This window comes from Humulus lupulus, chromosome 7 (assembly GCF_963169125.1).
Source record: "Humulus lupulus chromosome 7, drHumLupu1.1, whole genome shotgun sequence".
Taxonomy (NCBI): domain Eukaryota; kingdom Viridiplantae; phylum Streptophyta; class Magnoliopsida; order Rosales; family Cannabaceae; genus Humulus; species Humulus lupulus.
The window spans coordinates 198,633,816-198,705,904 of record NC_084799.1 but is presented as its reverse complement, the minus strand read 5'-3'; the positions used below and the strand labels follow the sequence as shown (position 1 = coordinate 198,705,904).

General features: G+C 36.3%; 3 protein-coding genes and 1 long non-coding RNA gene across 10 annotated transcripts; all 4 read left to right on the top strand.

Annotated features, from left to right (window-relative positions):
- The first annotated feature begins 18,082 nt into the window (after positions 1-18,082).
- Positions 18,083-27,685, top strand: LOC133789103 (uncharacterized). Of its 7 annotated transcripts, XR_009873480.1 has the most exons (6): positions 18,083-18,332; positions 18,408-18,521; positions 20,629-20,729; positions 21,670-21,826; positions 22,298-22,349; positions 24,927-27,685. It is a non-coding gene; the product is annotated as an uncharacterized LOC133789103 (long non-coding RNA). The 7 variants fall into 7 exon arrangements; XR_009873475.1 differs by having other exon boundaries at positions 20,629-21,826; XR_009873479.1 differs by lacking the exons at positions 18,083-18,332; positions 18,408-18,521 and having other exon boundaries at positions 18,529-21,826; positions 24,927-25,023; positions 27,337-27,685.
- A 20,665-nt stretch (positions 27,686-48,350) lies between these two features.
- Positions 48,351-50,743, top strand: LOC133792560 (uncharacterized). Its single transcript, XM_062230468.1, has 8 exons — positions 48,351-48,544; positions 48,949-49,009; positions 49,276-49,304; positions 49,589-49,637; positions 49,847-49,903; positions 50,150-50,226; positions 50,492-50,565; positions 50,703-50,743. Exons 1-8 carry the CDS (start codon positions 48,351-48,353, stop codon positions 50,741-50,743), a joined length of 582 nt encoding a protein of 193 aa, XP_062086452.1.
- A 1,062-nt stretch (positions 50,744-51,805) lies between these two features.
- Positions 51,806-54,259, top strand: LOC133792559 (uncharacterized). Its single transcript, XM_062230467.1, has 3 exons — positions 51,806-53,159; positions 53,316-53,380; positions 53,465-54,259. Exons 1-3 carry the CDS (start codon positions 51,806-51,808, stop codon positions 54,257-54,259), a joined length of 2,214 nt encoding a protein of 737 aa, XP_062086451.1.
- Positions 54,260-55,258: 999 nt separating this feature from the next.
- Positions 55,259-56,831, top strand: LOC133790109 (uncharacterized). The gene is made up of 3 exons (XM_062227667.1): positions 55,259-55,505; positions 56,074-56,268; positions 56,332-56,831. Exons 1-3 carry the CDS (start codon positions 55,335-55,337, stop codon positions 56,701-56,703), a joined length of 738 nt encoding a protein of 245 aa, XP_062083651.1. The 5' UTR covers positions 55,259-55,334; the 3' UTR covers positions 56,704-56,831.
- Positions 56,832-72,089: the final 15,258 nt, after the last annotated feature.

The window sequence follows — 72,089 nt, the reverse complement described above, 5'->3', positions numbered from 1 at the left end:
ATATTCAGTACATTAGTCTAGTGATTATATATTAAAGCTTTTCACAGTCACTTCGAAATGATATTTTTAAGAAGTTGAGACATGGTATTAATTGGAATTCGTTATTTACAAAATCTACGAGGAATAACTAATAAATTCATTATGAAGGAGAGTTTATTCAACATTCACTACAAAAAAATCTGGGCTAACCGGCCATGCCTATCTCAACTCTTTTTTCCCATGCTGTGGTTTATGTAGAGCCATTAGGATTTCTTTGTAACGTTTTTAACGAGACAGTATTAGTTACAAAATATTTATTTACCAAGAGTATGCTAAGGAGGAGTGTTGTGAAATAGTATACTATAAATATCACTGTGTTGATGAAAGTCAAAACTGGCATAAGGTTATATAGTAAGGGTTGGTGAAATAGTGAGATATATTTCACTATAAATATGTGATATATCTTATGCATTTCCTTATATAGAATACACAAGAAATCTCTGTTTTTCTCTAAACTTTTGCTCTAATATTTGTTTAGATTTATAACATTTTAGTTATTATAGTGGGTGTTCATGTCAAGAAGAATATACTTGAAGTAAGATAATATTTTCTAATAATAGATAAGCATGAGTTCATCAAAGAATTTATGCAAAAAATATAAAATAGAATCTATATTTATTTTATATATACATGTTTTATCTTGTCTATTCAGGGAATACAACTTTACTCCCTATCCCTATGTTCTCGATAATCTTATATTTTTGTTGAGAGAAAAATTGGCATATTCCTTTTAAATTATTAAAAGAATTTATAATGATGTCATTTTTGTCCATCAATAAATTAATATTTCAAGTTCAACTATTTTCCTATAAATAGGTACAAAACTTATCACAGAGTGCATTCAGCAAACATATAAACTCGGAAAGAAAACAATCGAAATGGCTTCCATCTCGTGTACTCGTCGTCCTCGTCGCCAAGTCGTGGCCTTCAGGCGGAGCAGCGACAAGAAATATCTGAGCGCCACTTCGATTCGCGGCCTAACTTATCTGCAGTTCACAACCACTGAACTGAGCGACAAAACTATAGCACATGAGTTAGTCAGCGCTCGCGATGGTTTAGTCCGCATAAGATCCATGGCGAGCGCAGCCCCACATCCAACTGGATCTTTGCCTCCAACTGCAGCAGTCCATGCGACGATGATCCTAACAAGCTGTTCCTTCTGGTGAAACTCGACGAGAACGAAGTTGCTTACCGCAACCATGAAAACCAGATGTTCTGCAAGAGTCGTTCCCCGGACGGCAAGAGAGAGTGTCTCATTGCCTCTGCGCCGGACCTGTCTAATTGTGCGAAGCTTGAGCTGGTGGACATCCCAGGTTATTAAAAGTGCAAGTCTGAAACACACCAGATCATTTGTCGTATCCTTATTTTATGTTGGTCTGGTGTACATAGACATGCATAATATGGGGTCTGTTATACTGTCTTTATAAATAATGGGTCTGTTGTCTTTGTAATAAATAATTATGCTCAACATGAGACTACGAAGGTCTTAGTGCCTTTATTTACTTAGTTTCATGGTGATGCATTAGTATTAGTCTCCAACTTCTACTTGCTTTGTGTCCAACTCCTTGTTTAATACATAATAAGCTTTCTTTCGCAGCGCTTCTTGCATAACACTCATGAATATCCAAATATTAAAATATGCACAGTTAGTGGGAGGATGATTATACCTACTGCTCGGCAAATTTGGTGTATGTTGTAAAAATTAGGAAAAATTACAAAAAAATACATGTCATATATAATACAACCACTAACCCACAAAATCAATAAATTCTCAGACTCATTTTTTACTTCATATACGTTACTCGGTTTCTTTAAATTCTTAGACCCAATCTTTCTGCATTAATAATACTCGTGACAAATAAAAAACAATATAAATAAATGTATTTTTTTAAAAATAATATTTCTCATATACCGGTTTCTAATATAATACATTTTTAAACATTTCTCATATGTTTTTTAAGCATAGTTGTCATGAGTATTATGCATTAATAATACTCATGACAAATAAAAATAAATATAATTAAATGTACTTTTTTTCAAATAACATTTCTCATATACCGGTTTCTAATATAATACATTTTTAAGCATAATTGTTTTTTTGGTAGATACATATTCATTTGGTAACGTATGTTTTAACAACGTAAGGATTGTTTGAAATGTTGCTTTAGCTGAGATTTAAAGGAAGAAAAGTCGCATCATTGCTATTAGCACGTACAATGTCATAAACATAGATAAGTAAGGCAAGAAATACACATAGATAAGTAAAGATAAGTTTTCAGAGGCATCTATTGCTAGTAATAATTTTAATGTAGTAAATTTAGCTATTGGTGCAAAAGTTTGAGAATAATCTATACCTTCTTGTTGAGTGTATCCTTTGGTGAAAAGTCGAGTTTTATTGCAATCGATCTCTCCTTTGAATTTTTTTTTACTTTATACATCCATTTACAACCAATTGTGTGTTGGCCTTGTGGGAGGGAAACAATTTTCCAAGTGTTGTTGGCATCCAATGCATCAAGTTCTTGCTGCATAGCATGCTGCCATTCTAGTTTGATGGCAGCTATGGTGTAATTTTTAGGCTCCAAAGTGCAATTGGCAGCTAAAATAACATCCTTGAAAGAGGAAGAAAACTTGTCATAAGATAAGTAATTAGGTATAGGGTGAGAAGTAAAAGGTACCGTGGCTTAATATTGATTTCAGCATGTATATATACCCAAGTAAAGCGCGTAGCATCATCCACAATGGTAAGAAAATACTTGTATCCTTCAATTCTTAAGATGTGAAATATTCCCCATATGTCTAAATGTATAAAATCAAAAGGATTAGAGGCAAGATTATTGTGAGAAATAAAATGTAATCTCTTTTGGTTTGCATAATGACAAATGGAATAAAGAATGGAAGAAGCATTAGACTCAGAAAAAACTAACTCATTATTGATATTAGAATAGCCTACATAGAGAGATAGCCAAGGCATGTGTGCCATTGGTCCACATTATTACACCTATCACAAGAAACAAAATATGAATTAGGAGAACAATCTTTTGACAATATATAGAGATTGTGGAGCTTCTTCGCAATCCCAATCTATTTGTGCCGAATAGGATCCTATAGAGAGCAATCATTATAGTTAAAACAAGTATATTAGAAGTGTTGTTAAGTAATTAAGGCATTGAAAGAGATTAAATTTAAATTTTGGTACATAATGGACATTATATAGAGTTATTTAGTCATTGATGCTTACAATTCCAAATTTAGTTATAGATATTTGGTGACCATTAGGCGGATTTAAGTAAGTAACAAGAGGTCTTTGGTCAAAAGAGGCAAAGCTATTTATGTCAATACACACATGGTAAGTAGTACCACAATCAAATATCCAAAGTTTAGTGGGAGAGAAATTGCTATCACAAAAGTTTTTCAATGTGGAATTGTTTTCTGGTATAGTAGTCTCCGAATGCCTGAGTTGGAGTTGTTGGATGAGTATGGAGATGAGCTGTTGATAGTGTTGAGGAGTGAGTGTTAAGCTTGTGGAAGGACCCGAGACATGGAATGTCTTTGCGGAAGTCCCATTTAAGTATTCATTCTATTTCTTTTAATCATAGGCATTGTTTTGAGAACTTGTGTTGCTGCGAGTGCCATATCGGGGTGGGAAACCTTGTAAGAGTAACATTTCTCCTTCAAGTGCCCTGGTTTTTGGAAATGAGTACAGGTGAGTCGAAGCTTTTTGTTTCATGGTTAAGATGTGTGGTTCGGGTAGGTGTTTGTAATGTTGGTTGGTATAGGGTTTGGTTTAGGCATTTGGGTGGGATATGGGGTGTTAATGGCAGCAACAAGGGATGAGTGGAAGAGGCCTAATTTTCTTTGTCGCTCCTCATGGATGACCATTGAAAACACTTTAGCAAGTTTAGGGAACTAGTCAATCAGTAATATTTGGGATCGGATAGCATGGTAAGACTCATTTAATCCTGTCAAAACTTGAAGAACTTGATCTTGGTTGTGATGATCAAGATTGTTAGTAAAGGCAACACAAGTACATGGTGTAGGAGGCTTAAGTTCATGAATCTCATCCCACATAGATTTGAGTTTTATAAAATAGGTATTTACTAAATCATCACCTTGGTGCAAGCTGATGACGGTAGTATGAAGCTCAAAGATACGTGGTCCATTTCCTTGATCGAATGTGTTGTTCAATTCAGTCCACATAGCTGAAGCAGTCTCAAGGTACATTATACTGGTTTTTATTTTAGGAGAAATGAAATGAAGGATCTAGGACATTACCATTTGATTGCAACGATGCCAAGAATTGTGGTTTGGGTTTGTTGTAGCTGGAGCAGAGAGATCTCCAATAAGGAAAGAAGATTTATTCTTGGCTCCAATAGAAAGATGGAAATCGTACCTCTATGAAGGGAAGCTCTTCTTTGTCTAGAGTGGAGTGACAAAAACGATTCCAGGGTTGTCAACATTGCCCAGATAGTATGGACTTTGCTCATCATGGTGATGGAGTCGGGAGGGCTAGATGAGAGCAGAATACCTATTGGAAGTTGAAACATTGGGGTCTTCGGAAGAATCTGTGGGGTTTTGAGTCCTTGAATGTGGTTGTTGTGCGCTTGAGATAGGGTTTGTAGAGGATCCAGGTGTCGACACATGAAAAACAGTAGCTGGTGGCGCCTGAGGACCTTTAAGAATTGTGTTACGATTTCTTGTCCAAACAATCTTCAAGAAAGTTTCAAGAGAGTTTCAACAATTGTAGAAAGAAAGAAGGTGTTTAGGGTTTCAAGAATGGTATTTCTCTGATACCATATTAGAAAAGGAAATTTGTATTAGGTTTTATTGATATTGTGAAAAAATTTACTTCGGTAAAAAGGCTAAGTGATAGCTTTATAGCTGTCAAAAGTAACGTTACCGGTTTCAAATATAATACAGTTTTAAGTATAATTGTTTATTTTGGTAGGTACATATTCATTTGGTAACGTATGTTTTAACAACGTCAGGATTGTTCGAAATGTTGCTTTAGCAGAGATTTAAAGGAAGAAAAGTCGCCTCGTTGTTACTAGCAAGTAAAATGTCATAAACATAAATAAGTGAAATTACGTTTTTAGTAATTACCAAATTAATTAAACCATTTGAATTAATTAAAGTGCGGAATAGTAATTAACTATTTCCACAGATACTAGTTCTGTCGGGACAGAATCCGAACTTGTTACGACAGAAACTGAACACAATAAAAAGACAGTGCAAAACAATAAAGAACACAACAAATTTTTACAAGGTTCAGAAACCCTTTCGGATAACCTACTCATAAAGAATCACAAGTACAAAATATTGACTTAAACAAAGCAAGACTCCCTCTTGAGATTTGCCGCAACTTTGTTGTACTTCTCTTCACTAATCTGATCTTGATTGAAACGCTCAACCACTTGAACTCCCTTCAATGGCCAGCGAGTGCTTGCATCCTCCCGACGCAAGGCTTGTAAAAAATCTTCTCCCAAAGACTATAAACATTGTGTTCAAATTACGATGTGTATTAACTCATGAATGTGGTATAAACTCACCACTAAAAACTAAACACTCATATTTCTACAAGATCACATGAATATTTATGATCTTGAATACAAAGAGGAACTCTCACAAATATTATAATACACTCACAAATTACGCATCTCAGAGTTCCCCTTCTCACTGCCTTCATAGTCCTATTTATAGAGTCCTTTTTCGTACTCATAAAGGGTGAGAAAGAATCTCCTAATAAAGGCAAGAATAATTGAAAATATTCTTCATTGATGAAGAGTTGCCTTTTTTAGATGATGTTGATCAAACAGATACGATTTTGGTGGGGACACCTCAGACCTGTGTCGGATAAAAAACAAGCTAAAAAAGGAAACAACAATTAATGACTTTAAGGATTCAGTTTCCTATTTTTCAATTCTTGAGCTGCACGAAAATATATAAACAAATATTCCAAAAATGACTTTGGGTAAGTACTGAATATTTGCAAGATATAACTTCCCTTTATAAACAAATTGGGACAATATAAAGCTAAATAAGGAAGCTAAGATAATCCGAAATTCACAAAAAGGGAAAGTGAATTTCCGAAAATGACAATAAAGGGAAACAACCAATTTATCTTTTAAGAAAAAGATATTTCTATAAAATATGCCAATTATAGGATTTACAATCTCCCCCTTTGGCAATTTTTTAAACAAAGAATATCTATTTTTAAAAGATCCCTGCAAAATACAAGTGCTTAAAATCACAAGAGTCACAAAATGACTCCCACTTCGAAAGATAACCAAAGCACAAGATAAAACAGTTAACAAAAACCAATAAGAAACAGCAGGTCAATCAACAGAATCAAAGTACCAAAAATAGAGTTACTCTCTCTCCCCCTCATTGTATAAGAAAATGCCAAAGAACAAAGGAATTTAAACCAAAAGAAAGACATAGCTAGTGTTCTTTTACATTTATCAAAATCAAATAAAAATAGATCGAAAGGAACTGTAACCATCAAGGAGCAGGAGAGGTGGATGCCACTACAAGAAATCTGATCTTTACCTACCAATATTTTACCTACCAATATATATTGGTAGGGAAAGTAATGTTTTGCCTACCAATATTTATTGGTAGGTAATAATATTAATAGATAAATGCTAGTCCATTATATTATATTTCAGAACATAGCTTTACCTACCAATAATATCAGTAGGTAATGATCTTTACCTACGTATATTATGGAGTGAAATTTTTTAACCATATCCACTCAATTTTCCCCCCATTTTTTATTTTCATTATATTATTTTATTATTATAAATGCTTATTTGGAAGCTCATGTGGAGTAAATAATATGATGTGTACACATTGTATAACATGTGGCATGCCACGTGTGTACATAGTTGGAAAATATATAAATAAAATATATTTATAATAAATTTGTATTTAAAATTAAAATAAAAACTAAAAATTCTACCTACCCACGTTTTTTTCTTTTCCCCTAAACCCTATCTCTCTATCTTTCTCACTTCTTAGCCGCAACACTCACTCTCTCAACTCCCTCTCCCTCACGCTCGGCGAACAACACGAACGGCGCACATATCTTCATTCTTTAGCCCTAACCCTCTTGTCTTTTCTCTGCCATCCCTTCATCCCTTCATCCTCTACTCCTCACTCGGCTTAATCCCTTCATCCTCTACTACAATATCTCTGGATCATCTCTCTGTGGAATCGGGTTGGTGCTTTCTCTATTTGTGTTTCTTCAGTCTTCATTATGTGAAGCCCAGAAAAGTGGTTGCCGCCTCCCTCCAATGAGTACTCTTAGCTACTGCCACCGCTTCCAAATCTGAATATTTGCCTCCATTGTCAAGTTGTCTTAGCCCCTATTGACACCTCCATCTTTGAATCGCTGACTCCCTTCTCTGAATTTTTGAATCTCCAACTCAGCCCCTGAAACGACTTCCTGGTTTCGATTTTTTCTATGGGTATGGTTTTGCTTAAATTGTGTTTAATTAATGGTTGTTATCCTTTGTTTTGTTTTATCCTTGTTGTGATTGTTATTCGGTTTTGACAGGGGCACCATATATTGAGATTGTTGTTCGGTTTTGACAGGGGCGCCACATAGAGATTGTTATCGGTTTGCTTGCTTGGGTGGTATGAAATTTTTGATACACTTGGCTATGTCTTTGTGCGTTTCAGATTGTTGGCTCGGTGGTTTGGTGGCTTTGAGTTTCATATTGTCGGTTGGTTGCCTTTTAGGTATATTGTTATGATTCATTTTGATTAAATCCCCAATGTTCTGAAGGATTAATGATGGTGCATTGTTCTGAGGCCCTTTGATTGTTATTTTCAATGTGTATTAGTATATGGCTTAGATTTAATATGGTTTAGGTGTTTAGTATTTGCAATGTGCGTTTAGTCTTTAAGTGTGTTAAGAATTTTGTGTATTTTTCTCTGTTTGCTTGTATGGTCTAGTTTGGTTTACAACTTGCTTTTCAGCTTGCTATTTATTTGTATGGTTTGTTCTATGTGCATTCAAGCATGATCTGTTCATTCAGACTTTGCCTTTTACTCTAAATAAGAATTTAGTTTGGTTTTGATGTGAGTATAAGATATGAATAGATTAGTTTGATAAGTTTAATACATTGGTGAATATAGCTCTTTGTTCCTGTACTCAGATTTAGATGTTTGGCGGGTTGGCTACTTTGTTTCTGAAATTTGTTTTCATATTTGGATATTTGGTTTCTCAGGACTTTGTTTAAGATATTGATATATTTATGCATATTGAAGACACAATTTCTTTATTCATGTTTCAGATTTTATATTAATTTTAAGGTGTAGAAGTTTTGATTTCATATTATAGTTGAAGAAATTGACTAAGGATGATTATTTTTTTTAATAGTTAAGTACTGATTCTATTTATTTATTTGCTGCTATGTTTCCAAAGTTTTGCATTAATCTCAAGTGTTTTTCTAAAGCATAAATGAGATTTTCAATCTGTTTTTTAATCCAATTGGAGTGTGTTTTACAATTTATTTCATTGTTACTTGAATTTTTTTTTTTGCCTATGATGTTCAAGAATAAGTGTACTTATTGCCTATTAGTAGTTTTTCTGAGTTGGAAGTTAGTCACACTGAAACAGAAGCTTAAAGTTTATGCAAACAAACTAAGAATTGGTATTATGTTTCATATTGATATTAAGAAAAGGCTCGAATTTGGTTTAATTTTGTTGTAGTTATCTTAGATCGATCTCATATAGTTTCTTACTATTCTATGTTTATCTTCTTTGTTCCATTTAAAGTTTGTTAGTTGGAATTTTGAGTTTAATTATTGTGAGATTTATACTAGTTTGAATATGACTTGTCAATTTGTTTCAGTATTATTTATGATATATTTTGAAAAGCTTGTTATTATGTTGTTGTGAAATATCTTTGTTTGTATCTATTTGAAGAGTCTTTCTAATAATAAGCAATGTGTATATAAACATGTTTTGAATCTGATTTTTAGCTTGTTGGTTGGTGTTATGAGGATAAGTGTAAGATATTTGTGTGCCTGGTCTATTTTTTAATCGCTTTGGAGTATGGTTTATGATCTATTTTGAAGATTCATGTGTTTTTTTAGATATTTTGCCAATGATATTTGAATAATAAGTATGATTAGTTTATGTTGGCGATTATGAGACTTGGTGTGCTCGTGTGAATATATGTTGCTAACCAAGTGTTGTAAATGCCCATAAAAATTCATATTACTTTCTTTTTTCTGAAATCCTTATGATGATTAAATTTGAGGATGTTTTATTAATTAAATTTTGTAACACCCTTGGCCTCTAGCTCTCTCAATTTATTGAGCCAATATGCCTATTCAGCCATCGCCACTGCTCAATCCAAAGCTGCTTGTCATCTGTTTTGAGGCTTTGAGTTGTATTTTCCTATTTTGTTTTTGTCTAAGGTCATAGATTGGTTTTGTCTTACTTCATGATCTTGTTTGTGTTAGTATGTTTTTGATATGTTCTTTGATTTTATTGTGCGATTAAATTTACTTGTGGTGGCTTTAAGAGTTAATTTCAAATTTGTGGCTTTATGAGTTACGGATTGTTGGCTTGGTGGCTTTGATGTAACTTTTATGATTTATGTTTATTAAATCCCTAATAATTTGAAGGGTTTATGATGATTGATTGTTCTGAGGTAATTTTTTTTATGCTCTGTTTGAGGTAATTTTTTATAATATGTATTGATCCTTTTTTGTTGCTCTGGTTTGTTGTGTTTAGTTCTTTAGTGTTTCATATCACCATATTTTTGTATTCTGATTTATTTTTAGGCAATCTGTTGTGGTAGGTGTCATTGTTACTTTGAATTATTTTGGCCTATGATGTTCAAGAATAAATATACTTATTTTTTGTTGGTGATTATGACACTTGATGTGCTCATATTTTATTTTTATTTTTAATATATGTTGGTATCTCAAGTGTCGTAAATGCCCATAATAATAAGTCATATATTCTATGAAATCCTTATGATGATTAAATTGGGGATATTTATTTTGCTGAAATTAATTATAAAGTCCTTCTCACTGGCCCCAATTCGAACCCCACCTCCGGCCATTATCGGTGTCCACCTCCCAAAGTCATCATCAACATTCACAATAAGTTCAGTCAGAGAAAAGGAGGCTCTCATGCAATGATCCCAAAGTGAAGAATAGGAAGAATGTCAAGAAAAATGACATTATTGAGTTTTCAATGACCTAAAAATAATGTATAGATATTTTTTTTATGAAATGTGCTTCTTACTAAGCAATGAATATTGTATAATATATGTTTGCTTATGTTTTTTTATTAAAGTTAAATAATTTATTTGATTAATAATGTTAAATATTTTTCAAATTAATTACTTTCATTTATTATTTATATTAAATAAAATTTATATATATAATTAATATTACCTACATAGAAATATTATATTTACTCACAAATAAATAAGTGTAGGTAAAAATAAGTATACTACAACATGTCACGTGGACCAATCATTTAGTGCCACATAACCGATAAAAAGGGGATAAGTAACACAATCATTCGAATTTCTTGTAGTACGTGGACAAATTATTGTCTGACACGTGAAGCAACCACAAGATGCCAAGTGGCGGTTTTGATGTATGCCACGTAGGATGCCACGTCATCAGACACATAAACTATGGAAGCCATGTCAGCAGACATGTAGGATGCCACAACATCAAACACGTCATCTGCTGACTCATCAATTGATTTATAACTTAGTGGGGTCCACTGATTCTTTTACCTACCAGTATTAATAAGTGTAGGTAAAGACTCTTTCCCCACTAATCTTTACCTACCAATCTCTACCAATTAAATATTGGTAGGTAAACCATATTACCCACCATTAGACTAGTTTTACCTACACTTACAATTGGTAGGTAAAGACCCCATTTTCTTGTAGTGTGCACTGATAAGATCCAACGAAGCAAGAATTTGGCGCTGAGTATCCTCCATGAGAGTGAACCAGTCAGAAAGACTTGTAATTCCTGTCTAGACAGAAGCGAGATTAGTCGGGATAGCAGGAGTGTCAGTCACAACATTGCCAGAACCAGAACCAGCCAGATTAATACCTTTGACCTTTCGACTGTGGACAGAGCAAGGTCATCTTTGACAGTGTAGGTAGGACCAACCAAATGAGAAGTCAAGGTCTCATGGGACTTCTTCAAAGGACGCTGAGAGTCCAAAAGTTTGTAAATGATTTGTGGAAACATCAAGTGTTAACCCTTGCATTTGGCACCACTCAAGGACATGATTTGATCAAAAATAACAGCAGCAAGATCAATTGCGACTCCAGTCCCAATTTTGAACAATAGAAAAGCCATGTCTTGAGTGATGGTAGAGGAATGAGTGGTAGGCATCCAATAAAACATTGCGAATTTGAAAAGAGCACCATAATAATGAGTGAGATCCGTGACTCGTAGAGAGATGCTTGGTTCCCACACCACAGCTTGACCAACCAACTCAGACAATACTTGATCCTTAGCAAACTCAATAGAATCATCAATCTCAACAGGAATGAGATTTAGGGCTTTAGCAATTTCAGAACGACCAAACTTATACCAATGTCCCCTAACATACACCTCATAAAACATAAAAGAAGACTGGTCCAATAACTCATAATTCAAATTTGCATAAAATTCTCTAACAACCCGAGGCACAAACCCATCAAACCCAGACAAAGATGGCAACCAGCCCCTTTCCTCTAAAGTAAGTAAGACCCCAAAAACACGATGAGGAGCAAAAAGGAAATTTTGCTCACTAATAATGTGGCGATGCTCATAAAATTGCATGTTCTTCTCATTATCATTATAACTTAAGTAAGAGAATGGGCTTTGAAAGAACCTGAGGTACGGATAGGAGTACCTTTTGTTTAGGGAGTTTAGAAGACAATTCGGGAAATGCCAATGGTGTGGTGCCTTTTGGGTCAAATGCAACAGGAGAGGCTTCTGATGGGTCTTCTTCAGATTCAGTCTCCTTCGCCAAATCATCAAGAGGAACATTAGGATTTGGCTCGGTCAAGGAAGGGTCCAACTCAGGCTGAGAGTCTTCTATATCAGGAGAAACATCCTCCGATGAGGTGCAAGGAGGTGGGTTGATTTTGCCTTCAATTTAAATCGAGATAAAGGAGATGAATCAGAGATAGAACTGGTACCTTTTGTTGGAGCCACTTTGGCCTTCTTGGCTTTCTTTGTTCCAGTAGCTTTGGTCTTGCGTTTCCCTTTGCCTTGGGGGTCAACACATCAGGAGATAATGACGATTCAGAGTCATGATCAGAGGGATCAGACATAACATTAGTGGAGATTGATTGGGAATGACTTCTAGCCAAGGCCGGTTTGGCTTTGATTTGACCTTCGGAAGAGGCGAGTGGAACCGCCGAGGCTAGGATTGGCTCAGCATCCAAGTTGGGGAACGTAACTCCTTTACTTGAAGCTCCAAGAACAGTAGATCCTATAGGACCCGAAAGAGCAAGAACCTTCTTTCTTGCTATGGTTTTTGGTTGACGGCCTGTAGGAGGTGAGACAGCATGGATTGATGCTGGGACAGGAGGAGTGGCAGTGGGAACTGACTCAGGAACTGTCTCCTGCTGAGACTTCACAGATTTGGAAGATGAACCACGGCCTCGAGTCTTCATGGCTGGTAAGAATGAAACAAGTGAAACACACAAAGAAAAAAACCCTAAACACTTTGGTTATATGTGAGAGAAAAAAACAAGAAAACACTGAGTATGAAACAAACAAAGTGAATCCGAATATATAGAGTATTCGGTGCACAAATGAGGCAAGTTCAAAAATGGGTAACCGGATTTTATGTGATAAATGCCAAAATATCTCCATTTTAAAACAAATTCTTTCACACCTCTCAAAATTGGAAACTTTTTGAATATTTCAGAATATATTGAGATAAAACAAATAAATTGCATCAATTAATTTTTTAGACATTTTTTTTAATTTTTAAGTACACGGTTCAAAATAGATTTTATTTTACCAATTTTTATTAATTTTATTTTATTACAAAATTGTCGAAAATAGAGTGTAAATTGCCATACCATATGTGTCCATGTAAATGCAAAGTCCTGTTCAAAAGAAACAAGATAACCATATTTTTCACAAATTAGAGAAATAAGTTATAATTCAAATACTAAGTGACCATAATTCGAAAAATATATCAATCACAAATCATATTTGAATCAATTCATTATATGTATGAGTCTTACAACCATCTTACATAGTCTAGTCAACAGGCATGTGTGTGTGCATGTGAAATTAATTTGGCGTTTCTTTTTGGCCTTTTGAAGCTAGGGTCATTGCCCATGTTTGCCAATTTTAGCCTTTTTCAAATTGTAACCATAATGGAGGCTATAACTCTTATACTGATGGAAGCCCATTACATTGGTAGAGTATCCTCCAATATAATTGCTAATTACCTGGTACCAACTTACTCAGTGTCGGCTTTCACACATCAGTATAGGTAGCACTTTTCCAAAATGGAGCCTGAAAAAGAAACTAGATTAAGGAAAGCTCATACACACAATGATTTGATCAAATATAAATTGAATGGTCTATAATTTTTCAAATATGATTGTTTTTCCAAAAAAATTATAAGATTTATAACGATCATTTTCTAACCTACAAAAAATATGCCCATCAAATTTCTTCCAAATAGCACAAGAGATTTACACAACCACATATGCAAGGCAAGATAATCAATTTATTGGAAATTTCAAATAAAAAAAACCCCCAAGGATTTCCTGAGGGAATCGAATCTGACCGTGTCTAAAGCTTTAGTGAAAATATCTGCAATTTGTTTGTTAGTCACAACATATTCTAAAATCAATGTTTTGTTCTCAACAAGTTCCCTAATAAAATTATCATGAATGTCAATACGTTTGGTGCGACAGTGCTGAACAAGATTTTTGGAGATATTAATAGCACTTGTATTATCACAAAAAATAGTTAAAGTTTTAATATCAAACCCATAGTCTCTCAACATTTGTTTCATCCAAAAAAGTTGAGTACAACAGCTTCCAGCAGCAATGTACTCAGCTTCGGCTGTTGACAAGGAGATGGAGTTTTGTTTTTTACTATGCTAGGAGACCAAATTGTTTCCTAAGTAAAAACAACCACCACTTGTACTTTTGCGTTCATCAGTGTTTCCTGCCCAATCTGCATCACTATAAAACACAAGGTTAGAATTTGTTTCTTTGGAGTACCAAATGCCTAAATCAAGAGTATTATTGATGTAACAAATAATTTTTTTTACAGTAATCACATGAGACTCCATGGGGTTCCCTTGGAAATGAGCGCACACTCCAACACTGTAACTGATGTCAGGGCGACTTGCAGTTAAGTAAAGGAGACTCCCAATCATACTCTTGTAAAGAGTTGGATCAACTTTCTTCCCATTTTCATCTTTAGATAATTTGATCGTAGTACCCATTGGAGTTTTAGCAGGTTTAGATGCATCGAGTCCAAATCTTTTCACTAGACTTCTTGCATACTTGCTTTGTGAAATGAAAATTTCCTCATCTGACTGCTTCACTTGAAGTCCTAAGAAGAAATTGAGTTCTCCTACCATGCTCATCTCAAATTCTTCCTGCATTTGTTTCACAAATTCTTGCACTAGAGGATCATTAGTAAAACCAAACACTATATCATCAACATAGATTTGTGCTATCATACTATTTTCATCAACATTTTTGATAAAAAGTGTTTTGTCTACTCCCCCTCTCTTATACCCCTTTGAGACCAAAAAATGTGTTCACTACTACAAAAACACCTATTTAGGACACTCACATAAATGAGAGTCCTAAAAAGTCTCCTGGACCTTTTAGGACTCGCGTTGCGAGTCCTTAAAGAATTTGTTTTAGGACTCGCTCCGCGAGTCCTAAAAACTATGTGTGTCCTAAATATTTGAGATTTTTTTAAAAAAAAAAACACCTCCTAGACTTTTTAGGACTCGCAAGTTGAGTCCTAAAAGAATGTTTTTAGGACTCGCATTGCGAGTCCGAAAAACTTATGTTTATCCTAAAATTTTAAATTTAAAAAAAATTCAAATTCCCTCCAATTTTTCTTAAAAACTATTTTTAGGACTCACAATGAGTGTCCTAAAAACATATGTGGATCCTAAAAAACCTTAATAGAAAATTTAAGTGTAATATTAGTGGTGACTTTTAAGGACTCACTTTGGGTGTCCTAAAAAATTTTAGGTAAAAAATAATAAATTAATGAATAAATAAATGCTTTATTTTAATAACTAAATTAAAAAAAACAGATTTTTTTTTTATTTTTTAAAAGAAGAAAAGAAAATTGAATTTTATTTATTTGGGGTTATACCCAAATATTGTATTTAAAAAAAAATCTAACCTAATAAACTAAATCCTAACCTTAAAAGCTTCAGCCCCCTGCCGACCATCTCTTCTCCCCTGCCCTGCTGACCCTCTCTTCTCCCTCAGCCTTTCCATGTGTCTCCCTCAGTTTCAGACTCACACCTGGCCACACATGAACGCCGTCGACGAGATCCGTGGCTCGCTCAAGCAGATGCGGAGAGGCTTGCTGCAACGGTGGCTCACGGCTCACGATGATGCAGTGGCTCACAATGAGGCGGTGGCTCGCAGAGGGGCTCACTGCAATGGTGGCTCACAGAGGCAGTGGCTCGTGGAGGGGTTCGCTGCAATAGTGGCTCACAGAGGCGGTGGCTCGCTGCAATAGTGGCTCACAGAGGCGGTGGCTCGCTGCAACGCTGGCTCACAGAGGCGGTGGCTCGCAGGCGAGTCTTCATTTTCAGGTGGTGGCTCACAGGCAGGTCTTCATTTTCAAGTGGTGGCTCGCAGGCGGGTCTTCATTTTTAGGTGGTGGCTGGCAGGTTGTGTTTGGTTTGATTTTCAGGTGTTGTATTTGTTTGGATCTTCATGTCAATGGAAAATTTTTGTTTGGATCTGTATGTCAATGGAAAAGTTTGGGATATGTTATTGATGTTGATTGTATATAATCATATAATATTATTGGTGTAGATTAATGTCTGCTAGTTATCTCAAGAATGTTTGCTTTGATTTTGTTTTTGTGTATCTTTAATATATTCATTCAGCTAACCATAGTAAGGTTTCTAATATTTTCTACAATTTATTTATTTTAAATATATAAGTATATATTTATTATTCATTCAATAATAATGAGATCTAAAAAAAATTGGGCATTTTACCCAAATATTGATTTATAAAATAAAATTATAATTAATTAAAAGGTACTCAAAGAAATTTTTTAGGACACACATTGTGAGTCCTAAAAAGTTTTTTTTGTAGTAGTAGTGAAAACTTTTTAGGACTCGCAATGCGAGTCCTAAATACATTCTTTTAAATTGCAAAAAGCTTTGTATGGGCTAAAACAAGCCCCACAGGCTTGTTATGAGAGACTAACCACTACTACAAAAAATGATTTTTAGGACTTGCAATGTGAGTCCTAAAAAACCTTAGTTTTTAAGGCTCTCAAATAGAGGACTCGCAATGCAAGTCCTAAAAATCCTTTTTTGTAGTAGTGGTTAGTCTCTCAAACCAAGCCTGTGGGGCTTGTTTCAGCCCATACAAAGCTTTTTGCAATTTAAAAACATGATTAGGATTGTAAGGATCCTCAAACCCTTTGGGTTGTTCCACATAAACTTCTTCATTCCAAAATCCATTTAAAAGGCGGATTTTACATCCATTTGGAACAATTTAAAACCAAGAACACATGAAATAGCTAGTAATAATCTTATGGATTCAAGTCTTGCAACAGGGGAAAATGTCTCATCAAAATCAATTCCTTCAACTTGAGTGTACTCCTGTGCAAATAGTCTAGCTTTATTTCTTATTATGGTCCCAAATTCATCAGTTTTACTTTTAAATATCCACTTTGTACCAATAACATTAGTATGACTCGGTCTAGGGACAAGAATCCATACCTCATTCCTTGTGAATTGATCTAGCTCTTCTTTCATAGCATTGATCCATGATTCATCATTTAAGGCTTCCTTCACATTTTTTGTTTCCAAAGTAGAATTAAAACAAACAAATTGAACCAAATTTACATACCTCTTTCGAGTGACCATACTCTCTTCAAGATTTCCCAAAATAAGGTCAGAAGGGTGATTCTTTTTTACTCTAGATGATGGTTCTCTTTGAACAGAGTCAGAGGAAATAACTGGATTTTCTTTCTCTATTTGCCTAGTTGTTGTTTCGACAGAATTAGTGTTTGATACATCAGCAGTGGCTGTTGTCACCTCCGAAGGCTGAGTTGTCAGATCTGCCATTTCTTCATGATGTTGAACATCAATGAGCCTGTCAATTTCCTCCTGATGGGAGTACTCAGAAAAATCTTTTAAATCATCTACAACTTCATTAGTTGATTCCATAATAGTTTGTGTTCTCATGTTATAGACACGATAAGCCCTACTATTGGTGGAATAACCAAGAAAAACTCACATATCGCTTTTGGCATCAAATTTGCTCAGATTCTCACGATCTCTAAGAATATAACACAGACACCCAAATTCATGAAAATAATTGACATTGAGTTTTCTACCTTTCCAGATTTCATAAGGAGTTTTATTTGTGCCTAGACGCAGAAAAACATGATTAATTGTGTAACATGATGTATTAATTGCTTCAACCCACAATTTCTTTGTGAGTTTTTTGCTATTAAGCATAACTCTGGCCATTTCCTGCAAGGTACGATTTTTCTGTTCCACTACCCCATTTTGTTCAGGGGTTTTGGGAGCAGAAAATTCATGCAAAATTCCAAAAGATTTACAATATTCATTCTAAACAGAGTTTTCAAACTCCTTACCATGATCCCTTCGTATTCTTACAATCTTTCCAATGTTACAATTTTTTTCAACTCTAAGTCTTGTGCATAGTGTTTGAAAAGCTTCAAATCACTACAAGAAATACCCCATTCCACGACACTTGAATATAAGCTTTTTTACAAAGTGTTATAATAGCTAATATTAAAATGCGGGAGAGTGAAAATCTGAATCTATGATGAAATAACTACTTTCAAGTTTATCTTTTTGAACTGTTACCTTTCAAGCGGGAGAGTGAAAAAAAAAGGCGGTACCTTTTGAGGAAAGCCTGCTAAATACTAAAATATTAAAAAAAATAATTATCTTTTTGAAAAGTCTTAGACTCTCATTTAGTTTCCTTTGTAGCCTTCCATTCGGTCATCTGTCAAAGTTCCTCTCTCCTCCAATCGACCATCATTCTTTCTCTCTTGGTATCAATCTCTCTACTTGGGTAAGTAAGATCTCTCAATGTTTCATATTTGTGAAATGTAGGGGTTTATTTATTTTCCATAAATAAAATTTTCAGGAATATTCACTCTTTGTTTGGGCATTAAAGATCTACCCCTATATCCTTTCTCCTTAAGTGGTCTCGGCTATCTCTAGTTGTATCTATTACATAGCCAGCCACTCCATCATTGGCGTAAGTCTTTCTTGGTTCATGAAATTTCAAATTTTTTATTTATCTAATTTCTTTTACTAATTTGGGTGTTGTTTAGAGAATTTTGTTATTGAAAGTGAATATCATATATCTACATATATATATATATATATTATAAGTTAGGTTCAACGAAAGGTCGTCTGTACAATCTGTATATATGTATGTAGAAATCTGTCTGGGTTACCTTTGTTTTCCTTGCCCTTTTTTGGAGGTTAAGCATGTTGCTTTTCCCATGGTGTTTGCTCAATTAATGGTGCAGCAAACATAACAATGAACATACCTGATTACCGTAATGCTTAATAATGATTTCTTTATTATGGTTATCTATTATTTTCAATTCTTGTTCTCTCCTTACACGTGCACAGAGGTCATCTTTTCGTCTTGTAGTAGTAGTATATAAACATCTTATTATTTAATATTTTTTTAACTAAGAATGAATGTACATTTTTTTTAAAAGGAAAAGAATGAATGTACATAATTTTAAAGGAAAAGAATGAATATACATTTGAGTATCACATATATTAGTACTCTTAATTCTTTCATTTTTCTCATCTGACCTATTGAAGACCTATAAAAGTCTTCAATAATTCACTGCCTCATTCTCTCTTCCTCTGCCACTTCAATCTGTATGTTACTCTCCCTAACTTTCATTGATTATCACGACACCATTGTCTCACACATAGTTACTGCTTCCTTTTTTTAAAAATAAATACTATTGTTTATTTGATGTTCACACATATGACACTCCACATTGGTTTTTCTTTATTGGGTACAAAATGCATAGTCACACAAGTTATAGTATTTTATTTTAATTCTTTGAAAGAAAAAAAAAACAACTAGGCAAGGTCACTTTTGTATTTTAGTTTATGGAGAAATTGCCAAAATACATGAATAGATATACCATTACACACATAAATAATTACATGTAAGTATTCATATTGCATAATGCATACCCAATATGTTTGTTCCATGTTACTCCAAAAACAAATCAATTCCGTGAATTTCAAAGAAGTGGTAGGGATAGCTTGATTGGGACTTGTTTAACGTTATTAGTTTCACACTCATTTGGGGTACCTTGTTATCCTCTTAGATATTATTATTATTACTTTTTTAGATAAAGACATTATTATTACTTCAAAATTGGTGTATTATGGGTATGGTACAATCTGAACTATGAATTAGTGCTTCTCATTGGGACATGTACAATACTTTTTATAAATATTATTGAATTATACAACATATAGGTGGTGGTAGTTAGGTAATAACACCAAATGTGACATATGGCTGATATTTTTCTCTATTTAGAAGAAGCACTTTTAAAATTTATTTAATATTGAATTGAGTAATATACTATGTGGTGATATACACAAATATTTTCTCTAGTACAAGTTCCATGCTTCTATCCAAGTTATTGAACATAGATTTAATAAGTTTGCTAGCTATTGATGAAAAAAGTATTAAAATTTAATGATAGTGCTTAGTGCATGGAACCTCATGCCAATAATCATATTTTATTACATATATATTATATCTTTTCAAGCTCATATCTCAGATTGAGTTTGTTTATTATTGTGTTTAGATACTTAGGAGTTGTGGGGCTAGTCTATTTATTATATATATATAAAAGACCGTGCTATTATTTTGATCATTTCTCCAAGTTTCATTGTAATTTCTTTAGTTCAGTTTGATTTTTTTTTTTTTTGTGCATATCCAAAATGAATTGCATATTTCATAGGCCTCCTGGAGTAATATACCCTTCAATGGTGGCATTGGAGGTAGTGATTGGAAGCTTGGTCGAATTTGGTTTTGAGGATATGTAAACATAATTTTTTTATTAGAGTTTAAATTGCAATTTATTAATTTGTTAGTTATGCTTAATTTTTGGTCCTGTAGTGTTGGTTGATAATTTTACATATTAGATTTCTTTTACTCTTACATTTGATACTTAAATGGTTGAAACCAAACTGGAGTATTGTAAATAAGGTTAATCATATTACCACTATCAAATACACTTAATTAAATAGATAATAATGTTCCTCTCTAATTTTCTGTGACATTATTGCATAGATTGCTGATATTTGATTTATAGGGAATGCCTCAATTTAAGACCCAACTAAATGGAACTAAATAATGGAGCAATATATAGTAGGCATAATTCAACATGTTCTTTTGGACTCTTCAAGGTTCTTGGTAAGACATCTTAGTTGCCTATTATGTTAGAGTGTGTTTACTCTTCTTAGTGGCTCTTTAGTTTTCTGTTATGGTTGTTATAAGTAGTTAAACTACTTTCTCAATTGATCTCTTGTATAAATACTCTCTTGTACAAATTACTTGGTCAACAATAATACTTCTTCTTTCCATAAAGATTTTACTCTGTTTCGTTAGAATTAATAGTTCTAACATTTTTTTTTGGATTATAATCGTTCAAATTTTAGTAAATTTTGAATATTAAAATATGTTGTCATTTCACATGTCATTAATGTGTTGTAACTTCTAGATGAGAATTACATATATATGTTGCAATATAGATTTGATGTATGAGTTATTTTAAGTGGAACTTGATAAATCTCTAATTTTTTTTCAATTTTCAGCTTGTCGGGTGAAATAATTAATCTAACATGAGGAAAATCAATATAAGCTTATATAATGGCTTGTATTGAGGTGAAAAGAGAAATATATTTATATTGTGGCTGTCATTTGTGTTTGAAAGAAATGAAAAAAAATCAAGAGTATTTTCTAATGACAAATATTATTAGAGAGTGTATACATATATGGTTTGTTAATCTATACATTTATGTTTATAGAAATTTATTTTGATTAGCTCTGTGTATTCCCCTGTGTTTCTTTTTAGTGAAGAATGTATTGCTTTTCCTTTTGTTTCATCCTTTTGGCCGTCTTTGCCTAAGTTTGACTTGTATTTTTTTAACTTTGTTTGCTTTTTTGCTGGTATTTAATTATATGATATTGTACTGGATGAATGAGATGCTACCTCTAGGTTTTTGCTTCTCTACTTTTGAAAGTCATCGGGCAAATTTTGCTTTGTGACAACTATTATTTTTTATTGTGATTTCTTTACCCCCTTATTGCAATCTTTACTTATTACTTTATTTTTTGTGTTGCATGAAATGAGAATGCAAGGATGCATGCAATATTGATTCCACATAGTTGGGGAGAATCCTTTTCTTGTTGTTTTAAGCTCACTTCAAGTCTTCTACATCCATCGGCTTTTAAGCAAGCTAATCGCCTACAATCTAGTTCAAGAACTGCATCACAATATCATTATGTCAGTATGTGCCAATTTTGTAATACCACAATAGGCTTGTAGATATTTTTTTGGACAATTATTTGCATCATTTGCATACAATTACCAAAGACAATGTAGTACTTGTAAGCTTATATTAGGCTAAATATTGTAATTTTTTTAAAGTGATTACTTGAGACCAAAGAATGCTCCTCCTTCCTAATAGATTCAAGATGGCAATGTATATTTGCTTCAATTCAATGTCTTATGTGTTAGTGCAATAAAGGTTAGTTCTTGATGAAATTGAATTTTGATGGTCATTATAGTTGCTTTATTGCAACGCCCATGGGAGATAATGGTGATATATTAGGAGTTAACTGATTTTTTATTTGAAAATAATAAATTGGAAATATTATTATAAGATTATATGATTTAAAAATGAAGATTGCAAACTAATATTGTTTTTGGGTTTAGATTTCTGGTTGTCTTCTTAATGTTTTAATATATTGTTTGTTAGGTTTTAAAGGAGCTTTGAGATTGTGGAGTTAGACTTCGATACAGATCCTAAGGTAACTTGCTTTGTCTTTCTTTTTAGTTTCAATATTGTTAAAATTAAAAGAAATATGTTGACACAAAAAGATGCAATGTGTATATATTCAGTCTCCTTTTGAGCCAAACTTCTCTTAGCACTCATAGCTTGCAAATTACTTATCTTTTTTGGTATTTTGCTTAAACACAGTCTTAGCTATATTGTATGCACGCTAGAGACAGTGGTATGCTCGCTGAGATGGTTAGAGACAGTGGTTGTCACCAGCTTAGAAAGTTTACATTAGTATATAGAAGAGATAAGAAGATACATTCTTGTTAGTATAAGGTTATCAAAGTTTACCAGCTTAAAAGAAAGTGGTTGTCAAATATGATATGTCATATATTGAATTGAGGCAAAAATGAGCATAGACTTGTTAGTATAAGGTTATCAATATTGAGTGTTGTTTTGGTTTGGTCATATAGTATCTAATTCTAGTAGAGGAACTTGAAAAAGAGATAGTTTTGAACAATTTGTTTGTAGCAATATTCAACTAGGATTGGGATGAAAATCAGTTTATGTTTTGTTGTTGAGTTGTGTATTTTGTTTGAGTGATCTTGAGAACTTAGAGAGAATGAGATTATTAATTAGTATTTGTATCTTAGATTATAGTTTCCTCCTCTTTCTCTTAGATGATCATTGCTCTGACTTTCTCATCCAAATTTTCAACTTCTAGAACTACATGGATTCATCATGGTAAAATTCTGGTTTTGGTTGTGTTCTTGTTTTTTCATCATGGTAAAATTCTGGTTTTGGTTGTGTTCAACTTCTAGAACTACATGGAATGGAAGTCTTGTTTTTTCTTTTCTTTCTAAAATGGGAATTCTCTTTTTGGACTATTTATGATGCTGTGTTCTTTTCTTTCTAAACTGGAAGTCTTCTTTTTTATGGACTGTTTATGATGCTCTGTCAAGTACACCCCAGAATCCCTTTTTCCTTTTCGAACTGCTGTAGGCCATGATGATGAACATTTAAGTTCTCAGGTGCATAGGCATTTGACAAAGTAGCAACATCACCAACATTGTGTGTTTAAGTGCAACTGTTTAATGTAAAAAGCATGAAAATGATTATTATGAAAATCATGACCAGTGTCTGAGAAAAAGAGCCCATGTTTTCATTCAACCAAGAAAAATAAAAATTATCAAAGCACCAATCCAATATTCAACTTATAAATCTGGCACTTTTATTTTTCTTTATTCTTTCTTTCTTTTTGATCTATTATTTTCCTTCCTTAGTAAAACTTATTTGGCTGGTATAGGCGAAAGAGAGAGATAGTTGGGTCCATCCTTACCAAACAAAAACTAGATGTTGGGTCCTAATAGATATTTGGTCATTACAATGTCTCCATTATACAAATATTTAAATATATGTTATATAAAAGTGTAGTACTTGGCACTTGTATAAATGAAAAAGAATTAAATAATAATAATAATAATAATAATAATAATAATAATAATAATACAGTCCTAAAAGGAAACTGAAATTAATTATTATTGATAGAACTATAGTAGTGCAGTTGATAACTTGATATTTAGTACATTACATTTTAGTAGTCAAACTCCATAGGCGTTGAACTAATGATGATATATATTTGATAAATTGTAGTGAAAATCAAACATTATTATAAGTACCTTCTCATAGATACATCTCTTTTAATATGCTTTCTTAGTTTGAAATTATCAAGATCAATAGCTAGAGATACACTATATTGATTTTTCTTAATATTTTATTTTGTAAATATAAGATTGTTCATATCTTTAAAAAATTTCTTACATATATAGATACATCTCTCCTAATATGCTTCAGCCCCATGTATTATTTCATATGAAAATAGACAAGGCTTATTATATATACTGTTGTAAACACAACCTCAAAACAAGAACATAAACACACCATAAACCAGAAAACAATTGATTAATAATCAATCTTAAAGACAAAACTGGTTTAATCAAGGAATCAAATCAAAATAGAAATGAAACATAATAAAGAGGAACACAAACACAAACACATACGTGGTTCGAATGAGTGTTGGCTAGACACCACTCTACTCCACGGCCAAAACCAGCCCCAAGGGCTTGACAATCTCTTTAATGATTCTAAGTTTCAATCTGTACAACAATGGAGTCTAGCTCCAAGCTTCTCTCATAACAGTAGTACAAGATATCTCTAGGCTCTCTAAAACTCACTCCCAATATTACAATGTATGTAAAAACTGAATTGGATTAAATGATAGAAGAGAAGCCTTATATATACATGTGATGTAAGTGACTAAAATCCCCTCCAAGGCCCAAGCACCAACTGTCATAACTGAATTTTCAAAATAAATTCATTTCCAATTTGTTTTATGTTCAAATAAATTCAAATTTTATTCTTTTTCATGTCATTAAAAGTTTTACATCACTGTCTTTTTCTTTATAATTTCATTTTAGCCAAATAAGAAGATTTAACTCCATCTCTATTTCGTTTCTCTATCTGATGTTATTCTAATAAATTTTTGCTATATATTGTCCTTGCCTATTTAATTTTATTTATTTAATGCTGAGTTTTTTTTTCTCTTTAGTTGAAACTTTTCTAGTTGGCTGCCTTCAAAAGAAGAGGCAAGATACTTGGTGTGCAAGTAATTTTTTATGGGAGACTCTTATTTTTGTTTGCAAGAGGTATTCCTTTTACCTTGGTTTTATATTATTGAAATATTAGAGGAGTTTGAATATCTTAAATATTCATCCATAGTGAAGTAGGCTCTGAGATTATTATTGTGTGCTGTGGTGATAACAGAAGGTTAAGACCTTGTATGTCTTAGTGAAGTAGGATTTGAGAAATTTGTGTGCTGTGGCGAGATAAGGAAGAAAACATGTGTGTTGTTTGTCTATATGCTTGTTAAGGTAGCTTTCATTTCCAATCCATTTTATATATGTAGGTCACTTAATGTCAAAGAACAATCAATAATTGAAAATACCACTACAAGAATACCAACCAAAAATAGAACCTCCACTCCTTGATATTGAAAACCCAATAATTAAACACAGAAAGAGTGAGTACTTTGAGTACTAATAAGATATAAGGAAGGCCATGCACTTGAAATTATTGGAAAACTAGCATTGTTAATACTTATAAAAAAAAGGCCATGCCTAAGAGCAGCTTCCTACAGGGAGCCCCCACTAGAAGAAGAGAAAAAATTCCTCAACACCTTCAAACTATCTGCATTGTCAAATATCCTAGTAGTAAAATCTATAAGAATAGCAATTAGAGATTGTGTTATTGAAATAGAAAGAGAAATATCTAAGTGTAAAAGTATAATTCTACTCACTCAATTCCTCATTCCTCTACCTGAATAGACATGTTAATTTTCCAAGTGTTTTTGAATAGAAATTGGGTTATTATTTAATGTTTGTCCAATTTTTTTTTATTAACTAATTCTTAGCACAATATAACATCAGCCAATACCTACAACGTATATACTCCACACCATTGTACTTTCTTATTCATTATTTAAATATCAACTTAATAATTGAGGATGTTCCCTTTTCAACTTTTATTTAAAATGAGTGCAATATAACTGACAATGCAATATAAAGGTCTCTCCTCTTAGCCATCACAAAAAAAAGTAAACTCAAAAAAAGATTCTTCACAAAATAATGGCATGATCGATAAAAGATTTTACTTGAATTTAGAAGTTTTTTTTTTAATCTAGAATCCATAGAAAACAGTCAATGCTTGTCTAAAATATGTTCAATGTACACTTTATCAATGACTTAGTAAGCCTAACAATAATAGCAAACTAAAAATAGCACCCTTATTTCATAGGATAGGATCAAGCACAACAGAGTAAGGTTGGTTAAGAAAACATATAGCTTGGTCAGAGTTGTAACCTTCAACAACAATTTTGTTAGCACACACTTTATTTCAAAAAAATTCTATCCATGTGGGCAAGTTTCCTGGTTCAAATCTCTTAGAGTGTGAGTTGAGTGTTGTTTTATTTGAGATTCATGCCTTGACACATCACACTAATAAAAGGACAACCATAGAAAAAGTTCTCCAATATGCTTTCATTTTTTTTTACGAAAAAGGATAACAAGGTGCTGATCCATTTTCATACTTTTTGATATTTTAAACAATCCAAAAAACATGACTGAGTGTAAAGACCAGAAATTAAAATGGTTTTCCAAATGCTGAATCATAAGCTCCATCCACAAAGGGATAAATTACCAAGTCTTTTACGCTGTTGGATTTTCACTTCTCAAATCCCTCTATTTAAGTTATAGATAGTAGATATAAATATTAGGGCAGACAGAGCAACAATTAAATCCCAAAAACCTCACAAAAAAGGTTGTAATTAATATATATACTCTTGTCATTTTCAGAAAGATTATAACACAGGGAGCTCAATCTTTATTGTATAAATTAAACCAATTAGTAAAGTCACTATAGAGCCCTTGGAAACACAATGGCCAAAAGTTGGACAAGCAGCTAGCAAACTTAACAAAATTATAGTAAAGGCCAATACAACAAATAAAACAAAAAAATTGACAAATAAGACACAACACACAAACGGAGAGTAGAACACCAACACCAAATCAAAGTTTGCTTTCATATTCAAAGACAATAGTTTGAAAGAGCATACATCCTATATATTTAAAAAAAAATGACAGCCTAAATCCTATATCAAGTGAAAACACAGCAAAACAAACTTCAGTATTTACGATCTTGTGTTTGGTAAGATATTCAATTCACTATCAGGAAAAAAAGATATTGAATTTTTTAAGATATGAGAAGATGAACAATGAGAAGCAAACCTGGGAGAAGGAACGTACTACTCTAGAGTTTCTATTTTTTTCCCTTATTTTGTCTATTATGCTTATTTTTTGTGTGGTTATATGACAGGTAGTTGAGAAAAGGTTATGATTTCAGAATAATTGGAGGATGAATTTATGCTCATAATGCATACATTAGTTATACTAATTTATATGCAGGGTTCATTGAATGAAATTCTCCTTGAAGACCCAAAATCTGGAACTACAGACAACGCTCATGAGGATGCCTAGACAAAATTGTTTGGTAACCCAAAATCTAGTCGTTTAATCGGACACGGAAGAGGTGTAACAAGGTCGAAGCTAACTGTTGTTAATATGTGTAATAGGAAGATCTCCAAATTAGAAGAAGAGTAGCTGTAGAATATTTTGTGCTGAAAGTAGTAACTTTTGAATATGTTGAATATTTAAGACTATTTGAATACTTTAAGAACATTTTGTTGTTGATGATAGTGTTGAATGTTTTAAACTAATTTGTGGATTGTTAATATAATGTTGAATGTTTTTACTATTTGTTATTTGAAAATCAAGTTCATTTGATGATGCTAGTATATATTAGAAAGCTAATTTTAATTATATATAAAAAATTAAAATATAATAGAATAAATTAGTGTTATATAAATAAAATATATAATGAGAATTTAAACATATCTAAATATAACAATAATACGAAAATTGTATTATAATATCTACTACAATAACACTTTTTATACAAAGAATTGTGTTATGCAAACTTCATTATATAACACAAATAATGTGTTATACTAAAGTGTAGTATAACACAAAAAATGTGTGTATACTAAAGTGTAGTATAACACAAAAAAAGTGTTATACTAAAGTTTAGTATAACACAAAAAAAGTGTTATATAATAGATTATAAATAACATAATTCAACACTTATCTATATATTAAAATAACACAGAAATTGTGTTATCGTTGACAGTACAATAACATATCTGTATGACACTGATAAAGTGTTATGTAAAGTACTCTGACCTACGATAACATAGTCGGTCTTAACACATCAGAAAGTTTTATCGTATGTTTTGATAACACATTTTTGGTGTTATTAAAATCATTTTTTCTTGTAGTGAATGTATCTGATTTTTCTCTTAAGAAATCTATCCAAGTAAATCTAGAAAAATCATCCACACATACAAAAATGTATCTGTTACCATTAATACTTTCAACTTGTATAGGACCCATGAGATCCATATGCAATAATTCTAACACATTTGAAGTATTAATATAAAATAATGCTTTATGGGAAATTTTCAACTGTTTTCCCAATTGACATGATTCACACTTACCAAGAGATTCTTTACCCAGCTTGGGTATACCACGGATGAGACCTGCATTATCAATCTTTTTCAAGTTTTTGAAATATACACGTCCAAGTTTTTCATGCCACAAGTCAGTAATATTAAAACTTGATGAAGATGCATGACATGTGAATTTTTGTGTGAGAGTGTAACAATTATCCAAAGAATGAGAACCTTTAAGAACAATATCACCACTTTGATTTAAAACATTACACTCATCATGCGAAAAATTAACAAGAAAACCTTGGTCACAAATTTGACTTATGCTAATTAAGTTGGCTTTCAGCCCATCAACAAGAAGCACATTTTTCAGTTTCGGTAACCCTTCAATGTTTAGAGTACATTTACCTAAAATATTTCCTGTCATTCCATCCCCAAATGTTACTACTCCACACTTCAAGGATTTGAAGTTGGTAAGTATGTTGGCATCACCTGTCATATGTCTTGAACAACCGCTATCAAAGTACCATGAACTAGATGCATGCATTTTATGACAAGTAAATGTAGCCAAGCAGACAGAGTTAACTTTCTTGACCCATATTGTTTTTTATTGTGAATTTCTTTTTGTCAAGAATTGATTCATACTACCAAAGTGTTTAACATAATTCTTTTTAAAAAAATTTAACAGAGAGAAATACTTAGGTTTTATGTGTCCTTTCATCCCACAAAAATGACAAAATGGTACAAATTGTCCAATGTTTCTTTTTGGATAAATTTTCTTTAGTTGTAGATCTGTTGGAACAGATGACAACTTTGTGGTCTCAACAGAGTGACTTGTTCCTGCATAATGGTTAGTTGGCACAACAGTCGGATAATTCATAGATTTTACAAAAAATACTTTTCTTGAGGATTCAGATCCATTAGATCCTAATCCACTATAATCACTAGCCTTTTTTCCTACAGAAAGAATATCATCCAATATTCCAGATCTAAGATTAAGCATTTTGACACATTTTTGCAAAAGATCAATTTCTTTACTCAAAGAATTAATTTCATCATTTTTGGAAGAAATAATCATCTCAAGTTCTTCAATTTTTTCAACAAATTTTTTATTATTGCTAGCCATTAGACGATTCTTAGAACACACTTTCAGCAATTGATCATACATTATTTTATAAGACTCTTTCAATGACTCCTCATTTAAGTCAGAATCATCACAATCAATGTCAGAATTCTCATTATTCTGAACAGAATTATTAAGGCATAACACATCCTTGTAATCAATTGAAGTGAAAACCATACCTTTGTGAACAGAGGTTAAGGCAACACTATTTTCCTCCTCATCACTCTGTTCAGGGTCTTGATCACTCCACGTGGCTGTCATGACTTTCTTTTTCTTTAAGGTATTTGCACACTTAGATTGAATGTATCCAAATCCTTCACATTCCCTGCACTGAATACCCTTTTTATTAGTCTCAAAGGGTTTAGAAAAATTACCTTTTGGGTTTTTGGATATGGCCTTTTTGTTTCCCAATTTCTTTATGTATTTTTATAAATTTTTGGTCAACAGAGCCATCTCATCATCCGAACTTTACTTCTTTTCTTTAGAAGATTTCAAGGCAATAGATTTCCCCTTGATTTCTTCTGTCTTACCTTTTTGTCTAATTTGTTGGTTTAGTTCAAAAGTTCGAAGTGAACCCATCAATTCTTCTACTTTTATTTTTTCTAGAATTTTTGCTTCTTCAATTGCAGTTAGCTTCGTCTGAAACCTGTCAGGGAGAACTCTAACAATTTTTTGAACCAAAACATTCTCTTCAAGTTTTTCACCAAGAGCAAAATATTTGTTAGCAATATCTGACAAATTCAGTGAGGGATTCATTTTCTTTCATTTTCAAATTTTCAAAATTTTTAGTGAGCATAACAAGCATAGAATGCTTGACATTAGTAGTTCCTTCAAATTGAGTTTGAAGGATTTGCCAAGCATCTTTGGCCGAAACACATGAAGAAATCAATTTAATGTAACCTTCACCAACACCATGAAAAATAACATGTAATGCTTTATTATTGTAACTGGACAGTCTATCTTCAGCATCAGCCTAATCAAGTTCAGATTTTACCTTAGTTACAGCATTGCTTTCTGCTGGAGGAGTCCAACCACTTAAAATAGCTCTCCAAGCCTTTTCATCTTGAGATTTGATGAAGGCTCTCATTCTAACTTTCCAATATGGATAGTTCTAATCGTTGAGTAAAGGGGGCGAGTTATGGAGCCTCCTTCTGTGAAAAAAGACATTGCAAGAACAAGAACAAGAACAACAAACGAAATAAACCAAGATCAGAAATGAGTGACCCGCTCTGATACCAATTGAAATTCCATTTTTATTAATTACCAAATTAATTAAACCATTTGAATTAATTAAAAAGCTGAATGGTAATTAACTATTTCCGCAGATTCCAGTTCCGTCGAGACAGAATCCGAACTTGTCACAACAGAAAATGAACACAATAAAAAGACAGTGCAAAACAATAAAGAACACAACGAATTTTTACAAGGTTCAGAAACCCTTTCGGATAACCTACTCCTTGGGGCCACGCCCAGAGAATAAAACCAATTAATAAAGAATCACAAGTATAAAATATTGACTTAAACAAAACAAGACTCCCTCTTAAGATTTGCCGCAACTTTGTTGTACTTCTCTTCACTAATCTGATCTTGATTGAAACGCTCAACCACTTGAACTCCCTTCAATGGCCAGTGAGTGCTTGCATCCTCCTGACGCAAGGCTTGTAAAAAATCTTCTCCCGAAGACAATAAACATTGTGTTCAAATTACAATGTGTATTCACTCATGAACGTGGTATAAATTCACCATTGAAAACTAAACACTCATATTTCTACAAGAGAACGTCAATGCTTATGATCTTGAATACAAAGAGGAACTCTCACAAATATTACAATACACTCACAAATTATGCATCTCAGAGTTCCCCTTTTCACTGCCTTTAGAGCCCTATTTATAGAGTCATTTTTCGTGCTCATAAAGGCTGAGAAAGAATCTCCTAATAAAGGCAAGAATAATTGAAGATATTCTTGATTGATGAAGAGTTGCCTTGTTTAGAAGATGCTGATCAAATAGTTACGATTTTTGTTGGGACAACTTAGATCTGTGTCGGATAAAAAACAAGCTCAAAAAGGAAACAACAATTAATGACTTTAAGAATTCAGTTTCCTATTTTTCAATTCTTGAGCTGCACGAAAATATATATACAAATATTCTAGAAATGACTTTGGGTAAGTACTGAATATTTGGAAGATATAACTTCCCTTTATAAACAAATTGGGACAATATAAAGATAAATAAGGAAGCTAAGATAATCTGAAATTCACAAAAAGGGAAAGTGAATTTCCGAAAATGACAATAAAGGGAAACAAACAATTTATCTTTTAAGAAAAAGATATTTCTATAAAATATGCCAATTATAGGATTTACAATAAGTAAGGCAAGAAATACACATAGATAAGTAAATATAAATTTTCAGAGGCAGTTATTGCTAGTAATAATTTTAATGTAGTAAATTTAGCTACGGGTGCAAAAGTTTGAGAATAATATATACCTTCTTGTTGAGTGTATCCTTTGACGAAAAGTCGAGTTTTATTGCAATCGATCTCTCCTTTTAATTTTTTTTATTTACTTTATACATCCATTTACAACCAATTGTGTGGTGGCCTTGTGGGAGGGAAACAATTTTCCAAGTGTTGTTGGCATCCAATGCATCAAGTTCTTATTGCATAGCATGCTGCCATTCTAGTTTGATGGCAGCTATGGTGTAATTTTTAGGCTCCAAAGTGCAATTGGCAGCTAAAATAACATCCTTGAAAGAGGAAGAAAACTTATCATAAGATAAGTACTTAGATATAGGGTGAGAAGTAAAAGGTACCGTGGCTTAATATTGACATATGCAATCTCTTCAATGAGTAGGCTTGGCAGTAGTTCGGCTAGATTTAGTGGTATATGGAGCATTGGTGGGTTGAATGGGATCTGGTCGAGAGGTAGTAGCAATGGAAGGAGAAGAAGCACCTTCGTTAGAGTGATTAATAGGTTTAGTAACAACAGGAATATCATCATGAATAGTACTACCTAAAGGGATGTTAGTCTTGGGCAGAGAAGAATGTGAAAAGAATATATTTATTTTAACATTATGTGTAGCTTTTCGAAGAGGACAAATTGATTCATAGAAAATAACATCATAGGAGAGAAAATTTTGGTTAGTTTGAATATCAAGGAAAGTATATGCTTTCTTGCCATGAGGATATCCAATATATATACACGCTCTAGAGCGAGGATAAAATTTATGTCTCTTGCTATCAAGAGTAGATGCATATCTAGGCAGCTTATGTTTCGCAAGAGATTATAGTTTGAAGCCTTTTTGTATATAATAATTCAAAAGGGGTTTTGAAATGAAATAATTTTTATGGTGTTCTATTAATCATATATACATCTATATGAATACGATAGCTTTAATATGATAATGAGATGTTTGATTGGAAACATAGTGCTCTAGCAACATTCAAAATATGTTGGGTTTTACAGTCCACAACATAATTTTGTTGTGGGCATTCAACACAAGAATTATATTGTATGATACCCTTTGTAGCAAAAAGGATGTTAAATTGAGTTGTTTAGCATTGTCGGTTCTTACCGATTTGATGCATGTGGAAAATTGAGTATTGATTAAAGTTAAATAATTTGGAATAGCTTGTTGGGCTTCAGCTTTTGATTTCAGCATGTATATATACCCAAGTAAAGCGCGTAGCATCATCCAAAATGGTACAAAAATACTTGTATCCTTGAATTCTTAAGATGTGAAATTGTCCCCATATGTCTAAATGTATAAAATCAAAAGGATTAGAGGCAAGATTATTGTGAGAAATAAAAGGTAATCTCTTTTGGTTTGCATAATGAAAAATGGAATAAGGAATGGAAGACGCATTAGACTCTGAAAAACTAACTCATTATTGATATTAGAATAACCAACATAGAGAGATGGCCAAGGAATGTGTGCCATTGGTCCACATTATTACACCTATCACAAGAAACAAAATATGAATTAGGAGAACAATCTTTTGTCAATATATAGAGATTGTGGAGCTTCTTAGCAATCCCAATCTATTTGTGCCGAATAGGATCCTATAGAGGGCAATCATTATAGTTAAAAACAAGTATATTAGAAGTGTTGTTAAGTAATTAAGGCATTGAACAGAGATTAAATTTAAATTGTGGAACATAAAGGACATTATATAGAGTTATTTAGTCATTGATGCGCACAATTCCAAATTTAGTTATAGATATTTGGTGACCATTAGGCAGATTTAAGTAAGTAACAAGAGGTCTTTGGTCAAAAGAGGCAAAGCTATTTATGTCAATACACACATGGTAAGTATGTAGAGTCCAAGAACTTTACTTAGCTAAGATAGATAATAGTATGATAGTATTTATAGCATTATCTTTGTTACTATGGATTTTTGGTTCAGACCGGGAATTATTTGGACACTCATAGTAGTACTTATAGATTTTCTAAGTTTAACCTATAGTTTAAGAATATTAAGTATAACCTAAGGTTTGATTAATGTGATTGATATTAAGGATTATATTTATTATATTATAAGGTTTAGACATCAACCAATAGGATTATAAGCACATGTTATGAATGGTAATTAAGGATTAAGTATTTTTGAGGATTAAATTAAATAAGGGTAAAGTTTGAATGTTATAGGGTCAGTCAGCAGCTTTGAATACGTTGAGGGCTTAGTCAAGGCTGTTTACTCCATTCAAACTTAGCTAAAAATGTGTAATTTCGTGTTTAAATATTCAGCGTGTGCTGATATATCGCAGCTATAGGGGGCGATATGTCGCAGCACGTAGATACAGAAAACACGAAACGATGCACGGTCGCCTCGGGCATACTGGCCCAGGCGATATATCGCCTACAGGGGGCGATATATCGCCTCCTCCAGTATGTTTTCAAACGTTTTTGAATTCATTTCCTTTCAGCCATTCAAACTCCTTCAACAGTCCAGCATCTTTTGAACGAGTCTTCAGCCTCTGCTGAACGATTATTCAAATGATTTTCACCTAAAAAGCCATTATTTTTATTTAAGTAAAATCAAGATATTTTCATTCCCAAAATCTATAAATAGGACCTAGTACCCAGCCATTATTCACCATTTGCTCTAAGTTCAGAAGCTGCTAGTGTTAAGTGAGTGTGAGAGTGTAAACACTTGGTTTGGGAAAAACTATAAGCTTAAACATCATAAGCTTATCAAACACTTTGGGAAGTGAGTTCTATAGTATTTCGGTGGAGGTTAGATTGATCTTGCAAATCTTTGAGGTAAACCCAAAACTCTAGTTCCTTTCTGTATGTTATGTTATTTCCTTTCTCAAAACATTCTACTCAGTCCCCTAACCTTATTCTTATTTTGGTTAGGGAATCCAAGTTCTTAAGCATATAAGTCGGTAAGTATGTTTTTTATGGTTTAGTCTTTCCATCTCTTTCATTTCATCTCCTTTCTTTAGACTCACTCTTTCTTATGGTTTTAGGAGTGTTCCAAAAAGTCCCAACTCAGTCCATTATATCCCGGTAACTTTGGTAAGGAAAATAGGCTAGAATCTATATGTTTATGTTTATGTTATCTTATGTGTTATGTTTTCATATGTTATGAATATGTTATTGATGTGTATGTTGTAGGCTTGGGCTTATGCCCTATTTGACTAACAAGACCCCAAAAAGATTGTGGGCATAAGCCTATTTAGCTGGTAGGACCCCACTAATCTCATGGGCATAAGCTTGTTTAGTCTATGGGACCCCAAGTAATAATGGCCATTATAATAAGTGCATTATGTGTTATGATATGTCTTTACGTTATTATGAAATTGATGTGTATGACTATGTGTTAGATTTTTTCCTTGCTGGGCATTAGGCTCATTCCTTTCTGTTTATGTGCAGGAAATAAGCTTTAGAGGCAGAAAGATTCATGACGCTTGGAGGATATGTATCGATGATGAATGGAGTCAAGGGGCCGAGTGTCATTCGATTCGAGGATGTAGTCTCAATTTATGTTTTTATGATTTTATGTGTATTTTCCGCACCAATTATGTAATGTCTTTTATTTTAAAACATCTTTTGTTTTTAAAGACAATGGGATCCCATAATCCTTCTTAGTATTCTGTTTATTTGTAAATAACTCTTATTTTGCAAGTTACTCAATAAATTATGGTATTTTCGTAAAAATGTAAGTTTTATGTATAGTTTCGTTAATGGTCCAAATAGTCTAGAGTAGTGGGTCATTACAGTTGGTATCAGAGAAAACGGTTCCTTCGCATGAAGTTCTCCTCGATACACATGCTCAAAGCTCCGAATCGGACTGCCAAGTAAGTGTTTAAGTTACAAGTTACAAGTTACTTTGTCTATGTGTATAGCTAACAACTTTAGTGTTTATGTTTCAGTTAAGAATGAACGGAGCCTTAACCTACCAAGATATCCGAGCCAATAAGGCCTTAAAAAGAATAAGGGAGCCAAGAAACACCGTAGGAGCCCTAGAAAGGATTACTCGAAGGTTGCTTTTGTTTCACCAAGCGATAGGTGGCCTTCAAGAGGCTAAACAAATAATGCTAAGATCAACCGAGCAATATGTATTAGTAATTAGGTTGTTTAAATATTTTCATTCTGTAATAGCAGCATTAGAAGAGATATGGGGAGAGATGTATGAGGAAGATGAACTACCCTTAGCAATGAGATACTATTTTCTCTTAGTTAGGTTCACCTCAAAAATTGAGTTTCAGTTCACCAATGAGCAAAAGAATAGGATTCTCACCAACCTTCCTATAGGAAGTTTTGATGCTCATGACAATGATGATTATGAACAAATAGATGATGATATGCTAGATGACGGATCGGATGTAGAAGATCCCGATTTTTAGATTAGTGGTTTTTATTTGTTTTATTTTTTATTGTAATAAGTGAAATTATTTTCCAAATGAATAAACATGCTATTTGAATATCATGTGTGAGTTTGATTCTATTTTCACAATCATAATAAATACTAAATAAAATGAATAATGACTAAGTTCGGTGAGGGTGGATACAAATCAATGAACCTGGTTTCCTTATTGAGAGTTAGGGGGCCTTAGTAGTGGGAACGATTTTACTGATCCCAGCCCTCCCTCAATATGGTTAACTTTGGAACAAAGATAAGTTTCGAGCCTGAGAATTAAGTCATATAGGATGATTAGAAACACACTTAGAAAATAAAGATGACTTGTTTTTTTTTTCTAAGTTTAGAAACCCACTCTAAATAATAAATAAAGACCTATATAATCTTTCATAAGAAGTCATAATAAATAGGTCCGAGATATGTTTGTTTTAGATATGCTTTTGCCTTAGAGCCTATTAGGAAAAGTTCTAACATGTTTCTTTCAACTGTTAGAACTCTGCTACGATGTCTCTCCGAAGATCTGCACGCACCAACGGAAACGCCTCCAACGATGTTCCAGCAACCAATGCGGTCCCTACCGTTCGCCAAAGGGGAGTGCGTGCTACTGCTCGCCGCAACGCGCCGGCACAGCCAGCTGACAACACTGCAGAGATTGCCAGACTGCGACAACAAGTCGAGGAACTTCTGCAGCAACAACGCCAGCAGGCTCAATCTCAGCCTCAGCCTCCGCCACAGCCGCAGCCGCAGCCACAGCCACAGCCACAGCCAATGGCCTCAGCACCCCAACAAGTTGGTCCATATGGGGGATGGCCTATGACGAATTACGCTCCATATCCTGTACAGCATATGGAGCCAGTGTACGAGAGGTTCCGTAAGCAGCACGCTCCGAACTTCGAAGGGACTACGGACCCCTTTGAAGCAGAAGAATGGCTAAGGAATGTGGAGCCGATCCTAGCCCACATGAACCTCAGTAATGCTGAACACATATCCTGCGTCTCATCTTTACTCAAGAAAGATGCCAGGATATGGTGGGATTTGGTCCAGCAATCCCACGATGCTGCCACTATGACGTGGACCCGATTTGTGGAGCTCTTCCACAAGAAGTACTACAATTCAGCGGTACTTGCTACAAGAGTTGAGGAGTTCACCAATCTGAAGCAAGGGAATTTAACGGTGGCGGAATATGCTCGTCAGTTTGACCGCTTAGCCAAGTTCGCGGCAGAGTTAGTTCCAACCGATTATCTGAGGGTGAACAAATTCGTGAGAGGACTCCGACCAAAGATCGAGATGGGGGTAAAGCTAGCAAACCCGGGAAACACTTCATATGCCGACGTTCTTGAGACGACCATTGAAGTAGAAAGGTTGCAGGCCAACGTGAGCAAAGAAGAAGCTAGCAAGCCTGAACCCAAACAGCAGAGCCAACCTCAGGCCAGTCGGAACAACAATCAGTCTAGCAATAACAGCAACAATCAGTCCAACAACAACGGTAACGGACAGAAGAGAAGGCATCCTGACAACAAGCAATCTGACAAAAATAAAAGGGCGCGACCAATTAATGGGGGAAATAAGTTGTAATGACCCACTAATCTAGACTATTTGGACCATTAACGAATCTATACATAAAACTTACATTTTTGCGGAAATACCATAATTTATTATAAACTTGTAGAAACAAAGGTTACTTTCATAAAAATAAGTAGGATATGGGTACCCATTGTCTTTAAAACAAAAACAACTTAAAAACTAAAAAGAGTTACATAGAAAATGCGGAAAATACATTTAAAACCATAAAAACATAAACAAGACTACATCCTCGAATCGAATAACGCTCGGCCCCTTGACTCCATTCACCATCGATACACATCCTCTAAGCGTCACGAATCTTTCCGCCTCTAAAGCTTATTTCCTGCACATAAACAGAAAGGAATAAGCCTAATGCCCAGCAAGGAAAAATCTAACACATAGTCATAAACATAGATTTCATAATAAACGTAAAGACATATCATAACACATAATACTCTTATTATAATGGCCATTATTACTTGGGGTCCCTTAGACTAAACAAGCTTATGCCCATGAGATTAGTGGGGTCCTACCAGCTAAATAGGCATATGCCCACAATCTTTTTGGGGTCTTGTTAGTCAAAAAGGGCATAAGCCCAAGCCTACAACAAACACATGCATAACATATTCATAACATATTCATAACATATCATAACATAACATAAACATAAACATATAGATTCTAGCCTATTTTCCTTACCAAAGTTACCGGGATATAATGGACTGAGTTGGGACTTTTGGAACACTCCTAAAACCATAATGAACATGAGTGAGTCTAAAGAAAGGAGATGGAACGGCTAAACCATTTGAGAAACATGCTTACCGAACTTATGTGCTCAAGAACTTAGATTCCCTAACCAAAATGAAGATTAAGGTTAGAGATTGAGTAGAAGACTATGAGAAAGAAAATAACATAATACCGAAAGGAACTAGAGTTTTGGTTACCTCAAAGGCTTGAAAGACCAATCTACACCTCCACCGAAATACTATAGAACTCACTTCCCAAAGTGTTTGATAAGCTTATGATGTTTAAGCTTATAATTTTTCCCAAACCAGGTGTTTACACTCTCACACTCACTTAACACTAGCAGCTTCTGAACTTAGAGCAAATGGTGAATAATGGCTGGGTACTAGGTCCTATTTATAGAGTTTGGGAATGAAAATATCTTGATTTTACTTAAATAAAAATAATGGCTTTTTAGGTGAAAATCATTTGAATAATCGTTCAGCAGAGGCTGAAGACTCGTTCAAAAGATGCTGGACTGTTGAAGGAGTTTGAATGGCTGAAAGAAAATGAATTCAAAAGAGTTTGAATTCATGCTGAAGGAGGTGATATATCGCCCCCTGTAGGCGATATATCGCCTGGGCCAGTATGCCCGAGGCGACCGTGCATCGTCTCGTGTTTTCCATATCTACGTGCTGCGATATATCGCCCCCTATAGCTGCGATATATCGGCACACGCTGAATATTTAAACATGAAATTACACATTTTTAGCTAAGTTTGAATGGAGTAAACAGCCTTGACTAAGCCTTCAACGTATTCAAAGCTGCTGACTGACCCTATATCATTCAAACTTTACCCTTATTTAATTTAATCCTCAAAAATCTTTAATCCTTAATCACCATTCATAACATGTGCTTAAAATCCTATTGGTTGATGTCTAAACCTTATAATATAATAAATATAATCCTTAATATCAGTCACTTTAATCAAACCTTAGGTTATACTTAATATTCTTAAACTATAGATTAAACTTAGAAAATCTATAAGTACTACTATGAGTGTCCAAATAATTCCCGGTCTGAACCAAAAATCCACAGTAACAAAGATAATACTATAAATACTATCATACTATTATCTATCTTAGCTAAGTAAAGTTCTTGGACTCTACATAAGTCGGGCTACGTGGAATACCCGCCATGTGCCAAATGTCAGAAGAAGCACCCCGGAGAATGTCGTGCCAACACCAAGGAGTGTTTCAATTGTGGTCAAGAGGGGCATCGCAAGAAAGATTTTCCTCAGCAAAAGCCGGAAGGAAAGAAGGACGAAAAGATGGTTCCTGCTCGGGTTTTTGCTTTAACCCAAGGAGAGGCGGATGCTAGCAACAAGGTGGTCACAGGTCAGGTTTCCATCCTCAATAAATTATGTCATGTATTATTTGATTCTGGAGCCACTCATTCGTATATTTCGTTAGGAATGATAGATAAACTAGACAAACCTAGTGAAAGATTTAGAACTAGGTTTGCGACCGAGTTGCCTTCGGGCAAAGTAGTTCTATCATCACGAATTGTACGAGGCGTACCGATCAAAGTTGAGGACATAGAACTAGAAGGAGACCTGATAGAGCTGGTGATCAAGGACTTTGACGTAATCCTAGGCATGGATTGGCTAGCACGGCATGGCGCAACAATCGACTGCAGACGCAAGAAGGTAATGTTCGAGACTCCTGATGGCCAGAGACGATGCTTCATGGGACAAGCTTCAGGATTGCACACCCCATTAGTGTCATCTCTCAAAGCTCAGAGAATGATGGAGAAAGGATGCCAAGCATTCTTAGCCAGCATCACGAACATGGAGAAGGAGACATCACTTAAGGTTGGAGATGTTCGAGTCATACGAGATTTTCCAGAAGTTTTCCCCGATGACTTGCCAGGATTGCCGCCAACTAGAGAAATAGACTTCACGATATAATTAGTTCCGGGCACCGAGCCTATCTCTAAGGCACCATACCGGATGGCACCTATGGAACTCAAGGAGTTAAAGACGCAGCTACAAGAACTCCTAGACTTGGGTTTAATTAGGCCAAGCCATTCACCATGGGGAGCTCCGGTACTATTCGTGAAGAAGAAGGACGGAAGTATGCGCATGTGCATAGACTACCGTGAGCTGAACAAAGTAACGATTAAGAACAAATACCCGCTACCTCGGATTGATGATTTGTTTGATCAACTCCGAGGCGCGACTGTATTTTCTAAGATCGATTTACGGTCCGGGTATCATCAGCACAAGGTAAAGGGAGAAGATATCCCTAAGACAGCCTTTAGGACTCGTTATGGACATTACGAGTTCTTGGTTATGTCTTTTGGTCTTACTAACGCGCCAGCCGCGTTTATGGACTTAATGAATAGGGTCTTCAAGGACTACTTGGATAAATTCGTCGTTGTGTTCATCGACGACATTCTAATTTACTCCAAGGATGATGTAGAGCACGAGGAACACTTGAGGATGATTTTGACGCGATTGAAGGAGCACCAACTCTACGCGAAGTTCAAGAAATGCGAGTTTTGGCTCTCACAAGTGACGTTCCTCGGGCACATCATATCGAAAGACGGAGTTGCAGTGGATCCATCGAAGGTAGAGGCCGTGAAGGATTGGCCTAGACCAAAGAATGCATCGGAAGTAAGAAGCTTCTTAGGGCTAGCAGGTTACTATAGAAAGTTTGTAGAGTGCTTAAGGATAAGCTTTGCTCAACACCAGTACTTAGTGTCCCAACACCCAACGACAAGTTCGTTGTCTACTGTGATGCATCAAAGTTAGGATTGGGATGCGTACTGATGCAAAATGACAAGGTGATAGCCTACGCCTCACGTCAGTTAAAGGAGTATGAACAACGCTATCCAACTCACGATATGGAGTTGGCAGCGGTGGTCTTTGCGTTAAAAATCTGGCGCCATTATCTTTACGGAGAACGGTGCGAGATTTATACGGACCACAAAAGTTTAAAATACTTCTTTACCCAGAAGGAGCTTAACATGAGGCAGCGCCGGTGGTTGGAATTAGTAAAGGATTACGACTGCGAAATCCTATACCACCCGGGGAAGGCAAACGTAGTTGCCGATGCACTTAGCCGAAAAAGTTATGGGAACTTAGCAGCCTTATCCGGAATAGAAAAGCCGCTACAGCAGGAGCTGATCAGTGCCGGAATAGAAGTGGTTGTAGGCAAGCTGGCTAACTTGTCTATCCAATCGAATCTGCTAGAGGACATACGGATTGGTCAGAGACATGATAGCACACTAGCAACGCACATGGATGCAGTCAGAGACGGCAAGACTACAGATTTCTCAATATCCAGTCAAGGTTTATTGAGGTATAAGGATCGGGTGTGCGTGCCAGACGATCAAAGTATTAAGAAGACGATCCTAGAATAAGCGCACAACACCCCGTACTCAGTTCATCCAGGGTCTACCAAGATGACTCATGACATCAAGGCAGTCTATTGGTGGCCAGGGATGAAGAAGGACATAGCGGAGTATGTATCTGAGTGTCTGGTATGCCAGCAAGTGAAGGCGGAGCATCAGCGGCCTGCAGGATTATTGCAACCGCTTAGCATACCGGAATGGAAGTGGGACGATATAGCCATGGACTTCGTGATGGGTCTGCCAAAGACGAATAAGCAGCATGATTCTGCTTGTATAGTCATAAATAGACTAACCAAGTCGGCTCATTTTCTGCCTGTTAAGACTTCTTATACGGCAGACCAATATGCAGACATCTACATCCAAGAGATTGTACGATTGCATGGAATCCCCAAGACGATAGTATCAGATAGGGGATCAGTGTTTACGTCAAGATTTTGGAGAAGCTTACAGCAAGCCATGGGTACTAAGTTAAGTCTTAGTACAGCTTTCCATCCTCAGACAGATGGGCAGTCCGAGCGTACGATTCAGATTTTAGAGGATATGCTACACGCATGTGTACTTGATTTCGGAGGATCATGGAACAAGTACTTACCACTGATCGAGTTCTCATACAACAACAGCTACCAGTCGACGATCGGAATGGCACCTTATGAGCTGCTATATGGAAGAAGGTGTTGATCACCGTTGCACTGGGACGAGGTAGGAGAAAGGCAGCTTCTAGGGCCCGAAGCTGTTAGGCATGCTCAAGAAGCAGTAACGCTTATTAGACAGCGTATGCTTGCTGCTCAAAGCCGTCAAAAAAGCTATGCGGATACCAAGCGACGCGATGTGGAGTTCCAAGTTGGAGATCAAGTCTTCTTGAAGATATCTCCTATGAAAGGTGTCAAGCGGTTCGGGAAGAAAGGCAAGCTCAGTCCCCGATTCATAGGTCCTTTTGAGATTTTGGACAAAGTGGGACCAGTTGCATATAGACTAGCCCTACCGCCAGCACTAGCCGATAGTCACAACGTCTTCCACATTTCGATGCTACGCAAATATGTGTTAGACCCATCTCACGTCCTCAAGTACGATACCATAGTGCTCCAGAAAGACTTAAGTTACGAGGAACGACCGGTTAGCATCCTAGATAGAGGGATGAAGCAGCTGCGGTCCAAGAGCTTTCCTATAGTCAAAGTCCTATGGAGCAATAGTTCTGAATGCGAGGCAACGTGGGAGTTGGAAGAGGACATGCAGAGCCGGTATCCGGAGTTATTTGGTAAGTAAATTTCGAGGACGAAATTCTTTTTAGTAGGGGAGAATTGTAGAGTCCAAGAACTTTACTTAGCTAAGATAGATAATAGTATGATAGTATTTATAGCATTATCTTTGTTACTATGGATTTTTAGTTCAGACCGGGAATTATTTGGACACTCATAGTAGTACTTATAGATTTTCTAAGTTTAACCTATAGTTTAAGAATATTAAGTATAACCTAAGGTTTGATTAATGTGATTGATATTAAGGATTATATTTATTATATTATAAGGTTTAGACATCAACCAATAGGATTTTAAGCACATGTTATGAATGGTAATTAAGGATTAAGTATTTTTGAGGATTAAATTAAATAAGGGTAAAGTTTGAATGTTATAGGGTCAGTCAGCAGCTTTGAATACGTTGAGGGCTTAGTCAAGGCTGTTTACTCCATTCAAACTTAGCTAAAAATGTGTAATTTCGTGTTTAAATATTCAGCGTGTGCCGATATATCGCAGCTATAGGGGGCGATATGTCGCAGCACGTAGATACAGAAAACACGAAACGATGCACGGTCGCCTCGGGCATACTGGCCCAGGCGATATATCGCCTACAGGGGGCGATATATCGCCTCCTCCAGTATGTTTTCAAACGTTTTTGAATTCATTTCCTTTCAGCCATTCAAACTCCTTCAACAGTCTAGCATCTTTTGAACGAGTCTTCAGCCTCTGCTGAACAATTATTCAAATGATTTTCACCTAAAAAGCCATTATTTTTATTTAAGTAAAATCAAGATATTTTCATTCCCAAACTCTATAAATAGGACCTAGTACCCAGCCATTATTCACCATTTGCTCTAAGTTCAGAAGCTGCTAGTGTTAAGTGAGTGTGAGAGTGTAAACACTTGGTTTGGGAAAAACTATAAGCTTAAACATCATAAGCTTATCAAACACTTTGGGAAGTGAGTTCTATAGTATTTCGGTGGAGGTTAGATTGATCTTGCAAATCTTTGAGGTAAACCCAAAACTCTAGTTCCTTTCTGTATGTTATGTTATTTCCTTTCTCAAAACATTCTACTCAGTCCCCTAACCTTATCCTTATTTTGGTTAGGGAATCCAAGTTCTTAAGCATATAAGTCGGTAAGTATGTTTTTTATGGTTTAGTCTTTCCATCTCTTTCATTTCATCTCCTTTCTTTAGACTCAATCTTTCTTATGGTTTTAGGAGTGTTCCAAAAAGTCCCAACTCAGTCCATTATATCCCGGTAACTTTGGTAAGAAAAATAGGCTAGAATCTATATGTTTATGTTATCTTATGTGTTATGTTTTCATATGTTATGAATATGTTATTGATGTGTATGTTGTAGGCTTAGGCTTATGCCCTATTTGACTAACAAGACCCCAAAAAGATTGTGGGCATAAGCCTATTTAGCTGGTAGGACCCCACTAATCTCATGGGCATAAGTTTGTTTAGTCTATGGGACCCCAAGTAATAATGGCCATTATAATAAGTGCATTATGTGTTATGATATGTCTTTACTGTAGAGTCCAAGAACTTTACTTAGCTAATTGTTTAGTAGTATTATAGTATGTTTAGTGTTATCATTGTTACTTTGGATTTTGGTTCAGACCGGGAGTTATTTGGACACTCATAGTAGTACTTATAGATTTTCTAAGTTTAACCTATAGTTTAAGAATATTAAGTATAACCTAAGGTTTGATTAATGTGTCTGATATTAAGGATTATATTATTATATTATAAGGTTTAGACATCAACCAATAGGATTTTAAGCACATGTTTTGAATGGTAATTAAGGATTAAGTATTTTTGAGGATTAAATTAAATAAGGGTAAAAGTTTGAATGTATAGGGTTAGTCAGCAGCTTTGAGCACGTTGAGGGCTTAGTCAAGGCTATTTACTCCATTCAAACTCAGCTAAAAATGTGTAAATTCGTGTTTAAATATTCAGCGTATGCCGATATATCGCATCTATAGGGGGCGATATATCGCAGCACGTAGATACGGAAAACACGAATCGATGCACGGTTGCCTCGGGAACAAAGGTCCAGGCGATATATCGCCTATAGGGGGCGATATATCGCCTCCACCAGCATGAATTCAAATACTTTTGAATTCCTTTCCCTTCAGCCATTCAAACTCCTTCAACAGTCCAGCATCTTCTGAACGAGTCTTCAGCCTCTGCTAAACGATTATTCAAATGATTTTCACCTAAAAAGCCATTATTTTTATTCAAGTAAAATCAAGATATTTTCATTCCCAAACTCTATAAATAGGACCTAGTACCCAGCCATTATTCACCATTTGCTCTAAGTTCAGAGGCTGCTAGTGTTAAGTGAGTGTGAGAGTGTAAACACTTGGTTTGGGGAAAAACTATAAGCTTAAACATCATAAGCTGATCAAACACTTTGGGAAGTGAGTGCTATAGTATTTCGGTGGATGTTAGATTGGTCTTGCAATCTTTGAGGTAAACCCAAGACTCTAGTTCTTTTCTGTATTTTTATGTTAATTCCTTTCTCAAAACCTTCTACTCAGTCCCCTAACCTTATTCTTATTTTGGTTAGGGAATCCAAGCTTTTAAGCATATAAGTCGGTAAGTGTGTTTTCTATGGTTTAGTCTTTCCATCTCTTTCATTTCATCTCCTTTCTTTAGACTTACTCTTTCTTATGGTTTTAGGAGTGTTCCAACAATCCCAACTCAGTCCATAATCTCGGTAACTTTGGTAAGGAAATAGGCTAGAATCAACATGTTATGTGATTATGTTATCTATATGTTTTATGTTATTAAAAGTGTTATGATATATGTGTATGTTTGTAGGCTTGGGCATATGACCCATATGACTAACAAGACCCCAATTGGGTTATGGGCATATGACCTACTTAGCTAGTAGGACCCCACTAATCCCATGGGCATATGCTTGTTTAGTCTATGGGACCCCAAGTAATAATGGCCATTATAATAAGTGTATGTTATATGTATTATGTTAAGTCTTTATGTTTTCTTATGAAATTATAATAAGTGTATGTTATATGTATTAGATTTTCCTTACTGGGCATTAGGCTCACTCCTTTCTGTTTATGTGCAGGAAAATAAGTTTAGAGGCGGAAAGATTCGTGACGCTTGGAGAATGTGTATCGATGATGAATGGAGTCAAGGGGCCGAGTGTTATTCGATTCGAGGATATAGTCTCCTTTTATGTTTTTATGGTTTTTATGTGTATTTTCCGCATTATTATGTAATGTCTTTTATTTTAAATCTTGTTTTGTTTTAAAGACAATGGGATCCAAAAATCCTTCTTAGTATTCTGTTTATTTGTAAATAACTCTTATTTTCAAGTTACTCAATAAATTATGGTATTTTCGTAAAAATGTAAGTTTTATGTATAGTTTCGATAATGGTCCAATTAGTCTAGATTAGTGGGTCATTACATTTACGTTATTATGAAATTGATGTGTATGACTATGTGTTAGATTTTTTCCTTGCTGGGCAGTAGGCTCATTCCTTTATGTTTATGTGCAGGAAATAAGCTTTAGAGGCGGAAAGATTCGTGACGCTTGGAGGATGTGTATCGATGATGAATGGAGTCAAGGGGCCGAGCGTCATTCGATTCGAAGATGTAGTCTCAATTTATGTTTTTATGATTTTATGTGTATTTTCCGCACCAATTATGTAATGTCTTTTATTTTAAAACATCTTTTGTTTTTAAAGACAATGGGATCCCATAATCCTTCTTAGTATTCTGTTTATTTGTAAATAACTCTTATTTTGCAAGTTACTCAATAAATTATGGTATTTTCGTAAAAATGTAAGTTTTATGTATAGTTTCGTTAATGGTCCAAATAGTCTAGAGTAGTGGGTCATTACAAAGTAGTACCACGATCGAGTATACAAAGTTTAGTGGGAGTGAAATTGTTATCAAAAAAGTTATTCAAAGTGGAATTGTTTTCTGGTATAGTAGTAGTCTCGGAATGCCTGAGTTGGAGCTGTTGGAGATGAGATGTTGATAGTGTTGAGGATTGAGTGTTAAGCTTGTTGAAGGACCCAAGACATGGAATGTCTTCGCGGAAGTCCCATTTGAGTATTCATTCTGTTTCTTTCGATCATAGGCATTGTTTTGAGAACTTGTGTTGTTGCGAGTGCCATATCGGGGTGGGAAACCATGTAAGAAGTAACATTTCTCCTTTAAGTGCCCTGGTTTTTGGCAATGAGGGCAGGTGGGTCGAAGCTTTTTGTTTCATGGTTGAGATGTGTGGTTCGGGTAGATGTTTCACTACAAGAAATCTGATCTTTACCTACCAATATATATTGGTAGGGAAAGTAATGTTTTGCCTACCAATATTTATTGGTAGATAATATTAGTAGGTAAATGCTAGTCCATTATATTATATTTCTGAACAGAGCATTACCTACCAATAATATCAGTAGGTAATGATCTTTACCTACGTATATTATGGAGGGAAATTTTTTAACCATTCCCGCTCAATTTTCACCCCGTTTTTTATTTTCATTATATTATTTTATTATTATAAATGCTTATTTGGAAGCTTATGTGGAGTAAATAAGCTCACATTTACCTACCAATTTCTTACCTACATATATATATATTGGTAGGTAAAAATATCTTTTGCCCACTAATATTTATTGGTAGCAAATATTGGTAAGTAATTATTTGTCATTAGTATATTAATTCAGAAATGTTATTTCCTACCAATATTACCTACTAATATGGAGACTTTGCCTACATTTATTTTTGAGGGAAAAATTTTACAATTCCCGCTCAATTTTTCCTCCCATTTTTGCTTACTTTTTATTTTATAATTTTATAAATGCTTATGTGTAAGCTAATGTGTTATAATATTGATGATGTGTTAAATTTGTTGTAAAATGAGTCTGCCATCTGGCCTATTTTTTTTTTTTTGTATCAAATTAACAAATATATTATATGTTATATATTATATTTTATAACCCTTTCATGCACCCTTTCCTGTTTCCATTCCCTGTTCTCTCACAGCACTGTTCTATCACTGCCATTCCGTTCCGTTCTCACAGCCGGTCCATTGGAGTCCCTGATGTTTTGATCTTCAACAACAATCGCCTTTTCCAGTTCTTCCTCAAGACCGATTCATCTGCAACTGCTGGGTTTACCCAGCTACCGATTAATACAAGGTATCACCCACGACTATAATCAGCTCTTTCTTATTTCAAATCAAAGAAAATAGTTTAGAATTTAAAAGCAAGAACAGCTTCTTGTCTAGATCTTGAATCGACAACGATCCAGCCAACAATTTCATTTGAAATCTTGCGAAATGAAAATCGCCAGTATCACTGACCTGAATTTGATTTCTCACTACTGATTCTTCAGGCCCTTGTACTACTGGCAAATCTCAACAACTCGATATCATTTTTCTTATTTCAGTTGATATTTTTTCAATGTTTCCAAATTCAATGCTTAGAAAAAAGAAAGAAAGAAAAGCAAACGCACTCTGTCCCAAAACCGTGTAATGTTGTTTTGTAGATAGTCTTATGTAAGGCTGTTTTTTGTTTTGCGGTATTTCTGTTTGAGTTTTCAGCTATAGTGCTGATGTCTCTCCATGTCGTTGTAGTGTGTTGGCCAGTTGCTTTTGTAGTTTGGTGCTCTCTGATTTTGGGGCACTTTCCATAAGAAAATAATGGAAGGTCATCTTGCCACCAACTTTTTTTAATCTGATACATAACTATTTAATTGAACCAGGAACCTCCATGAACACATCCAACCTCCATGAACCCCTATATAAGAACACATCCAACCATAAATGTTATGGAAAATTGTTCCAATTAACTAATCAAACAGGCAGCCTCACCATTAAAATTTACCATTAAACTACATACACTCGGTTTGTTGCTTCTTCTATTTGCAGGTTCAACAAGCTTTTCCAGACCTAGAGAGGTAATTTCAGTGCTTTTTTGGGTACAGGAATCTTGTAAACATGCTAGTGTTATTCTTTAATGGGTGTTTAAGTTAGTTCAAACCTTCGCAGTGGAAATTACCAACATATGTAATATCTAACTAAGTTCTATATTGTATTAGTTTATAATAAAAATGGCTACTTTAAGAAGTCATTGGCAGCCAACATATTTGATTATGCATGTATTTGTTTGCTCTTAAATTGTAGCAATAGCATCCTTTGGCTAAAAAGTTGTTTTCTCAAACTCTTGATTCTTTGCTGCTGTTGTTGTTTACAAGGAGCGTGGTTATCTTGTTACTGATGAAGTGTTTGAGGTAATTTTTAACTTAGTTGCTTTCGATGAAAGCCAAGTTGTAATTGTATGTTGACTAGTGATTGGTGGTGGCACTTATTTGTCCAGTACTTGTAGCTACTGGTATGAGAGTTATTATTAGCTCGTGTTCTCTCTCTCACTCTCTCTTTCTCTCTCGATTTTCGTGTTGTTAATTTCCTATTCTCAATTGCTGCTAAATATTGGTCGCAGGCATTGGCAAAAATTGGATTCTCGCTGGACTCTCCTGCTTTTTACACTGTCTGTGAGGTAAATCATTTACTTGCACTTCATGGATGGATTCTAAATTTTCTTAAGAAGCAGTTGAAATGATCTATTTTTCACTTGTGGTACATGGAAAAAAGTTGATGCATGTGCAAGAATTTGGATGATTTTTTAGTGTGGATTTTCTTAAAGAGATCAGTAGATGCTATAGATTTACTTGGGATTTTCTAATGATGTTTATACATAATAAGTTTATGGCTGTCATAGTTCATTCTTTTATAATTTGTGCAGAGTTTTGATCAAAAGAAGAATGAAAGATTCAGATTAGATGATTTCATATCTCTTTGTATATTTTTGCAGTCAGCTCAGTAAGTTTCTCTCGACAGAAATACATGTTTTTTCTCAGAATAAAGAACAAAAGTTTTCTGTGCTTAGAATGAATTTTATACACACAATCGATATGTCTCTCAGCATTGTATACATATTTTGTTCCACACTCTTAATCATATAAAGGCGTTTGGATTCAAGTGAAACTCTTGAACATGTATAATTTATGATCTACACCAGTTCAAAATGGTCATAAGCTCATAACAGAGGCTTACTCATTTTCTGTTGTTGTTTTGCTCGTTGCAGTAATATGTTTGATTCATTTGATACTACTAAGCAGGGCCGGGTGACTTTTGATCTCAACCAATTTGTATATTGCAGTGAGTACTTTTTTTTAATCTTTTTTAACAGTATAGTCCAAATAACACATGGGATTTTATTGCTTATTTATGTTATGTGAAGAAAAAAAACGAATTGAAGATAAATCATCGTGTTGATAGCATTCTTTTCTGTTCAGCTGCCAATTGTAGGATAAAGTATATTGAAAGCAAAAGATAAGGCCAAAAATAATATCATTATTTGACTTTAGGCTTTAATTAACATGTTAATGTGACTCTTGATTTAGTTATTCACTTCCTCTGTTGTCCCACATATGGAGAGCATAATTTGTTTTGGTCTGAACTCGTATCATCAAATTAATTGAATTGTATTTGCATCAACTTCTCATTAGCTAGTTTTTCTTTCTAGGTTATTAATATTTCAATGCTCAATAGCTCAGTTAGATAGTTTTAGCCGATCAAAGATTCAAAATATTTCATGTTTTTTTCTGCTTGCATGACCTCCTAAAAGTATTTGCTTTTCATTTGTGCTTTCGGTTAGTTTCTTTAATAAGTGGTTTATGTTTTCAATGATATTCTAGAAACAAAACTGAATCATCATTATTATTGCTATTACTGTATTTCAATTGTAGATATTTTTACATTTGCTTTTCTCTATTATCTTTGTCCCACTCATGAAATTAATATCTTTACTGAATTTTCATTCAGTTCTTTTTTAAATATCAAGCTAGTAAACCTGCACTTTTGCTAATTGATTTTTAATTATTAAATTATATATATTTTAAAACAGCTATTTTGTTACTTGATATTGCTGTTTGTTGTAAATCATACTATGTATAGTGCTTGGATTCCATGATATAGTATGATGTTAGACCCCCAATCCGTTTTACCTTCTCTAGGAGGAGGACCACTTAATTTGCCCAGAAATAAATCAATAATTTTGCATAAACATTTGTTGTAGCTGTTTATTTCTCTATCGATTCCTCTAATTATGTATGTGGGACACACAATATCTCTTTTTCTAAATTTGTAAGTAAAGACATATTATAGTTTCATTCATAATAAGTAAATTTTCTTCTGATTTCTGTTTTTTCATTCTTAACTTTTTTTGCTTTGTTCATTTTGAAATAAAATCGTCTTCTACGCCTTTCCAGTTCTCAGAACCAAATCGGCTTTGTTTTCTTCTCTCCTGTGGCTCACTCTTTTGATCTGTACGTTACTAAGTAGAGGGCTTAATTATGCCATACATAACTTATCTCTGTAAAGGCCTTAGTTCTCCATAATGCATATGATTGAAGAGCTTAAAGAGTTATGGGATGGAGTCAATGCATATGATTTGTATGGTCAATGCATGTTTAAACTTCGAGCTGCAGTCTTGTGGACAATTAGTGATTTTCCTGCTTATGCATACTTGTCTGGGTGGGGCACTGCTGGTAAATTAGCATGTCCAGTTTGTCTTGAAGGTACAAGATCTAGAAGAATAACTGACAAACAATGTTTCATGGGATATCGATGTTATTTGAAAAGAAACCATTCTTGGAGAAAAAGTAAAGAATATGATGGATCTACTGAATTACGTGGCCCTCCTAGAACTTTTACTGGTGACGACATTTTAAAGAAATTGGATGAAATTCCTATTCATACCCATGGTAAAGCACCAAGTAATTCTTCTAGAAAATGTAAGCGTGGAGAGAAAGAGCTGAATTGGTGTAAAAGAAGTGTTTTGTTTGAATTGCCATACTGGTCAAAGCTCTTGCTGCGTTACAATCTTGCTGTGATGCATATAGAGAAAAATGTATGTGATAACATTATTGGAACACTTTTAGACATTGAAGGTAAATCGAAAGACACTTTAAAATCTCGTGAGGATTTACAAAATTTTAATATTCATGAAGAGCTTTGGCTGAAGAAGGACCTATCTAATAACAAGCTTGAAAAACCTTATGCTAGTTACACTTTGACGAGAGAAGAATGCAAAGATTTTTGTAAATTCATTCAAAGTGTTAGATTACCGGATGGATATGCTTCAAATATTAGTCGATGTGTAACAGATAATGACAAACTAGGAGGAATGAAAACTCATGATTGTCATGTTTTACTTCATAAGATATTACCAGCTGCATTACTTCCTTTTCTGACAGACAACATTCGTGGTACTTTGATTGAACTCTGCCAATTCTTTCAAAAAATCTGTGCAAAAACATTACAAATTTTTTACATAGAAGAATTGAGCGATGGAATTGTAATAATTTTGTGCAAGTTGGAAAAGATATTTCCCCCATCATTTTTTACCATAATGGTTCATCTTTGTGTTCACCTACCCGATCAAGTGTTATTAGGTGGTCCAGTTGCTTCGAGATGGATGTTTGGGACAGAACTCCATATGGGTTTGTACAAGAAATATGTGAGAAACATGTCTCGGCCTGATGGTTCAATAGCAGAAGCTTTTGTTGTAGATGAAGATGTAACTTTCTTGTCAAGATATGTTTCTAACATAGAGACAAGATTCACAAGACCCGAGCGTAATTGGGATATACCTTCTCCAAATCATAAGTTAGATTTTTTCAACTCCAACGGTCGTCCATTAGGGGCATCTACTATCAAATTGCTTCAAAATGGAGACAAGTCGTTTAATGGTATATATTGAACAATTCTGTAGATGATATCTACGATTTTATCGAGTAAGTAAAAATTTCTTTTATTCTTCTAAATTATCTCAACAAAATATCATATACTTATTCATAGAAATGAATTTGAATGTAGTGATCATATAAAGTTGTTGGAAGAAAAAGATCTTTCAGATTCAGAAGTTGCCTTAGAGCACAAAGAACAATTTCCTTCTTGGTTTAAGAATAAAGTAAGAGATTATCATTAATGGTTTCTTACTAAATTCTTAAGTTGTGACATCATTCATCATAATTCAAATTCTTTCATACTACAGGTGTCTCAAATGCGAGTTCAAAAATCACCTCTTGCCAATGATGATTTGTACTCTTTATCTCAAGGTCCACTTGAACGGTACAACACCTACCAAAGTTGTATTGTAAATGGTGTTCGATTTCGATGTAAAGAGCATGAAGATACTCTTAAGACACAATGTTCTAGAATTTGCACTGAAGGTGATCATGACAATATTAATATCCTATACTATGGTGTCTTGATTGAGATTTTTCAGTTGTCATTCGTTTTAGATTGGAAGGTGTTCTTATTTCGTTGCAAGTGGTATAATTCTAATCCAAAAGGTAGATCAATTGTTGTGGATCATAATTTGACTTCCATCAATACATCTACTGATTGGTATTCTAATGAACCATTTATCTTGGCAACTCAAGCACAACAAGTTTTCTATTTGCTTGATATGAAGCGTGGTTCAAATTGGCGGATTGTTCAAAAAGTAAATCATCGATCTATTTATGACATTCCTGAAATTATGGAAGAGACAGTAAATAATGATGTGTTTCAAGAAGAAGAATCATTTCAATTGCCACCTTTTCAACCAACTGAGGATTTCATTGAAAGTTTGTCTTTAGTTCGATTAGATGTTCCATCTGTAACTCTTTCAGACCAACTTGTTGTTGATTTATTTTTAAACCAAAATCAAAATGTTGACAAGGATAGTGACTTAGATGAAGATTTTGAAGAAGGAAATAGATTCTCTAATAATGAAACATTTCTCTCAAGTGATGACACCAAAAGTTATAAAGAATCAAAATGTGATGATGATGCAGATTCTTAATTCATAGTTAGTCATCTTGTCATTGATCAGTTAGTGCCTCGTGAAATTTGTCTGCAAATGTTCTTCCCCAACTAGCCAACTAGCCAAGCACCCTGTACACAAACAAAAATACAAGTACAGAAACTAAGGTTTGCAAAAACTGAGATGAAACAAGATATCCAGATTCTTAATTCATAGTTAGTTTCTTAATATATGTAAATATTTATTTACTAATCATTTTCTTTGTTTTATTTCACAGAATTTTATTCATGGCACATGGTCGTCGCACCACTCGATCTACTGCTCAAAGTCAACAAGTTGAACCAGTCATTGATCCTCCTGCTCCACCTTCACAAGTTGTTCGCACTACTCGGTTGAGTATAGAGAATCAACAAGTTGAACCAGTCATTGATCCTCCTACTCCACCTACACAAGTTATTCGCACTACTCGGTCGAGTTTAGAGAATTAACAAGTTTGTCGCACCACTCAATCTACGGTACTCAGTCAACGACCTAGAACCACCGCACAATCTAATGTAGAGAGAGAACACCCTCAAGGCTCCACACACCCTAATGTACAGGGTGAACAAGTCAATGTGACGACCCATTTTGATATCGAAGATGATAATCAATCTTCCCAAGTTTCATCAGGTAAATTTAATGTCTTTCATGTTCATTTCTTTAAATTTCTATTTATTTTAATTAAGATTATATTGTATTGTAGGAGAAACATCTTCCTTTAAGCCACGTGGAGTTACTCGCGGCTTGACAACTACAACTATAGCTAAGGAATCATCAACTGGAAAGTTGTCAGTGACATTTAATGCGGAGTGTGGTCAACTAATTTGTACTAATGCTGAGAAATTTAATAATGAGATTGGATTCATTATTCGGAATCATGGTACATTTCATTATAAAGAGTGGAGAATGGTCCCAGAAGATGTGAGAGCCCCATTGCGACACTATCTTTTGGTAAGTCATTTCACAATATTACATTTATATTTTTAATATTTATAATTAATATTGTTTTATGTTATAGGAACATTTTGACATCAACTTGAATGATGAGACAACTAAAAAATGCATTGATGAGCAAATGAGAAAAGCATGGAAGGGTCATAAGTACAAGCTGCACTTATATTTCAAAGAAATTGGAGGAGAAAATGATGTTGAGATGGCCAAGATCAAACGTCATCCAGACTTAAAAGAAGAACATCAAGAAGATTGGATGATTTTGTGTGATCGTTGGTGTTCTCCTGAATTTAAGGTAACATTTTTTATCATAATATTGCTATTATGATAGGAACAAGAGACCCGGCATACTATTTACATATTACTATTGTTCTTCACATCTAGCTTTTTGCTATTTTTTCTGTTTTATTGAATTTATATTGTTGTATGTTTCCATGATTGTACACAAATGTTGAAATACTGCTTAATTTTGAAATATTGTATTGGCTATAGATGACCTCTTTGTTGAAATTTCTGTCTTTCTTTGACTGTGATACCCAATCAGTTGTTGTGTTTATTTCATTTTGGTTGTGGGAATGAAGTTTTTTTCTGACTATGTAGTTGATGTAGTTAAGGTGTTTGGTTAAATGTTTGAATGAAAAAATGAAAGCTAATTTTATTGTTTTGGCATCATCTACTCTTTCTAGTATTTGGCCCTACATAAAGAACATCTATTCTTTCTAGTATTTTGTTTTGTCTTTGATTTACAGATTTTAGTGTTAAACTGTTCAATAAAGTTTGTAATAAATAGACATTGTGTTGTTCAAAAGAAAAGGTTGTGTAAAATTTTTTCTAATAAATTTTATTTGGATTTATTTCTTTAGGAAAGAGAATTAAAGAATACTACCAATCGATCAAAGAGGAAATGGGAGTCAAAAAATGGTTCAGTCTCCACACCACGACATCACATTCGACGTGGAATGGTGTTATCTTCTCCTACCGGTCAAATTGAGACATGGCGTCTAAAGCATTATGATGCTGAGAAAGGATGGACTGGAATAGAGCTCGGGCCATTATATGTAAGTAATTTAAATTTTTATTTATTATATTTCTTACTAATAATTAATTAAATATATTATTAGGATAAAATGATGGAGTTAAGGGGTCAACATCCTCCAGAAGAACTGTCTGATAAAGAGATTATGGAGCGTGTACTTGGACGTGATTCGATATACTTGCGAGGGAGGGGGCGATCTCCTAGTGTCACAACTTCTACTTCACATCGTGAAAATATTGTGGGTAATCAACCAAATTATGAAGAGTTACTTGAACGACTTAATGATACAACTTCCCGCCTTAATGCTACTAACGAACAACTTAGTGTTGTTGTGGATATACTTCGTCATAACAATTTGATGGCACCACCTCCACCACCTCCAACAGACCAAGCTTCAGATGCAAATTTAAGAGAGTCGCCATCTATTTCAGTTCTGGAGTCACAAGATGATTCTTAGTTTATTTACATTAATTTACTAAGGAATGAACTTTATGAAGTTTTTTTTTATTTTGGTAGGGGTAACCTTAAAATGATAACTTTATGACTTATTTTAGTATTGAACATTATAAAAAATTTAGCACTAAACATTTTATTATTTAATGGTTTTTTTCTAGTTTATTTCTAATATAGAACATTTACAAATAACTGTTATTATCTTTTACCAACACATAACCATTAAATTTGAACAAAATATAAATTGTGTAACAAACCAATAAAATAATGCTATGTGGGCTAATAAAATGATACCACGTAGAATGCCACATATGATGCCACGCAGAATTCCATGTAGGATGCCACATATGATGCCACGTAGGATGCCATGTCATCAGACACGTAAAACTACAAAAACCATGTCAGCATACACGTTGGATGCCATGTCATCAAACACGTCATCTGATGACTCATCAATTGATTTATAACTTAGTGGGGTCCACTGATTCTTTTACCTACCAGTGTTATTAAGTGTAGGTAAAGACTCTTTCCCCACTAACTTTTACCTACCAATCTCTACCAATTCAATATTGGTAGGTAAACCATATTACCCACCATTAGGCTAGTTTTACCTACACTTACAATTGGTAGGTAAAGACCCCATTTTCTTGTAGTGTTTGTAGTGTTGGTTGGTATAGGGTTTGGTTTAGGCATTTGGGTGGGATATGGGGTGTTAATGGCAGCAACAAGGGATGAATGGAAGAGGCCTAATTTTCTTTGTCGCTCCTCATAGATGACCATTAAAAAAATTTAGCAAGATTAGGGAGCCAGTCAATCAATAAGATTGGGGATCGGACAGCATGGTAAGACTCATTTAATCCTGTCAAAAGTTGAAGAACTTGATCTTGGTTGTGATGATCAAGATTGTTAGTAAAGGCAGCACAAGTACATGGTGCAGGAGGCCTAAGTTCATGAATCTCGTCCCACATAGATTTGAGTTTTGTAAAATAGGTATTTACTAAATCATCACCTTGGTGCAAGCTGATGACGATATTATGAAGCTCAAAGATACGTGATCCATTTCCTTGATCGAATGTGTTGTTCAATTCAGTCCACATAGCTGAAGCAGTCTCAAGGTACATTATACTGGTTTTTATTTTAGGAGAAATGAAATGAAGGATCCAGGACATTACCGTTTGATTGCAACGATGCCAAGAATTGTGGTTTGGGTTTGTTGTAGCTAGAGCAGAGAGATCTTTAGTAAGGAAAGAAGCTTTATTCTTGGCTCCAATAGAAAGACGGAAATTGTGCCTCTATGAAGGGAAGTTCTTCTTTGTCTAGAGTGGAGTGACAAAAATGATTCCAGGGTTGTCTACATTGCTCAAATATTATGGACTCTGCTCATCATGGTGATGGGATCGGGTGGTCTAGGTGAGAGCAGAATACTTATTGGAAGTTGAAACATTGGGGTCTTCGGAAGAATCTGTGGGGTTTTGAGTCCCTGAATGTGGTTGTTGTGCACTTGAGATGGGGTTTGTAGAGGATCCAGGTGACGACACATGAAAAATAGTAGCTGGTGGCGCCTGAGGACCTTCAAGAATGGTGTTGCAATTTCTTGTCCAAACAATCTTCAAGAAAGTTTCAAGAGAGTTTCAACAATGGTAGAAAGCAAGAAGGTGTTTAGGGTTTTAGGAATGGTATTTCTCTGATACCATATTAGAAAAGGAAATTTGTATTAGGTTTTCTTGATATTGTGAAAAAATTTACATCGCTAAAAAGGCTAAGTGATAACTTTATAGCTGTCAAAAGTAACGTTACAGCTAGGAAAAAGATGTTACTATTATGAAAATGAAAATAATGTGAAAATGAACTGATTCTCATTAATTCAATAAGATTGTTACATGGGTATATATACAGAGATTAGTTAGAGAGTTTAGCTGTACAAAAGAACTAATAACTAACTACAAACAAGATTTCTAACTAATCCTAACATCCCCCCTCAAACTTAGAATAGGTAGAAGAACAACTCTAAGTTTGTATCTCAAAAGATGAAAACGAGCAGCAGACAGAGGCTTAGTAAACACATCTGCAGTTTGATCCACCGAAGGCACATGCTTCACTAAAAGTTGCTTACTCGCCACTTTGTCACACAGACAAAGTGCATGTCCAACTCAATATGCTTGGTGCGAGCATGCAAAACAATATTTGCTACCATAAGAACTGTATTGAGATTGTCACACCAAACCAAAGGAGGAGAAGACAGAGGAATGCGCAGCTCAGATAGAAGAGACTGCAGCCAAGACAATTCAGCTGTGAGATTAGCCAAACTCCTATATTGAGCCTCGGTACTAGACCGAGAGGCTGTATGTTGCTTTTTAGATGCCCATGATACTAAATTGCTGCTAAAATAAACACAAAAGCCAGAGGTGGAATGCCTATCATCAGGATCCGAGGCCCAATTCGCATCACAAAATCCTACTAGATCAAGAGTGGTACTAGGATGAAAGGAAAGACCATAGTCCAATGTGGCTTTCAGATATCGAAGAAGACGACGAACAGCTTTCCAATGCGACGCTAAAGGATCACTACAACAAAATAGGCATTTAATGGCTATATGGGGGAGACATTGTAGACATTTGATGTCTCCCCCTAGGGGAGACGTTGTTGCAGGGGCCATCTAAAGTGCCCCTATGACGTCTCCCATGGGGAGACTTTGAAGACATCCAACGTCTCCCCCTGGGAGACGTCATAGGGTGTACGTGTACAACCTATGATGTCTCCCAGGGGGAGACGTTGGATGTCTACAAAGTTTCCCCATGGGAGACGTTGTAGGTACCTATGACGTCTCCCATGGGGAGACTTTGTAGACATCCAATGTCTCCCCCTGGGAGACGTCATAGGTTGTACACGTACACCCTATGACGTCTCCCAGGGGGAGACGTTGGATGTCTACAAAGTCTCCCCATGGGAGACGTCATAGGTTTTTGTATTTTTTTAAAAAAAAATTAAATAATTATTTTCAGTAAATTAATTAATAGAATTAAATATATTAATTTTTTTTGAAATAGAATTAAATATATTAATTAAAAAATCTAAATTATATACAAATTTAAATTTTGAATTTTCATTAATAAAACCGAAATGTGTATATCTAATATGTTTTTGCTAGCTAAATATACAAAATTGTAATATTTGTTGTTAAACATACAAAATTAACAAATATTACACTAGCTAGCTAAACATATAGTAAGAAAGAGAAAAAGTAAAAGTAAATGACAAAAACCTAATATGTGGGACGATGACTTTGAATTATCGGTAGCATATGGTTCGCCCAGTGTTGTCGCATTTCATTAATCTGTGCTTGTGTATATGGTGTAGTGTTTAGCTACAAAAAATACAAAGTAAAATATATTAGTTAATCAATTATTTGATTATATATACTTTAACAATAAATAAATTGTTAACTTTGTATAAATTTATATACATACCTCTTTCTTCAAGTAACGTCCAGGTCGTGAATGTTCAATGTAATCCTTGAACATTCTCATCACATAATATCCACATGCCACATTGTCTGGTTGGTGCAGACACTAATATTTAAATAAAATATCAAGCAATTAATATAAAAAATATCATTAAAATTCAAGTATAATTAAAGTCGTAGTTACTTACTTTCGGTTGCACAATTTCTATATTATTTGGAATCTTGGGAGGTTTTGGTAGACTGGTCAGAAAAAGGTTGAAAGCATTGACTATTACTGCCACAATTTCTTCACGGTTTTCCAGTTCTGAGTTCACCGGATCACAACAACAAACGTAATATGCATATGGGGCCAATATAATCAACATCCAATGATCACTGCATAAGAAAAACAATACTTGGTATAAGTCTCCAACGCAAATGTTATAAGGACTAAGTATCTGGCAGTAACAAAATTTTGAACTTACCCATGGTTCCAGGGGACAATCATAAGTTGCTCGCTTGATCTTAATTGACGACAGCGCTTGAACAGACCTTGAACACACTCTTCAAATGAACTTCCTTTAGTGGCTACAACATTCGGATTGACAAATAAAAACTTATTTTGGCGCCCTTGTTCTACCAAAAAATTGTATAACAACCTATTAAAAAAAGAGTAGTTGTCAAAAATATAATTTAGGAAATTTGTTATTAAAATCAATCAAATAAGAAAGGTTAAGTAAAAAAATTGTGAGATACCTCATGTAGCAAACGACAACTCCTTGTCCAATCTTTTCCATTCGAATAAATTGAAGTATGTCCTCTTTGCATATGTAAAGACTTGAAATATCCTGACCGAATACATCCTCATCTATGCCTGGATTGACACAGTCATCGTCATTCCAACGAGATATAATATTGTATATCTGTTCCAAAGGATTGGTGTCTTGTGTCAGAGGATCACTCAAACGTTGTATTCTTTCTCGGGGTCGTTGTGTTGAAGGAGCAATTGGTCGTTCTGATATGTTATTACTTCTAGAACAAGTCTGTAAAATAATATTAATAATTAGAAAATTTACAAGCAAATTGAAATATATAATAACAAATATGATTATATAAACATGATACATCACCTGTTCATGCATATTATCAGATACGATGACCAATTCCTTAGGCCATGATATAGGATGCCCAATAGCCTGAATGACTATGTACATATGCTGATCAGGTCTTACATAAGGAAGAGGTGTCGCCGGCTTAATAGCGTCAGTAATCACCACTTGGTAGTTGTTACCCAACTCTTTGTCAATGAGCTTTCCTGATGCAACAATATTGGATAGCGAACCAATGGCTAACTAACAACTAGGTACCTGCACATTATAATAAGTAGCATTATGTATATATGTGTGTATGCATGTAAATACATAGTCATTTTCAACTATCAAATTGAAATTACCTCAGTCACAAATGGTACTGGTGGTTCAGGCTGATAGTAAGATGGTGCTGGTGGGTCGGGCACATAGCAAGATGGCCCTGGAGGGTCGGGCACATAGTAAGATGGTGCTTGTGGGTCGGGCACTTAGTAAGATGGTCCCGGTGGGGTTGGAACTACTGGTGGGACTCCAATATTGGATCCTGAACCACTCTGTTTGGCCATGAAAGATCTCAACATTTCCTCTTGTTTACGAAAGCGTTCTTCTAGACGCGCTTCTTGTTGACGATGTCGTTCTTCTTGTTGACGAAGTCTTTCCTCAAACTCATTTCTCATAGCGCTAGCCGAAACCGTGTCTTTCGATTTCCCTTTCATTTTGGTAGGTTTTGGAGTATCCCAAAACAATGCAGGGGACACACCGTAACCTTTAGCCCGAACATGCCCTCGTGGCTCGGGGGTGCCCAATGCCCTCGCCAACACATCATCAGGGCCTTGGGGTTCCCATTGACCCTCCTCAATGAGTTTTCGATAATGAGCCTGTAAAATAAAGGTAATTTATTTAAGTTAGTTATATTAAAATAAATAGATTATATAAGTTCAATATATATATAAAAACTTACAATGTTTTTTTGAACCTCAGCTGCCTCTCCAATAAGTTCTCATTCTTTATTCTTCGGTCGACCCATCGTCCATAAATCAGCTCTATCAATATCAGATAATTGTTGCCCAGTCTGTTGTTGAAGCATCTCTTCCACACGCACGTAACCTCCTCTAGATAGGTTGTGGTTGTATTTGTTCATTCTTCGATATTCTTGCATTTGTAACCTCTTATCTTTCCACTCTGGTGTTAATCTTGAGTTGACAAATTCTAACCATTGCTCATCTGTAATGATCTCCTCAAATCCAAATGGTTTCCTAGGGGGAAACTCGTTTGGTCTTTTCTCTAAAGCATTAAAGATGTGCTTCCTTGTCGTGTCAGTCTTCCATTGTCTGAACATCTTTGCTGCGTCTTTCATTGTCTGCTTTTTGGAGCTATATTCCAACTGAAAAGTTTTCTGCAAGTTTGAAATAATAATCATATTAAATTACATATTTTAAAATCTTTAAGTAAAATAGAAGTAATTAAATCATACCTTCATTAAATCCCATATATGAGTTTTATTCTCCACTGGAACTTCGTTCCAGGAGTTACAAGTGATGGGCACAATAGTCCTCACCAAAGAACCCAATGCTGAAGATCGATTACTTCTTGCGGTACCTATTACTTGACCATACTCATTGAACTTTACAGGTATAAGATTTCCTTCACTTCTATTCTTAATCAATTTATTCATCCATGTGCGTCCTCGCACATTTTTATCATCTGTAATCTTTGCCTCAGTATCAGGATTTTGTTGAGGATTTTCTTCCTCATCACTATCACCAAAAGGATCTGACATCTGTGAAACATAAAAATCAATATGATAAGTTATATATATTGTTATCCAATAAATTAGCATTTGTGATGTGGCGAATAATCTCTTGACACGAGGCTGATACCTGAAGCGTCTGCTAGAGTATCGACCAAGAGACACACCAGAAGCAGGACAAGCCTGTCCTTCCCACGACCAGTATGGTCGGTGGTTCCGCTGGCAAAGCAACATTTATGGGAAGATCTTTGTGAATCCCGAATTTATCTCATGCAATCTTCTGAATATCCCATTATTCAGGGGATAATATCTGTAACAATATTTTGTAACCCTCCATGAGCCTATAAATAGCAAGATATAGCTCAAGGGAAGGGACTTTTGGCTGCTAAATCATAGAGATATAGAATTTCTCCTAGAAAACTTGTATTGTTTTATGTGAAGTGCTGAAACTCATTGAACCCAAGTTCTCAGATCACACTTCTGATTTCATATCAATATAATTCTAAGTGGACGTAGGTCATTACTAGATCCTGGGGCCGAACCACTATAAACTACTGTGTTTTCTTTACTTTCGTCATTACATTATTCTCTTTACATTCGTCCATGTCATTCATATTTTGACTCCGTGTCAGTTGGCCGAATCGTGGGTCAACATTCTGGTGCTCTCGTTGAGAGGACGATTCATTGCTGTTAAGAAAACTGATGGCAAAAGCAGGAAGGAAAGCTGGCCAGACTGCTGCCGCTGCACCGTTGAATCCACCACCTCCTCCTCCACCCCCTCCTCCACCCGCAAGCATGGCGGAAGATGAGCCGCAACTAGATTTTGAAGAGGAGGAAATGGACGATGCGACGCTGAAGAGCACCCTGGGTGCGTTGCAAGAAGAATTGGCTAGTCTGAGGGCCAATCAAGAGACTGCTACAGAAGTTATGGTGCGACAGCAGCAGGAGCTTGATCGTCAGCGGGCGGAGTTGAGCGAGAGACAAGCAGAGGTGGACCGCCGCCAGACTGAGGCCATGGCAGCCCTCGAAGCAGCCTTGTTGTTGGCAAGAAATCAGGCCGCACCTGCCTCGCAGCCTAACCAACCTGAGAATGGGCCACCTCAGAAGGGTCCTAATCCTAGCCCACCAATCCATCCTTCAAGTCCGCAAAGGCCCGAGCAGCCTCAGATGCCCCATGACGAAGTCCCACTGGACCTCGAGGCAGATCCACCATCCCAGGCTGCTCGGGGTAATCCCCCGCAGCAAAGGCAGAATAGGGCCGAGCGTCAGCCCCGTAGTCCTAGGCGCCATGAGAATTGTGGACCAAACCAAGCGAACAGAGGTCACCACCCTCCTGGTAACAGGAGGGACTCAGAACTAGGCTCTGTGGTCTGTGGACCCCCGCGGCATAATGATGCACGGGGACACCGCGAGCAGCGCAGGCCACCCTCTAAAGCTCAGGGCGTTTCTACCAGAGACGGTCTCAGAGGGAATAGTCAGTCTCACCACAGCCAGTCAAGGTTCAGAGATGGTCATGGGTACAATGAGGCTGACTCAGGCAAGGGCAATGCTGATGGGAGGAACGAAAATAGAGGTAAAAGTAGGAGCCAAATACCTCAAGGTGATCAACCAAATAGACAAGATGCTGGGGGGCAACCCAAACAGAATAATGTCTTCAACCGGCTCGGAGGTAGCGAGCAACGGAGAAGAGAGGAGGACCTGAGAGATGTACTCAACGATCGTCGAGAAAGGCACGGCGAGAACATCCCCCCAGCCACAGAGACCACCACAATTCCTGCCGCAGTGCAAGCCCAGATAGACGCACTCAATCAAGCTGTGCAGCAGCTGGTCGGAGGAAGAACTTCTTACATCGATCACGACAGGAGGAAAGGTACTCCTTTCGTCCAAAGGTTAGCTAATGCCGAAACTCCCAGCAAGTTCAAAATGCCTACGCTCTCGAAATTTGATGGATATGGGGACCCAGTCTCGCATGTGAATAAATTTGAGATTCAGATGGACATTCAGAAAGTGTCCGAAGATGCTCAGTGCAGGATCTTCCCTGCAACACTTTCTGAAGCAGCACAGGAGTGGTTCTTTAAGTTCCCACCTGCAAGCATAGTTTCCTGGGAAATGTTCGTAAGGGAGTTCTACGGAAAGTTCTACGCGGGTCGTGTGCACCCAACCGAAGCAAACCAGCTGGTCGAAATCCGCCAGCAGGACGGAGAGTCAGTGAAGGATTACGTCCAGCGATTTATGAGGGCGGCGACTGGAGCAAAAATAGTAGGAGACGAAGGCAAGATGATGGCTATTACCGCAGGGGTAAAACGTTGCTCTCCCCTCTGGAAAAGTCTCCGAAAGGAAGGAGTTAAAATGACCCAAGAGTTCTTGGATCGAGCCGATCGTTACATTAAACTAGAGGAAGCAATTGCTGATGATGGGAAACCCTCGAACAAGGGTAAAAAGGCCGCCAAACCTTCCAAAGCCGCCAATGGTTCCAAACCTGATGGAAACGACAAAGGCCATAAAAACGGCAACGGAAATGGCAAAAATGGTGGGAAACGGCCATATAACGAGCCTTCCACCTCCGACAATAAACGAGCCAAGGGTAATCGTTATGAACCTAGGTTCACTAACTACACTGCCCTCATCGAGTCTCGGGGAGAGGTTTACCAGGCCACAAGCTCTAGTGTGCCTTACAAGAAACCTGAGCCCATTCGAAAAGACATTTCGAAAAGAGACACCACCAAGTTCTGTCGTTACCATAACGACTACGGACATGACACTAATGAATGCAACCAGTTAAAAGATGAAATTGAGTTCCTTATTAGACAAGGACACTTGAGAAGGTACGTACAGGCCTCGGGAACTTCCCAACGAGAAGCTCCAGGTGGCAACGAGTAGATTTCCACACGCCAGCGCTCGCCACCATTACAGCCTGCCCCCGTAGCCGGAACACTCTTAACCATCTGTGGAGGCCCGCACCTCGCGGGAAGTAGCGGAAAAGCCAGAGAACGATATGCTCGAACTCTGCGCCACGACCAGGACATCGAGATGATGACTGTGGAGGACCGTGCGCCGAAAAAGGCTCGCTCAGAGGAGTACGGGATAACCTTCTCTGAGGGTGATGCCCAACACGTCCGGTTCCCACATTCCGATCCGCTGGTCGTGGATATCCAGATGGCCAATATGATGGTAAAAAGAGTACTGGTCGATACAGGAAGTTCAGTGAACATCCTGTATAAGTCAACGCTGGAACGCATGAAGTTGTCCGTAAAGGACTTGGAGCCCTGCAATCAAACCATATACGGCTTCTCTGGAGAAGGACTCGCACCAGCCGGAATGATCAAACTCCCAGTAACAACGGGTACAGCGCCTGCTTCAAGGACATTACTCACCACTTTTGTAGTGGTCGATTGTCCTTCAGCATATAACGTCGTTATTGGAAGACCCATACTGGTTGAGCTGAGGGCCATCATCTCCATGTGGCACCTATCCATGAAGTTCCCAACGGACGCAGGGGTAGGATGCGTCTTGGGAAACCAAAGGGAAGCCAGGGAGTGCTATAACGCCTCGATCACAAAGGCAAAAAGTGGAGCGTCGAGGAGCGCTACCCCAGACCGATTGCAGATGACAAAAGACAGACAAGCCCAATCAGGTGGTAACATCACCAATTAGGGTGTTGCCCAAAGTGAGGATATAGATTTGGATCCTCGCTTTGGGGATTTTGAAGAAAATGTTGGACCCATCGAGGACCTGGAAGAGGTCCAACTCGATGAAAAAGACCCAACCAGAGTCGTGAGGGTTGGGAAGAATTTAGAGCCTACCACAAAGCAGGCACTGGTGAGATTCTTGCAAGAGAACCAGGAAGTTTTCGCCTGGTCGCATAAAGACATGGTTGGGATAGACCCTGCAGTAATCAGCCATGTCCTGAACATAAACAAAGCCTATCCACCGGTGCAACAGAAAAGAAGGCTGCTCGACAAAGACAGATCAAAAGCCTTAAAAGAAGAAGTCGAAAGACTTAAAGAAAATGGGTTCATCAGGGTGGCATTTTATCCCTCGTGGGTCTCAAATCCGGTGCTGGTCCCCAAGCCTAACGGCAAGTGGCGGACCTGTGTGGATTTTACAGACCTCAATAAAGCCTGCCCAAAAGACTGCTTCCCACTCCCGAGGATCGACCAGCTAGTCGATGCAACTGCGGGACATGAGATCCTCTCGTTCATGGACGCGTATTCGGGTTACAACCAGATCAGCATGCATCCCCCTGACGAGGATCACACCAGCTTTCAAACCGATACGGGCTTATATTGTTACAAAGTAATGCCCTTCGGGCTGAAAAACGCAGGTGCGACTTACCAACGACTGGTCAACCACATGTTCAAGGAGCTGATTGGGGTAAGCATGGAGGTATATGTGGATGACATGCTTGTAAAGTCCAAAAGGGCAGAAGGACATGTGAGGGATTTGCAGAGATGCTTTGGTGTGTTGAACAAGTATCAGATGAAATTAAACCCCCTCAAATGTTCCTTTGGAGTCGGATCAAGGAAGTTTTTGGGGTTTATAGTAAATTCAAGAGGAATCGAGGCCAACCCAGACAAGATAAAAGCCCTGATCGACATGAAGTCGCCAAAGAAAATCAAGGATGTACAAAGCCTGACCGGAAGGATCGCTGCCCTGAGTAGATTCATCTCAAAATCAACTGACAAGTGCGTTCCATTCTTCAATCTACTCAGGGGGAATAAGAAGTTTGAATGGACGGAAGATTGCGAGCAAGCATTTCAGGCCTTAAAGGCTCATATGTCGCAACCTCCCATCCTATCAAAACCAATCGAAGGAGAGACTTTGTATATTTATCTGGCAATTACCGAAGTTGCTGCTAGTGCGGTATTAATACGGGAGGAAGAAGGCGTACAGAAAGCTGTTTACTATGTCATCAAAAGGCTTATCGGAGCAGAGTTGAAGTATCCACCAATCGAGAGATTAGCATACTGCTTAATTCTAGCCTCCAGAAAGTTGCGTCCGTACTTCCAAGCCCATTCTATCACAGTTCTGACCGACCAGCCCCTTCGGCAAGTCCTCCAAAAACCTGAGGCGGCTGGACAGCTGTTAAAATGGGCGATCGAATTAAGACAGTTCGATGTAACTTATTTACCGCGAGCAGCAATAAAAGGGCAAGTCTTGGCCGATTTTATTGCGGAGTTCACCGAACTCCCCAACAGTGAGCTGTGCAAACAGCCTGAAGCGCCCATGCCTCAAGACAAGACTCCTTCGTGGAAGCTATTCACGGATGGTTCATCCAATGAATCCCACGCTGGAGCAGGAGTGATATTGATAATGCCCGAAGGGCATCGATTTCACTGCGCAATCAGGTTTGACTTCGCAGCGTCAAATAATGAAGCAAAATACGAAGCGCTCCTCGCTGGACTGAGAATGGCCAAAGATATGAGCATAAAAACGCTTGATATTTACAGTGACTCCCAGCTGGTCGTGAATCAAGTCCTGGGAGAATATCAAGCGCGAGGATTAAAGATGATGGCCTACCTTAATAAAACGAAAGATGTGCTAGCCTAGTTCAAAAAGTACACCCTCCAGCAAATTCCGCGAGACCAAAATTCCAATGCAGATGCCTTAACTAAACTCGCAAGTGCAAAGGATGCTGACACCTTGAACATAGTCCCGGTAGAAAGATTGAGTAAGCCAAGCATTGAAGTGGCCAAAGCCAACATGGAGATTCGTGCAGAAGATACGTGGATGGCGCCTTACATGGAGTATCTGACAAATGGAACATTGCCAGCAGATAGAAACAAGGCAAGAACTCTGCAAAGGCGGGCTGCTAGGTACATACTACTCGACGGTGTTATGTACCGAAGAGGATATTCAATGCCACTACTCAGATGCATTACGACAGAAAAGGCTAAGGAACTCATGAAAGAGGTGCATGAAGGCTTCTGCGGAGATCACGCTGGGGGGAAGAGTCTGGCGAAAAAAGTTCTAAGGCAAGGCTACTTCTGGCCAACAATGAACGAGGATTCAATGGAGTACGTACGAAGATGCGATAAATGTCAAAGGTTCTCCAAGATCCCACGAGCAGCTCCAAACGAGCTAAAGCAGATGCAGAGCCCATGGCCTTTCGTAATATGGGGAATAGACTTGATTGGATCACTGCCAACAGGAAAAGGAGGAGTAAAGTATGCAGTCGTGGCAGTCGACTATTTCAGAAAGTGGGCCGAAGCTGAACCACTCGTAACCATCACAACCAAAAAAGTTCTTGACTTCGTCATCAAGAACATTGTATGCCGGTATGGATTGCCCAGGAAGATAGTTTCAGACAACGGAACCCAATTTGATAGCGACCTGTTCACCGATTTCTGTGAGAGGCATGGAGTAATTAAGAGTTTTTCTTCAGTCGCACATCCCCAAGAAAATGGGCAAGTCGAAGCCGTAAACAAAACTCTCAAGGACACCCTGAAAAAACGACTTGAAGAAGCTAAAGGGGCATGGCCAGAACAGCTGCCTGAAGTCCTCTGGTCGTATAGGACATCTCATCGAACAGCGACAGGGCATACCCCATTTTCTCTAGCCTACGGATATGAGGCAATGTTACCTGTCGAGTTAGATCCCCCCTCACATCGGCGTTTGACTTACGACCAGGACGCGAACAGCCAGTTGATGATGGAGTCCTTAGACTCGATCGATGAGATAAGAGAAAAATCTCAACTCCGAGTTGCTGCTTACTAGCAAAAAGTCGCCCGGTACTTTAACTCCAAAGTTAAAGAAAGAAAATTCAACGTCGGAGATTTGGTGCTACGACGAGTTTTCTTAAATACCTGCTACCCCACTGCTGGCGTGCTCGGACCTAACTGGGAAGGGCCTTACCAGATTGAAGAAGTCCTTCACCCAGGCACCTATAAACTTGCACGCTTAAACGGAGATCTCGTTCCGCGCTATTGGAATGGAGAACACCTGCGCAAGTATTATCAATGAACAACCCTTCTTAAAGGACTGGCTTGTTTAAATTTCTCTTTTAATTTTTACAAGTTTTGCAAAGAGAGTTAGCCACGATGTATGGCTAACTGCTCGTATATGTAAGATTCTATTTCAGAATCACTCGTAAAGACATGTTTAGTCCATTTTTAATACGAGATTATAAGGGACTGTGCTCAGCCAGTCATTCTTGCCAACCTTTGTGAATTTATATTAACAAGTATTTGTTCATTACGTGTGTTATTTTGCTGTATTACAAGTATCCGTTTTACTACGAACAGGTTATGGTCCAGGCAAGTGACCAAGGACCTAAAGCTCCTCGATCACTTGGGGGGCATATAAGGCACATCGATAGCAAAGCATACTTTTAAGGTATGTAAACACATGAACAAAATAAGAGAAAGCATGCTACAGTACTTAGAGTATTTTTCAAAATTTATGTTTTGTTAAATCATGCCAAAGTACTATGCTAAGTCCGGTCATATGGATAAGTGTTATAATATAATATTATAGCACCAAGAGTTAAGCTTTTACACCGCAAGCATCGCTGCTTGGATGTAACTGTTCAAATAAAAAAGATTTATTGCCCGTGCAGCAAAGTTTAAAAATGAAATTACTGTCTTTACACCACGACCCTTGGGTCGTATATCCAAAAAAGAAGAAAAAACAAATACAAATTCAAGAGGCATTCGGGGCTGGAGGGTCCTGAGCAACATCCTGGTTAGTCACGTCCTCAACAGCGTCTTCTTCTTCCAAACCAACAACGCTTGGAGTGGCAGGGGTCGCAGCTCTTGCTTCCTCCTCGGCCAGTTGGGCATCCCTCTCTCGGATCACCGCCTCTAACTCCTTAGTCTGCCTAGCCTCAGCAGATGAGAGCTCCTCGGCCGCCTTCACCTGGAACCTCTCAATGGCTTTTGCCTCGACCTGCTCGAGGTAAGCCTGGGCTCGGGTACGGGCAGAAAGTTATGGCATAAAGTAAGGCCTGTGCACAAAGAAAAGGGAGTCAGAACTTATCACGAAGACTAAAAAACTAAAAGACTCAAAGAATAAAGAAGCACTTACGCTGGAGATTTCATTCAAAGCCCTATTCATGATCTGGTCGACTGGCAGCTCCTCAGCTTGAACCATTGTGGTCCAAATACGCTCGCCTTTTCCAATACGATCGAGGCGGTCTCGGGCGGATCGGATGGCACGGCTCATCAGTCTGGCCCCATGAGCCTCTTCGCGAGAAAGGTGCTCCCTGGCAGGTGCAGCTGGAGGATTCGGACGAGCAGGAGTAGTTTGCTGTTCAGAAGGAGCTGGAGGGGGAGTAGGACTTCGCCTAGTTGGCGTAGGACTTTGCCCAATTGGCGTGCCCTGAGGAGGGTCTTCTGGTCGACTTTTCTTGGCTGGAGGGCCCCGACTGGATTCACCAGTTCTCTTTTTTGGCCTCCGTGTGAGTTGGGGGGTTTCTTCTTCCTCCTCGGCCTGGTACATGTGGAAGATGTTGGGAGTCGACATATCTGCATGAAGGTAAACACAAGAGGTTAATAAGGAAAGAGAAAGGTGAAAGTAAGTAACACAACAAAAAGAAGATAACAAAGTAAATACCCGAGCTACAACTACTGGTCGATACACTATTGACTCTATTAATCATATACTCATTTTCTGGCATGAAGAAGTCTGGCCCTAGATTTGGAGCATATGTAAAGTTACCGTCCCCGTCAAACATATGACAGGGAATTGGCAAACCATTTAAAAGCGAAATAACGTTACCATTGTCATCAGAAGACTCTCCCAAGTCAACAACAGGCTCTGTGGCTTTTTCTTTCCCCTTGCCTTGGGGAGCAGAAGGCCTTTCAGCAGAAGGGCTGCCCGTGGGTTCCCTGATCGTAACTCCTGTAGGCCTCCTCCTAGGAGAAGGCACAGGAGGTTGCTGCTCGGGAACCCCCTCGGCAGTGGCTTCGTCCACCACGGACCCTCTATTTTCATGGCGAGGAGCCAGGAGGCCAGATGACCTCAAGTTCTTTTCGATGATTAGGGCCTTGACGCTTTTTGCTGCGTCAGACATCCTGGCCAGAGCATTGGACCTCAACACCATGTCTGGTGTTGGAGTCAGACGTAACCAGGGGCCTGAAAAACAGGTCGAGTTTGAGAAAAAATGAAAG

Excerpts from the sequence above, each read along its gene's own strand:
- LOC133792560 (XM_062230468.1), top strand. The coding sequence starts at position 48,351 with ATGCACCCTTTCCTGTTTCCATTCCCTGTTCTCTCACAGCACTGTTCT. Across the intron at positions 49,010-49,275 it reads CCAGTTGCTTTTGTAGTTTG|GTTCAACAAGCTTTTCCAGA; the intron begins GTGCTCTCTGAT and ends TTCTATTTGCAG. Across the intron at positions 50,227-50,491 it reads ATATTTTTGCAGTCAGCTCA|TAATATGTTTGATTCATTTG; the intron begins GTAAGTTTCTCT and ends TGCTCGTTGCAG.
- LOC133792559 (XM_062230467.1), top strand. The coding sequence starts at position 51,806 with ATGCATATGATTGAAGAGCTTAAAGAGTTATGGGATGGAGTCAATGCA. Across the intron at positions 53,160-53,315 it reads TGGAGACAAGTCGTTTAATG|ATCTTTCAGATTCAGAAGTT; the intron begins GTATATATTGAA and ends TGGAAGAAAAAG. Across the intron at positions 53,381-53,464 it reads CTTCTTGGTTTAAGAATAAA|GTGTCTCAAATGCGAGTTCA; the intron begins GTAAGAGATTAT and ends TTCATACTACAG.
- LOC133790109 (XM_062227667.1), top strand. The coding sequence starts at position 55,335 with ATGAGAAAAGCATGGAAGGGTCATAAGTACAAGCTGCACTTATATTTC. Across the intron at positions 55,506-56,073 it reads GGTGTTCTCCTGAATTTAAG|GAAAGAGAATTAAAGAATAC; the intron begins GTAACATTTTTT and ends TTATTTCTTTAG. Across the intron at positions 56,269-56,331 it reads TAGAGCTCGGGCCATTATAT|GATAAAATGATGGAGTTAAG; the intron begins GTAAGTAATTTA and ends ATATATTATTAG.